Below are 72,089 nucleotides of genomic sequence, written 5' to 3'. Positions count from 1 at the left end.
TTCTTCTATTTACTTTCTCCATTTACAACTCACACCTAACTAGGTCTTCAGTTTATCCTTGTTTGTATAGTTAGATAGGCAACCAGTTTTCTTCATCGTATAGTTTCGCAAATTCCCAGTGACCTTTGTGGGCCAAGTGTTGCCCTTAGTGAACCTGTAGTCAGTCCATTTATTGTCGTCTGCTAATCTTTTCTTGTCTGCTGTCAACTTCTGTTCTGTTGGCCACTATGTTTCTGATCCAATATCAAAATTTTCATTATTGGCTTAAAATAGGCCCTAGCGTTAATGTCTTCGACATTTGTGAGTCAATATAAATTTTCAGTGATCCAGTTCCTAAAAAATAACCAGTCGGAATTTTAATTAGACAGCATTAATTGTGTACCTGAAGCCCAAGGGAATTTTGGCTGTTGGTGACCTTGTGACCGCTGGCCCTGGGCCAGCTGTGGCACTTGGGGTTGGCAATGCCAGAACATCTGGTGAAGCCAGCACCTCAAGACACTCCTTGGCTCCTGGAAATCCTCACCATAAATATGACTCATGGTTTCATGAAAAGCTGCTGATCTCATGAGTTTCAGAAACCATTGCATGGTTGGGCAGGGACTCTCGGCTGGATGCCATGCTGATGGCTGCCTGCAGCAACACCTCTCACTTCTTCTGAGGTGGTGACAGAGCCAGAAACTGGTTCCCATCTAAACCCTGGAAAGTACCATGGGCGAGGTCACGTCCATGCACGTCAGGACCTTTATGCGATTGCTATCTTCACAGTCCCCAAAATCGCTTTCCACCAAATCTAAATGATGGATGGAGAAAATAAATCCAATTGTGTTGATTTCCATCCCTTGTTATTACTAAAGGGACGTGTACCAACCACTCCCCAGAGGAAGAAAAAACTTAATTGTTCTGTTTTCAGAAAAAGATAAAAATGAATTGGACTTTCTGAACAACAAAGGAGAATCAGAAAAAGAAATTCCGAGGAAGAAAAGCAAAACTCAAGCAAACCCTCAGAGATGACCAGCATGGAAACCTTGGCCTTTTTTTCTTCTGAACTCTTAAAACCATTTTTTTTTTTTTTGAGAAATAAAGAGTCAAAATTACAGATCCATCTGGAGATCTAAGTCCCAGTCTCTTGTTTCTCTTCTGAGAATTAACTAGCATTTCAAACTCTATAGTTCATCTCCATACATTTGCAAGCTTACATGAATGCCTCAACTCCAATAGTAAACACTGTCCACACTTCAAGGCTCTGTACGGTGCCCTTACTTGGTCTGTGTCACTGTGCTATTTGTTCATGTCAACAACAATAGACACTGCTCTCACATAATCATCTTGACTGATTTAAAATCATCTTCCATTATTTAACTATAACACAGTTTGTTTATTTCATTGATATTGAGATCATTTCCAAATTTTCAAATACACCCCCCCCAAAAAAAAACTTGGCAATAAACCTCCCTTTCCTCTCCCTTCCAATACTGCTGTAGGATAATACTTTTCTGCACTGTAAAGGTTTGTCACTCATGTTGATTTAATAAAATGCCGATTGGCCAGTAACCGGGAAGGAAATATAGGTGAGACAACCAGACAAAAAATTTTCTGGGAAGAGGAAAAACAGAGTCAGCCACCAGCCAGACTCAGAGAAAGCAAAATGGAAATACCTCACTAATAAAAGGTACCAAGACATGTGACTAAAACATAGACAAGAATTAAGGGTCAATTTAAGTTTTAAGAGCTAGTTAATAGTAAGCCTGAGCTAATATGCCAAACAAATTATAATTAATATCAGCCTCTGTATGTTTCTTTGGGAGCAAATGGCTGTGGGACTGGGTGAGACAGAAACTCTGTCTACATACTATCCCCTCTCTCATGTGTATCTATGAATGTATTGTTTACACATTCACATGTATGCACATATGTATACAGGTACATGTGTATGTGTAGAGGTCAGAGGTCAAAGTTATGTAATTTCCTCACCATCTCTCTACCTTATTTTTTGAGACACAGTCTCTCAGTGAATCTGGAGCTTGACAATTGACCAGACTGGCTGACCAGAGGGATCCAGGTACCTGCTCATCAATATGTGCTCAAATGTTGGAATTACAGGTGAATGTTGCTACCCTCAGCTTTCTTATGGGTGCCGGAGATCCAAACTTGGATTCTCATGCTTGAGCAGAAAGCTTTTTGTTGACTTAGCCATTTCTCCAGCCCCCAGTACATGTATCTTTTCACATTTAGTTTTATGTGTTGTTAAAGTTTCTCTACAACACTGCTTTGGCAGTTTTGGAGTACTTGGGTAAGACAAATTGTTTCCATACTAATGGAATCAATTACCTTCTCACCAGTGTTTGTAAGTACTAACAGCATCCCAGGTCCTTGCCAACATTTGACATTGTCACAACTTTGAACTTCTATAAATCTGATGGATTTGAATTGGCTTCTCATTGCCATTGTAATTTGTACCATACAGGCTCTAAATGATCACTAGACATTTTCATACACTCAATGTCTTACCATTTATCCTCCTCTTTATTTCCTGTTCACACTGTTTTTCCATTTTCTTGTGTTGGGTTTTTAAATTTTATTTAGCTATAAAAATATTTTTTAAGAATTATTTTATTTTATTTTTTTAAAGTGTATGCCTTTTGCCTCAATTAGGTCTGTGTTCCATGCTTGTGCCTGGTGTCTATGAAGCTCAGAAGAGGGCACTGGATTCCCCTAGAACTGGAGTTATAGACGGTTGTGATCTGTTATGTGGGTGCTAGGAATCAAACACTGGGCACTCTGCAAAAGGAGTCAGTGTTCTTAAACACTGAGTCATCTCTCAAACTCTGATCTGTAGAAAGTTTGAAAATGCAGTTAGTTATGAACCTTGTCAAATATATGAGCCTAAGGGGGACATTCTTGTTCAAAGCAGCACAGTATCTGATTATACCACCTTATCGCCACCTCTCTTCTGCATCCACCCCTTCTGTGATTTAAATCACCAGTAATTCTCACTAGGATCATTGCAGTAGCTTTTGGTGCTGTAAATCTACTTTTCAGTCCAACACTGTCTTACTCCACAACCATAAATACACATATAAACAGTGTTCCTCCATGGTCTCAGATTCAGCACCTGTCTCTAGGTTCCTGCCTTGAGTTCTTGCTTTGGCTTCCCTTAGTGGTGAACTGTAGGGTCAAATAAATCCTTTTCTCCCTGAGTTGCTTTTAGTCCATGTTTTATTAGAGCAACAGAGAGGCAAACTTATATAGGAATTGATATCAGATAACATTGCCATAACAGACCTACCATGTTGTCTTTGGGGGAGAGTGTGGTGGCATTTGAAACATTGCATTAGAAAAGCTGCTAAGGTTTCAAAACTCAGTGGCCTGTTCTGTGGGAGCATGAATGAGAAGAATACTGGGAAAAATGCAGAGGATAGAGACTTGTGAATTTCCACGGGAAGTTTAAGACTCTACCTAGCTGTTTCTTAAAATATTTGAATTTAGAATCTATGGAAATTACCTTTTTTTTTTGTTGGGAGGGTGAAAGCTGGTCAACTAAGCCTGAAAATCAACTATGATCAACAAGACACCAATGCTATTGAGGCAAAATCCTTTAGGATGTGTTTCCTCAGGATCAGTACACAGAAGCTGTGGTCCAGAGGGGACCAAGGCTATATCTCCAGCCGGCAACTAAACTGGGTTATGTGTAAATGTCTCCCATGTGGTACTGGTTTGGGTAGTAATAATCAGGTCTCATCCTTTCCAAATTAATCTCACCTATAAATTCAATCCTAGCCACAATATCAATATACTTTTTCTTTGTAGAAATCAATGATATAATCCTCAAATACACATTGAAATGCAAATGACTTAAAAGACACAGAACACATATGAAAAACATCAAACTTACAGGACACATGCAAAGCTTGAAGACTCTTGTAAAACTGCAGTTACTAACACTGTGCCCTGTGGGTTAGTAAGGATTATAATAATTTCAGAGGACTATGTGGAAAAATAGTGTTCTATGTATTAATAGCTATTTCAGTTATACTGTACTGTTACTATAATGTGAGAAATATACCTTTAAACTTGCATATTATGTTATATGTGTTATGTTCATATATGTTAATATGTTGCATATTATGTTATATATACTCACATACATACATACATACATATATACTTTGATCTAGTAGAGGAATATGGAGATGAGGCACAGAAATGACACCTCACAAGGAGAAGGAAAAGAAGAGGGGAAAGTCCTCAGCTTTGGATCTCAAGTGGCTGAAAGATAGAATGTGTTTGGTGTCTGTCATATCTTTGCATCCTTCACTGACACCTTTGTCTAATTACTGATCTTTCTGGAAGGAAACTTTCTACTGAATGACTGGTGGAATGAAAAGAAAGGCTGACCTAGATGAGTCCTATCTGTATGCAACCATGTTGGCTGTCCAGGAAAGCCCAGAGGTGTACAGAGCTGTTTATCACTGCCCTGGCTACTAAACTCAGTCACAGGAAGAAACAGGATCAAAACTCAGAGCCTAGTCAACCCTAAGAGCTTTTGCTAACGTAGGGATGAAGATTAGTGAATTGAGGATGCCACCCTTATTCCCTTTGACAGCATTCAAAGGTATGAGGGTCATCATAGTCACTGTAAACAGGACTTCTTGGATTATTTTTTGTTAATAAATTGATTTGTGTAAACTATAAATAAATAGATTCACTATGAAGGGAAAGTCATCTAAATAAGCACAGAATTCTAGTCAATGAGTTAACTATAGGACAGACATAACCTAGTATTCCAAAAGGTCAGTGTTGGTGGCTCTGTTGAGAAGAGATGTGTATTTATGGTTGTGGAGTAAAACAGTGTTGGACTGAAAGATAGACTTACAATATCAGAGGCTACTGCAATGATCCTAATGAGAAATACTGGTGACTTAAACCAAAAAAGGGGGTGCAGAAGAGAGGTGGAGATAAGGTGGCATAACCAGATACTGTACTGCTTTGAAGAAGATTGTCTCCCATAAGCTCATATATTTGAATGTTTAGTCATCAGGGAATGGAAGCGTTTGAAAGGATTAGAAGGATTAGGAGATATTTGCTTGCTGGAGAAAGTGTGTCTCTGGGGGTGGACTTTGCGGTTTTAAAAAAACAGTGCAAGGGCCCGTCTGTCTTCCTCTCTCTCTCCCCCCACCTTTCTCGGATTATGCATCAGGATGTAGGTCTCATCTATTGTTCCGGCTCCATGCATGCTGCCATGCTTCCCACCATGATGATAATGTACTAAACCTCTGAACCTCTGTAAGCAAATCTCTAACTAAATGTTTTCTTTTATATTAAGTTGTCATGGTCATGGTGTCTCTTCACAACATAGAACAGTGACTAAGACAGTTGCCAAATGTGTTTTGAGGGCAAAAGACAGCATTTGTTGCTGAATAAAAGAGAAAAGAGTTGAGAGATAGTAAAGATTTTGGCAGGATAAAATGAAAGGATATAGTTCTCAGCATCTGAAATCTGGAAGACAGTGAGTCAGGTTCAGTTGCCTACTGGACATCAAACAGTGATATGCAAGCCTGGGATCAGAGAAGTGGGAGTTATTACACATATTTTGGAGTTGTTAAGGCAGAACTGATACTGAATGTTATGAAACCAGATGAGGTCATTGAAGAGTGAAGATAAACAAGCAGGGCCTGGAAAGGAAGCCCCAACTGTGTGGCCTTTGCAAGTATGTGGGGCTAATCAGGAAAAATTAGGGAAGGCGACTGGAAGGACTGACTAAGAGGTCAGAAGAGAATCACACAAATGGGATGCTTGCATAGGACAGTGAGTGTGTGTATTAAATCACTTAGGACAGTGAACATGCATATTAAATACTGATAGAGAGGCAAGAAAAGGCAACAAAACACTGGGTTAGTAGCATGGTGACCACTCGTAACCTTGATATGGGAAGAGAGAGATCAGATAGGATGAGAGTCTGAAAATATCTGATTCTTCCACAAAGGAGAGCATGGGAGTGGATTTAAGTCCAGAAGAGAAATGATGTGTCAAAAACTTGTGAGGAAAAATGATTCTAACTTCATAAGAGTATCAAGACTCAAAAAAGCAAAAGTAAAGCTGTGTGTTTACTTATGTTTGACATTGCAAAGGTCAAGTGATAGTTTAGAGGAAAGACAAAAAAGGTCCCTCAGTTTCCCACTAGCTGAGATCTCCATGGAGGTACAATCTTCACAATGTCTAGCACTGTCCCTCCCTAAATCCTTTATTTTATTTGTTCTGGATGCCAAGCTTTATCTGTTATACATTCTGGGGCTCAAGGTTCCCTCATTTTCTGAACGTGTGCTTGGTCATGTACAGACTACCTGTAACTTTTTAATCATAAGATGAACAGAGAAACACCCAGGCAAGCAGGTGCCAGCTGCTCTCTAGGGAAGACAGGGACCCTGTGTCTCCAGCTTATCTGTGATTCATTAATTAGCTCTAAGCACACCCCATACTGAAAATTGACTGTAATGATTTATTTCTTGCAAACTGATGGCAATGTCCAGCAGAGAGGGCAAATTTGGCAATTTGAAAGAGAGAGGGTGATGTGGGATTCCCCTCTGTATGCTGTGAATATGTTTTATTACCATTAGTTAATAAAGAAGCTGTTTTGGCCAATGAATTAACAGAGTAAAGCCAGGTGGGAAATCAGAGCAGAGAGAGACTGGGAGAGTAGGTGGAGTCAAGGAAATGCCATGCAGCTGCTGAAGAAGAGAGATGCTGGGTCCTTACCAGTAAGTCACAGCCTCATGGTAATATATAGATTAATAGAAATAGGTTAATTTAAGATGTAAGAGTTAGTTAATAAGAAGCCTGAGATAATAAGCCAAGCAATGTTATAATTAATATGTTTTCTGTGTTTCAGGTTTGGGTGGCCGGGAATGAACAAGCAGTCTCTGCCTACAAATGGCACCCATATGTTTGGGGCTAAGCTACACGTGTGGCCAGCCACACACTTCGGGTCTGGGTGCTTGTATGCCTGCTCAGGATTAGGAGAAAAGGAGCTGAGAGAATGCCTGCTGCTCAGCACCACCACCTGGGCTAGCAGCTAGATCGGGTCTGCTAGGCGTGCACAGGCGGGAAAGCTTGACAGATTCCCACTGCCATACACGGAGACATTTCCATGCACAGCATGTGCTTGACAGATTTAGTTTGTACTCAGACAAAAAAGGTAAGCATAGTGCATCCCAGAGTTGAGGTGGTGAGCATGGCTCCCACCCAGCAGTTCCAGAGTCCGTGGTTAATGTACCTCTGCCGTATTGAAAGGCCAAGAGAGGTGGAGCCAGCACCCAGAGCTGCTGTGACCACAGCATTTACCATTTTAAAATGCTCCTTGTCAGAATTGGATTTCAGATACATAATAGGACAAAACGACAAAAACAGAACTCTAAACGAGACATAGTGTGTTTGAAAATATACATTGGCTTGGGAGAGAGAGGAAAAAGAGTATTAACAGTTATAAAATATAGTTTCAAAAAATAAAACAATAAAACAAAGTCTTTAAAGAGACAGTAAAAATACAAAAGAGTACAGACAGTCATAGATTAAAGGAGTAAAGAAAAATAAGCCACGTAAATATGGAACATACACAGAGAGTCTGGATTATGTATATTATTGTGTTTTCTTTAAATTTTTTGACTGCAGAGAGATATTTGATTCTGGGGGCTGCTAAGCTAAACCAGCATAAAGGTATCTTGACTTCAAAATTTGGGTCTAAGGATATGTTATTTTGGAAAAGAGGTTCTACTTTTGTTTCCACAGAAGATGAGAACCTATGGATTCATTCCAGACTAATGTGATTTGATGGAACAAGATCCCCCCCCTTCCACAGTTCTCCATGATTCTTAAAAATACTTCATCCAACAAACAGCAGGAAGCAGTTTGGAGAAAATTGTGTCCATTGTTTATAAATTTTGCTTTCATCTACAGGGGATTGATTGTAAGTGATTAATGGTCACAGTCAGTTTCTAAAAAAATAAAATAAGGGGTATATGACATAGAGATGAATACTTAGCTTTGGTATGGATCTTGGTCTAATGATACAGATTTAAGGTCAATTTTGTTAGACTGTGTATATATTTCTACTCATGTTTAAGATATTATGTTTATACAGTTCATTAAGAATGTAATGTATAATTAAAAATTATAGATTAATAGATAGTCATTTATAATAGTCAAACATATTGTCATGTTAGTTATGTTTTCTAGATTATAGAGATATATTTTAATTAGATAATCTTCAACATTTCAAAGACCTACAGAATATGGCATTTAAAAGGTTTTTTTTTTTTTAAGAACTTAGACTTTCCTTGACAGTGACATATGTCTGCTCCTGTCAGCACCAATTACTTCAAGAGGAAGATGGGCATAAAAAGTCTTCTCCCTATGGAGTTTGTTAGCCATTTGGGCAAGAAACTGCTCTTGCCTGTACTGCTTGATGGTATGCTGTACAAACTGCACATGCAGGACCTACAGAAAAATGACTGCTGAACTTGCCTAAAGAAAGGTGAGCACAAGCAAGGAACTCAGGACCGCAAGGGGTGCACCCACACACTGAGACAATGGGGATGTTCTATTGGGAACTCACCAAGGCCAGCTGGCCTGGGTCTGAAAAAGCCTGGGATAAAACCAGACTCGCTGAACATAGTGGACAATGAGGACTACTGAGAACTCAAGAACAATGGCAATGGGTTTTTGATCCTACTGCATGTACTGGCTTTGTGGGAGCCTAGGCAGTTTGGATGCTCACCTTACTAGACCTGGATGGAGGTGGGGGTTCCTTGGACTTCCCACAGGGCAGGGAACCCTGATTGCTCTTTGGGCTGACGAGGGAGGGGGAGTTGATTGGGGGAGAGGGAGGGAAATGGGAGGCGGTGGCGGGGAAGAGACAGAAATCTTAAATCAATCAATCAATAAATAAATAAATAAAAAAGAAAGGTGAGACAGTCCTTCAGGGTTCCTGCTTCATAAAAGAGTCTATGAGACATTCTGCAGAACACAGAAGAAAGCAACTATTGAACTTTGTCATTACAAGGCAGAACATGTCTTCAAATTTCCTGCTTCATGGAAAAGTCTGCCAGATACTATGGGCCTATAGGCTGAAGATGGATGCCCCATTGTTACAGAAGAACTTTTTGTGACTCTAGGCAGCAAGATGTCTCTATTAATTCTAGAATTTGGGAAGTTGCTTACAATGCACTTCCTGATTGCTTAGGTAATATATCCTTCTGGGGTCTTTGAAGAATTAAAGACATATAGTTATAGTTTTCCTCAGTTATGATAAAAGATAAATTAGATATAAAACTTTAGACTCACAAATATAGGGTAGATGATAGAGTATTTTTTTAATTTGCCAAATGTAAATGGACTAAATATTGTAACTCTAATTCTTGCTTGATAACTGTTTTATATATATAATTTTACTATGTTAAAGTTAAAACCTTCCTTTTATTTAGACAGAAAAGGGGAGATGATGTAGGATTCCCCTCTGTATGCTGTGTGTTTTGTTACCAATGGTTAATAAATAAGCTGTTTTGGTCAATGGATGAACAGAGTAAAGCCAGGCGTGAAATCAGAACACACACACACACACACACAAACACACATGGAGAGAGAGAGAGAGAGAGAGAGAGAGAGAGAGAGAGAGAGAGAGAGAGAGGCAGAGTCAAGGAAATGTGCATTGTAGCTGCCAAAGGAAACAGACACCAGATCCTTATCAGTAAGCCACAGCCTTGTGGTAATATATAGAATAGAAATGTGTTAATTTAAGATGTAAGAGTTAGTTAATAAGAAGCCTGAGCTAATAGGCCAAGCAATGTTATAATTAATATAGTTTCTGTGTGATTATTTGGGTCTGGACAGCCGGGAACAAATGAGCAGTCTCTGCCTATAAGAGGGGAGAATTACTGAATGTGTTTTTGCTTCTGGTGAAACTCCGGTCCATAAATGAAGAACTTAGTACCATTCAGAACAAGAAGTAAGGCTGAGTATGCAGGCTTAAGTGTGGGTGGCTAGAGACAACAGGAGAATGGGGGGCATTCTCTTCCAAGAAGGGTCATCAACTGATGGTGAGTGCCAAGGATCTGACATGAGGATGCAGAGGCAAAGGTGTCTTGTTGGTATGGTGGTGGCCACTATAGTCCCAACTATTGAGAAGGCTGAGCAGGGAGATAATTGAGCCTAGAAGTTTGCAGATAGCCTGGGCAATATACCAAAATCCAGTCTCAAAAAACAAAGCCCTCAAAAATCAACTTTTATTATCTAAAAATGAATAGCCTCTGCCCAGAGACCTTCCAATCTTCTGAGGAGGAGAAACAAACAAACAAACAAACAGAAAACACAGTACCAACATTTACTTCTACAATGAGTCAGACAATGGGGATTTAACCAAAACTCTATGGGCATACAGTGGTGCAGGTAGGTGAACAGTGTTCCTGTCACATGACCAGGTCTTTACACAGGACTAACATTCTTCAAAAGAAATGGCAAAAGTAAGTGCCCCCTGAAACCCTTCCTCCAAGTTAACGGACTGTTTTAGACAACACTGTAAAGAACACCCTGCTATCCAAGTCTTCATTCATCTCTTCAGTTATTCCTGAGGACAGACCCCTAAAAATGGAATTTCTGGGCCAAAGGATAACATCTTTCTGTTTTTATTATTTTGAGCAAGGCTGTGGGGTTTTACAATTTGAAATTTCGCAGATCATTATGGTAAAGTTTCTCAAAGCAGTTTGGCCATTGAAGGATAGGAAATTCTGTAGTAAGACCACAAAAATGGGTTTGAGCAAGACTGCCAAGCATTTTAGAATATTCCTAATGATATTGGGTTTCAGCCTACGGGTGTGAAGAAGTCATCAGGCTTTAAGTGGAATGAACAGAAACGCTATTAGGGGCATGCACTTAGGAAAATAGAGGACACAATGTAACTTCGAACAGGCAGTACTGCTTGGGTCTACCCTCCACTGGCCACAAAGCATCATCTTGGATTGAGAGCACAAAGATGCTAATCTTTGACCACCAGCACAGAGGCCCCAGGACAGCACGGGGACCTGCTGTAGCATCTCCAGGCGCTTTCCACCTTAGCATCACTTGGCTTTACTACCTTGGGGCATTTGAAGCTGCACTCCTCCTATGACTTCTGTGCAGGAGACAAAGAAGACAGCCCCTTTCTAGAATGTTGCTTTTAGAGCCTGATGAGAGAGGCTCTGGACTTCCAGCTTAGAAGGCTCTATTCTGTTCTTTCTCTAGTTATGACCTTTGCTGTAAGGTGAAAGTCCCATGGTACCAAAGGAAGGGACTCTCCTAGAGTTCATATGTTTTATTCAAAGCCATGATTCCAACCATGTTAATTCTCTGATCAAATAGCCCTGACATTTCTTTAGGAGTTGTTTGAGACCATACCCCTGAGTCCATGTTCCTGAGGTCGGGCTGTACCTCCAGGAAAAGGGAGACAATGGTAAAGTATAATGGATGTTGAATGCACAGGCTGGCAAGTCTTCATACATGTGTGCATGACGCAGCTGGTGCAGGCTACAGAGTGGCAGGGGGAGCCCCTAGAGAACAGAAGGGTAGGCTCTCAGCCATCATGCTACAAAGTATCCTGACCTTCTCCCCCTAAGGCATACTTCCTACAAGAAGGGAAGCACATATTTTATCGACAGTAAGTGTGCTTCCATATTCATATTCACTATTAAGACTGTGACACCTGGACTTTTCACTTTGACTTTGCTCTGAACTCACGCCTTGGTTCTGTAACCTACCACAGTTTGAGGCAGATGTTCTCTGGAACCCATCCCTTATACGATGCGTAGGTAAGAAGTTAATCACGGCACAGTGGCATTCTACCCACAGGTCTGGACGGGGTTATTCTCCACGGATGGATCAAGAGCGCATTGCAAGGCATTTTATTTCATGCCAGATGAGTGGGCTGGTAATGCAAATGAAGCTTGAAAAGGTCTTGGGCCTTGGCTATCTGTCCAAAGCCCTGCGAGCTTGTGGTTTGGCATGGTTGATTTTTCAAAAACGCTTCTCTTGGTAAACCAGTTTGCAGCTTTTCTCTGACGTCATTTGCGGTTTCTGCTCTGGCACAATCTGGTTGTAACGTTGCCACTCAAGTAAATTGTGGCCAAACTGAGGTTCTACAAGGCAGGCTCTGGTTGAACTGACTACAGTCCATTGACCTCATGGAGCTCACACGCCCAGTTAATTTAACAGTGAGATAGATGCTGGAATGCAGACATAAAGAGGACTAAACTTCCACACCAAGGGCACCTCCTTGTCTAAAGCCTTTGGAAACAAAGTGAGACATTGAGGTTGGAATATTCAGAGAAAGCGGGGACCAGCGAAAATTGGGCAAAGGGAAACATGAAGCAGGTATCATTGAAGAAAATGAATCAGTAATGGTGTTGCCAAGACTGAAGAATGAGTGAAGTCCCAGGTCTAGGCCTTCCTATCACTGTTCTGTTTGCTAGGATGCTGTTCCCATCCTCATACGGGGTTAGCTTAGTATCTTATTGGGATTCAATTCTACCCTCCTAACATCTAGAACAATGCAATTAAGCAATCCATGGTGTATTTTCTTTTTAGCCTAGCTCCCCTATGCATATGTGTGTGTACACATATACCTATTATTCAGTAAGACTTTTTTTCATATAATGAGGACTTAAAAAAGACTTGAACAATGAATAAGTATATAAGTGATCCAGTGAATAAATAATCTATACTTTAACTAACAATGTGCTAACTGATTTTAAAGTCTGGAAGAGTAGAGAACAGTTAGAACAAGGGTATACCTAAGCGTCATCCTTATAAGTCTGTGCTTCACTTGGCAAACATGGATGTTTTATTAATTTCTTTATTCAAAAGCAAATAAACATCCAGGTGTTTAATTGTGTAGGGCATTGTGTTAAACACCAACCAGAATGGTGATTAGGATCCTCTGCCAGACTCTCGTAGATAGTGGGAGGAGTCAAATGACTGCAATAAACAATCAAGAGTTTTTATTGGAGGAGGTATGTTCCAAGTGCATAAGCAGAGACAATGGACCAACTTATCCTTCTGGAGGGTGTGGGGCAATGAATGTCCCCCAGCAAAAGTGACATCTCACTGGGGAATTTACGATGCTGGGAGGACAAGGAATATTATTGGAATTTCTTTTATCAGTGATATAGAAGATTGGAGAGTGTCATAAAAAGAAAATAACTTTTTCAAAAGAAAGAAGGAAAAAGTTAAAGTTAGTACAATATCAAGTAAAAAACCTTTAGACAATATGCCTTCCACATATCCCAAGACGAGAAGGGAGCCCCTGGGAAGCTCATCCTCTAGTTAGAACACAAACCCACAAGTCAGGCAGCTGGCAGCTCCCTAGTGACCTATGACCTGGATGGTTGTGCGTGTTTGTTTTGACAGCTGCACTTGTAACAAAGAGAATGGACAAGGGGTTGAGAATGCTCAGAGTGGGCGTTAGAACAGAGATTCTCACGTAAGACTAAAGCCTGGGGAGGGGCAGCCATCGCCTTGGTGAAATGACACCTAAGAAGGGGAGGCACACTCCAAGTGGGTTGAGAGGGGAGAGGCATGTCTCAGCTTTGGCATGGACTGGAAGTAAAAATGATTTCTCCCATAAATTCACTGGTGCAAGAAGCAAGTATTCACGTGTACTTAAATTCCATTTTGTCCTACCTGTGGTATCAGAAGTACTTTCTGAGTTAGTTCTCATTCGTACCTAGCACAAGATACTAATCTTCCACAAGTGACATTTTATTGCTTATTTGCTCACATATTTATTTATTATTGAGAGAGAGAGAGGGAGAGACAGAGACAGAGACAGACACACACCGGGCAGGGGGAAGGAGGCAGGGAGAACACATCTGCCATGGCTTGCATGTGGCAGTCAGATGATGGCTTGCAGACATCAGTTTTCTTGGTTCACTATGTGAATTCGGGCAATTGTATCCAAGTAATCAGGTAAGAAGCGTCCTTCTCTTCTAGCCATCTCCCTGCCCCCACGCCTATGGTTTCACTGTGTAGCTCAGGCTATTGGAGTACTCACAATCCTCCTGCTTCAGCCTCCTGAGGCTAAAATTACAAATAAATGTAATCCTGTATTCCATGCCCCCACATCCCACCTAGGCAATGCTCTAATGAGCACATAAGTAAAATCACAATATGCATTAGATAACAAACTACTATAATAATAAATAGATTCATAAAGACTGAAGATATTGACCCATGGATACAGAAGCAAAACTGAACATTAGATACAATGAAAGAAGACAACAGGCAAGTTTAAATCATGTAGAACTTCTAGAAATTGGAAAGACCATCATAGAAAGCAATTTTTTATAGAATTTAAATTCTTCTTATTGGAACGTTAATTTGAAAACTGTCTTGAATAAATTATTCAAAAATTCAGGATCCAGAGGCTATGATATGGAAAACAGGAAGGAAGCACGGAGAGGAATGGGAGGCTAAAAGGCTCTTTAAATTGTTTTCTGTATTTTTCCAATTAGGTCGGTGACACATAGTGGAAAACAAGGGGCTCCCAGATGTCACAAGGGAGGAAGCAGGAAGATCAGAGCAAACAAGGTGAGAAGATACGTGCTAAGAAGTTTTTAGTTTTTAAGGAATAGATCAGTTAGATGTGTTTATATATCAGTTAGATGTGTTTATATATCAGTGAGAGGTTCCAACAGATCACCACAAAGCCTTCGTCCACCCAGTAACTGATGGAAGCAGATGCAGAGATCCACAGCCAAGCACTGGGCCCAGCTCCAGCACTCCTCCCCAAGAAAAGAAGGAGGAATTGTATGAGCTGGGGATGGGAGGAGGTGTGGAGATCACGACAAGGAACCCACAGAGACAGCTGACCTGAGCTCGTGGGAGAACACGGACTCTGGACCAACAGTTAGGAAGTCTGCCTGCGGCTGACCAGAGCCCCCTGCATGGGTGTGACAGTTGTGTAGCTTGGTCTATTTATAAGACTCCTAGCAGTGAGATTTGGACCTGTCCCTGGTGCTTTGCTGGCTTTGGGGAGCCTGCTCACCCAGTCTTGATACAAGGGGAGGAGTTCCGTTCTAGTCCTACTTCAACTTGTTGTGCCAGGCTTTATTCAAGCCCATGGGAGGACTGTCCCTTTTCTGAATGAAAACAGAGGAGTGGAAGGGGGGAAGGGGTAGGTGGGAGTCAGTCAGGGTGGGGCGAGGAAGCGGGAGAAGAGGAGGGAGGGGAAACTGTGGTTGGTATGTAAAATAAACGAAAAATGTTAATTAATAAGAAAGCAAGATAAGTGTTAAACCAGCAGTTAGATTGTTGTAGCAGAAAAGACAGCATCTAAGGAAAAGCACATAAAGACAACATGAGGTTAAAGGATTGCAGTGTTAGGAAGACTAAAAAACCTCTGGTCTAGGGTCACATGGAAAATATGTCTCCTTCATCTCTCCCTCAAATGTCCACTTTTTTATTCCTCAGAACCTGCAATATATTGTTTTTCAGGCAAAAGGAACTTTGCAGACATGATTATGTTCAGAAGAGCTTGAGACAGAGAAGATTATCACGGATTATATAGGGGAGTTCAATGTAAGAAAAAGCTTGAAAATTGATAAATGCTTAGGGGACTGAAGAGATGACTCAGTAGTTAAGAACTTAGAGTGCTCTTGCAGGGTCCCCAAGTTCTATTCCCAGCACCCATATTGGATGACCCACAGATAACAGTATACTAATTATCCATACACATAACTAAACATGATAAAAATAGATCTTAAAAAGGATTGATTCTGCATATTAAAAATAAACTATGTTCACGTAAGAACATTTAAGGGGTCTGGCTTACCTCACTCAGGATAGTGTTTTCTATTTCCATCCATTTGTATGCAAAATTCATGAAGTCCTTGTTTTTTATTGCTGAGTAGTACTCTAATATGTATAAATTCCATACTTTCTTCATCCATTCTTCCATTGAAGGGCATCTAGGTTGTTTCCAGGTTCTGGCTATCACAAACAATGCTGCTATGAACATTGTAGAGCATATACTTTTGTTGTATGATAAGGCCTCTCTTGGGTATATTCCCAAGAGTGGTATTGCTGGGTCCAGGGGTAAGTTGATCCCGAATTTCCTGAGAAACCGCCATACTGCCTTCCAAAGTGGTTGCACAAGTTTGCATTCCCACCAGCAATGGATGAGTGTACCCCTTTCTCCACAACCTCTCCAACAAAGGCTATCATTGGTATTTTTGATTTTAGCCATTCTGACAGGTGTAAGATGGTATCTTAAAGTTGTCTTGATTTGCATTTCCCTGATCGCTAAGGAAGTTGAGCATGACCTTAAGTGTCTTTTGGCCATTTGAAGTTCTTCTGTTGAGAATTCTCTGTTCAGCTCAATGCCCCATTTTATAATTGGGTTGATTAGCCTTTTACGGTCTAGTTTCTTGGGATGTACTCACTCATATTTGGTTTCTAGCCATAAACCAAGGACATTGAGCTTATAATTAGTGATCCTAGAGAAGCTAAATAAGGAGAACCCAAAGAAAAACATATAGGCATCCTCCTGAATATTAACCTTCAGCAAGCGATGAAAGGAGACAGAGACAGAGACCCAAATTGGAGCACAGGACTGAAATCTCAAGGTCCAAATCAGGAGCAGAAAGAGAGAGAGCACGAGCATGGAACTCAGGACCGCGAGGGGTGCACCCACACATTGAGACAATGGGGATGTTCTATTGGGAACTCACCAAGGCCAGCTGGCCTGGGTCTGGAAAAGCCTGGGACTCTCTGAACATAGCGGACAATGAGGACTACCGAGAACTCAAGAACAATGGCAATGGGTTTCTGATCCTACTGCACGCACTGGCTTTGTGGGAGCCTAGGCAGTTTGGATGCTCAACTTACTAGACCTGGATGGAGGTGGGGGTTCCTTGGACTTCCCACAGGCCAAGGAACCCTGATTGCTTTTCGGGCTGGGGGGAGACTTAATTGGGGGAGGGGGAGGGAAATGGGAGGCGGTGGCGGGGAAGAGACAGAAATCTTTAATAAATAAATAAATTAAAAAAAAAGAACATTTAAGGGGAAGTCACACATTAAGATAGAATATGTGCTCTGCTTATATACTCCAAATAATTAGTATACAGAGTATTTGATATATGCAGAGTTTTTACAAATCAAGAAAAGGAGATAAACAACCCAACAGAGAAGCAGCCAAAGCTAGACATTTCTCCAGAGACAACGTAAATACCAAATAGCCTATAGAAAGATGCGGAACCTTACTAAGGCAAGTGAGAAATCACAATGAGATTTTATCTCACGCTATGGGATGGTAAAATGGCAAACGTGAAAACCCCCACAGTGCCAAGGACTGGCTAGGAAACAGAGCGACACAAACAGACCCCAATGCACGTGGCACTACTAACAATGCCACTTCACCTACTCCAAGATTTGGAAGGTTCTTTACGGAGGTAAATAGAAATTCTACTTTTCTGACGTATGAAGAAACTCTTTCTCTATAAAAACGCCAATGAAATTATTTATGATGAAAAATTACTTCTAAAAGTTTTAAGTGTATACAAATGAGAATTTTAGACCTACACCTTTAAGAAACCAAGTGACCTGAATAGCCTTTGTGTATCAATAACCGTAACCCTTACATGGGCTTTAAAGACAGGAAAGTCTGGGTGGAGGCCTGGGTTGCCCATTTAGCAGCTACATGGCCTTGGCTTGATGGCACGCTCTGAATCCTGACCTTCGTCCCCATAAATGAAGGGTATATGACCCTTTTATAGGTTGTCATGAGAATTAGGCATATTACAAACACCTCATATATAATAATACTCCTTAGATGCCAACTATCATTCCTGCATCATTGATCATCCCAGACAGGAACCTTCTGTGAAGAAAGAAACAAAGAGCAGTGACCACTGCTGGGCATCTCCAATAGCTCAGGTACGCTTCATGAGGAGAAAAGGCTGGGTAAGTTCAAATGAGAAAATATCCCCTCCAGGTAAATGTGAAGCGTCAGATTGAGAATGTGGTGAGAGGAGGGTTTAAGACCCGAGATCTCTGTGTGGGTTCTGTTTCTACACACTGGACCTCTGACAGCACAAGAGTCTTTCATGCCTCAGTTTACTCCATCTAAAAAGATGGTATTGATGTCCCAGGTCACTGTGACCATGAGGAAGGTCATATGTACTTTCAAAGCTCTGATACACAAAGGTTCTGCAAACCACTGAATAGTAATAACAATGACATTTTTACTCTCATCTACTTGTTGATAGAAATCCTATGCGCGGGCCTATTTGTCACCCAACATTCTATTGCTGGTTTGGGGACTCCTGAAACTTTGGGTTTCCCTCCTAGTTATCAAAATGTACCCACCTGAGAAGACAGCTCAGTCAGTAAAGTGTTTGCTGGGCAAGCAGTAGGATCTGAACTTAATATCGAGGACCCACACTTTAAAAGACCCAGACGCAGTGGTGTGTACTCCCAATTCAGTGTCAAGGAGACAGAGATGGGCAAGTTCCTGGGGGACAATAGCAAGCTAGCCTACTCGGGAATTCAGACCAGTGAGAACCTGACTCATAAGCACCAAAGAATGATAGTTGAGGTGGTCCTCTGGCTTCCATACTCTTGTGCAAAAATGCACACACACACACGCGCGCGCGCGCGCGCACACACACACACACACACACACACCACAAATACCCATCCTAAACCTGGATCCTCCAGGTATTATTGTTGGAGGGCTGGCTAATTGATGAACCAGCCTGCACTCATCCACCAGGATAACCATGGGCCTTCCCACTCCGTCACCGCGTTGTTCTGGGACCTGTTCCTATTGGTTGTATTTTTCAAGAGGGAAGATCTTTTAGTGAGAATGCTAACAAACACTCATAATTATAGACATTGTGGTAAATTGTTAGTGAAATGGAGGGTGTCAAAAAGAACTCCCCCAAAGCCTTGACCTCCCAGAGCATCAGGAATAATGTCCAAATAGCATTTTCTGCTGCACACGGAACATCCTCTAGATTTCCCCGTTCAGTCTTTACTCTGGGGCTGCAGGGAGAACGCTGAGACGCAGTGTGACCGGGGTGTACAGATGGACATCAGGGCAGTGGCTTGCAGAATCCCACACCTGTCTAGTGGTCAGATTTCATGTTCGTATTCCTCCTCCTACTTCATCTCTAGAGCATCTGGGCACAGCTCCCTCCTGGACCACCCAATGGACTGTGGAGCCACTGCGGACAGACTTCCCCCACTTGGTGTTCTCACTTCCTAGGACAAATCGGCAGGTCACGTCAACCAGAAGTTAGACCGATAAAAAAGTATAGCCTGCTGTTCTCTGTACATCCTAAAATATTTTATATTTGCCTCAAAGGTTGGTTTACTCCACACACAGAAAGACCAAGCTATGCAGCACAGGCTGAGATCAAGCTATGATTAGGAGACCTGTGTCCCTCCCCAGCGCTTTTTTTCTGCTCCCAAGGTTTTCCTTATTCAGAGCATCAGATACTTGACCCTTTTCTGCCAGAAACTTTAGACACGATAATTAGCTCAGCCTCCTAATAACTTAATAATCACGCCTTGCGTCTCAGTGAGCCCGATGTTTTCAGGCTACCTCACAGTCATTAATTAATTCTGCATCCAGCTGCCTGGAGCTGTAGGTCACCCTGATCACCTTCAGGGTGTGGCCAAGTCATCAAGACAGGCCAGGGATCTACCTAAGGTCACCCAGTATCTTACACAAGCTGGTGGCAATCAGGGTTATAAGGGCAGGCCTACCTCTAGGATCTTCCTCCCCAGGGTCTGAAGTTCTTTTCTGGGGCCTCGTTTCCCATTCTGTCTGCCTCGGTTAAAGCCTGCTATCCAAACTCATGTATTCTGGTGTCCCTAGGACCACGTTCAATAGGGAGAGACAGTCCTGTGCAATAGTTTTCAATATTGTATGATTGACTGATGTGCCTGACTTCATTGCCTCAGAGACATGAGCATTTACAGAGGGTCTTCTGCAGCTCCAAATGTCAACTTATGTGCACAGGAGTGCAGTGAACACAAATGTGGGTGCATTTACACACACACACACACACACACACACACACACACACACACACACACGTGAAATTTTCCGTCCTAACTCTGGATTCTAAACTAAATCTGGATGATGTTCTAATGGCAGGGTCCCAGGCATGTGTGACCACCAGCACAAAGGCTGCTTTAGCAATGGGGCTCTTCAGGGAGAAGTTTCTTAAACTTTGCTCTAGGTTATGTAGGCTTGGATACCTACCTTGCTGGGTTAGCCTTCAGGCCCTTGCTTCACTAAACTTGGCCATTGATTCTCTCTAGGGACAGGAGAGAAGCAGAGAACTCGGATGCAAACATTTCACGCTAAACTAAGAGCAGGAAGTTGGTGCTCCCTAAATTAATTTCACCACATTCCCTTAGACAACCAAAGCAGGTACCATGCCACTCTTCACCCTAGTGATATTTGCTCTGACCCAGTATAGGTTACCAAATTCTGGGCTACATAAGTACATGACTCACAATAGTCCAACATACTTGTGTGTGCACATATGCCCATGTCTGTCTAGAAGGCAACTTGATTAATGCATGAAGTCTAACAAAGTGAAGATGGCTAACGGCAATGACGGTTGAACTTCATAGGTTCTAAAGAGGGACTCGGAAAGCTTGGGAACACAGTAGCTAGTGCAAACACCTCTATGAGGTGCTTAGAGGAACACCGGATGACTTGCTATTTGTGTTGGAGCTATTATTATTCTTAAGCAGAAATTGGTTGGGATTGGAAGTCAAGAGAGCCAGGTTGGGGTGCCCAAGGCTTGGAAAAGCCTTTCCGAAAGCAGGCATTTCCATGCAACTTCTTATGTAAAGGGGAGTTTTGAGGCAATTAATCTGGGCAGAAGCAACTGGCTCCAAATCAACTTAGCAGACACAATCAGAAGATTCAGGAACTTTCTTTTATTACGTTTATTTTTTTTTTAAATTTTGTGTGTACGTGTGTGAGTGTACATGCCAGAGTACTACGTGTGTGGGGGTCAGAGGTCACTTCGAGAAGTCACTTCTCTTTCTACCATGAGTTACAGATATTGAACCCAGATCATCAGGTTTGGTGGCAAACGGTTTTACCTGCTTAGCCATCTTGCCAGCCCCTGGAGCAAACTTGCTTATCCCAGGCTTTTTCAGTAATGAGTTTAAGAACGTGGCAAAGATGTTCAAGGTAAAAAATCTCCCATGGAAAATTTTCTTTCTGTCTTTCTTGTTAGTCCTTGAAAATTCTCAGTTCACATCTTGTAAGTTATGTAGGCTGGGCGAGTGAGAATACTCCGAGCCCCAGGTTTTCATCTCTGAAGATTTGGCAGGGTTTCAAGGGTGATTAAGCAAGATGATAATTAAGGATTGTTGCTTGTGATAATGGTAATTGTTACATGAGCTGCCTTCTTGCCTTACGCCAGTTTACAGTTGGATTCCTGGTTTACAAATAACTCCTGAGATACCAAGCAGGGAATGGGGGTCAAGGGAGGTGACACAAATGGAGTCTAAAAGATCTCTCTGCTCAGGACAAGCTGTGGGAAGTAATTGCATTTTGGCTGAGTTGGAGATACAATGGAAAGGACATTGCAAAGTATTAATTACGGTTTTATCTAAGAGGTGGGTCTGTACACGAACCTAATTTTTCCCCCTATGTAGTAATCTGTATTTTTGAAATGACTACTTATTACTTTGGTGGTATGAAAAAAATGATAGTGGGGTGGAGAACACGTGGGTGGTGAGGATAAAGGCATTGCTCCCACCTGCCTCCTGTCCCGCCTTGGGCAACTGAGGCTTGAAGTCTTGTTCAGTTCACTTAGCGGGGCTGTATTAGCACTGTGGTTCTACAGAGGACTCTGGTTAAATCTGATGAATGCTTTTTTTTTTAAATCAATTTCATGTGACTTTAACTCAGATTTCAAAACCTGTATTAAAATCACGAAGGATATTTTTTGTTTATTTACATGCACAAACCTATGCTTGTTCCCTTCTTTTCCTCCTCCAAAGACATGAACCTCGCTCAACCATGGGCAAGACGAACGTCTTTGTTAACATCCAGTGTTTGCAGACTCAGAAATGAATGCAGAGTCAAGTTCACTGTCATGAGTCACAGAAAGGGATGTGCATCTTGGAGTTGAGGCGAGGCCCTAGCTTCCACTCAGGACATGAGAATATGATTTTGTTTGAGGACTGGTCTTGGTACTGTCGTTGTGGTTCCAACTGTAAGTAAATAGCCAAGTCAAGTGTGTGGTAGGCAGAGAGAGGATATTTGTAGGTTAAGCTAAGCTCTCCTGTCAAGACATGCCAAGGACATCTGGCTAGTGGGAACAAGGGATCCATGAGCTTGGTAGTGAAGAGAAGAGAGTAGGCTAGTGCTCTGTTGTACCTTGTCTCGTCCTCCCATGCTCTCTCCTCAGTGCAAGAGATCCAGCCACAGAGCAGGGGCTTGGCTGGTAATAACAACAGCAGTGCCTCCTCTCGATTTTAAGCCCTTCAAACATTATTTCAATCAAGCTTATGAGATGGGTGTAACTACCGGTGGTCTCTCATCTCAGGTGAGGCAGTCCAACTTGTAGAAGATTGTGCCTTGTCCATGAGTCGACAGCATAGTCACAGAGCTTCTACTCAACCCATCTCGGTATGATTCCACAGCTCTGCCCTCTTGGTTAGTAGTAGCCTGGCCAGACTTCCCTGAGACACCTCAGCTTCCCATCTTATCTCATGCCCCACAGCTCCATTCACCCACCACGGGTGCACCAGATGTGAATGCTCTCCTGCACGTACCAGCTTAGAAGCCTTTACCTCATTCATCCATCCTTCAGGCCCAGCTGATGCTTCCCTGAACTTCCCATCTGGAACTAATATTTATTCCCATCTAGACTCTATCACAGTGAACTGTAAAAATAAATAAATAAACAGTTTATATGCATGATGTATGCATGCATACTGCATTTGTATGCTTTTGTAACAAAGTATGATATTGGTCCCTCCCCTCAAAGATATACTTATATCCCCAATTCCTGTGATCTGTGATTTTGTTACCTCATGTTGGTACAAAGGACTCTGTAGACGTGATTACCATGAAGACTCAGAGCTGAAAGCATCTTGGGCTATCCAGCTGGTCCTAATCCAATCACTGAGACTTTGAATATGGGAGAGAAAAAAGAGTAGGTCAGAGACACGGTGCGAGAAGACCCTCACCTGTCACTGGCACTGTTGGCTCTGAAGATGGTGGAGGGACACCAGCAAGGGAAAGTGACCTACTGAAATTTGTGGTCAGCATCAGTTATCATCCAGCAAGAACCAGGACCTTAGCCCCATGACTACAGGAAACAGTCTACCAACACCCTGAAGGAGCTGGACTCTTGTGTCTCCAGACAGGAGACCAGTGTGCCAACATTCTGATTTTAGGTCTTGAATTCCAACCCACAGCCTATAAATGGATAAGTTTATGTTGTTTTAAGCCATTACATCAATGATAGTTGGCTACAACAGCAATAGGAAGGCAATAGCTCTATGGGGGTACCATAGTTTTATGAGGGCATTTGTGCCATTTTGCTCACTGTGGTTGCTCGAGAATGTGGATGCTTCTCAGACTAGTTATTTTTAGGTACTAGTATTTTTTCCCCAGAGCTTCAAATAGCCTTGAATTCCATGGTATTTCATTCAGTCATCTCTACTTTGAGTAAGCATTTTAGCTCAGCATCGTTTTTGGTATTGATGGATACAATCAAGTTGGCAAAGGAATTGGAGCACTTCCCAGATACCTGGGTTTTTATTCCATGCAAGCATAGAAGAAGACTGTATTGTCCCTGCCCACTCAAAGATCAGAGAGGCTGCATCACCTACTTTGGCCAGGAACTCCTAATAAATTTGTTCTCTCTCTCTTCTCCTTTGTCTCTGTCTCTCTCCTCCTCTCTCCTCAGCATGCTACCTGGCAATGTTCAAGATGGTACTGGTCTGACAGCTTGCATACCATTGGGATTATGCTCAGCCAAGCCTGGCAGCTGGTCCGTGGTGTACACGTACACAGAGAACGAAGCTCTTTGCTTCAGTAGCTCAGATTTTGAGGTGGTCGTGGTTACATAGTTTAGCTCATCTCTGAAGAAGTCATTTTCTGCCTTTTGTTTTCCTACAATCTCTGAGATAGAAAAATGAGGCATATGAAAAAGAGATAATCCAGTTCACTGCTGGGTACTTACTGAACCCCAAAAGAAGAAAATATACAGTTCCTGATACAACTGAGGACATTAGGGGTGGCAGCAAGCAAGTGGGATTTAGACAGAGGACTTGAAAAGCAGCCTTTCACACACGTTACAAAATGAGTTCTGAACGTTATAGACCAGGGTTGAATTCCATCCCTAGTCTTTCACGTGAGATGCTGGGCAAAACAAGCCCAATATTTCCTCTTGAAAATGAGACTTAAGGTTGAGCCTTCAGAACACCTCTCCTGCTGGGGTGACGCCGTGAAGTGAGCATCTGAGAGAAGTGGCAGTTTTGGGAGATGGTGGCACACTGCAGGGATGCCGGCATATCTCCTAAACTGTGAGTTGCCTGGGAAGCAGGGAAGCTGCAACCCAAGGCCTAACAAGTTTCCAGCCCAGAGTTTCCAGCGAAGGACCCGCTTCTGAAGGATTAGCATTTTTGAAAGGGCTTCTGAGGATAGATGACCTCCCCGTGACCTCTTGACTTGATGCTAGAATGCTTCTTGCAAGCCCAGAGCAAGCTCTGACTCACCAATACCATGTGGGCGGCTGGGACCCTTGTGGCTACAGCCAAGACTTAATCTCTAAGCCACCTACAGTCACGTCCGCTCAAGCCTGCGCTTCAGAGAGTCCCAGACCGTGAGTTGATGGAGTCAGGAGTGCCAAGAAGGAGCTCCTTCCCAGGAAGCCAAGAGCCTTGGTGAAGACTCTTTGCGGATTAATTCTTGGCTCGCGGAAGCCTTTTTTTTCTGCTTTACTCAAGTATTCAGATGCCTTACATCATCTTTTATCATTACCAAAACAGAGTGAGATGATTACAGAAAGCACTGACAGATAAGTGAATAAATAGGCCAACAGTTGTTATGCTGCCCTCTCGTTCCCTGAGTTTCCCCATCAGATCTTTCCTTGAACGTGTATATACGTATGTGCAAACAGAATACGTAGCTTACTATGAGCATCTTTCTGCGACTGTGTTTCTATCACATAATCACGCATCACGTACTGTGTGGTATTCCACTGAATGAGGAATTCCACAGTCCCAATTTTTAAACAAGAAGATATCCAGACAATTTTCACTTTGCAATGACATAGCACTATTCCGGGAAATTCCTTCACGATCACTCCTTTTTCTCAGTTCTTCCATTATTTCATAATTTCGAGCAATAATAGTTCACATCTTTTGTTAGGTACTTGCGGCAGAGTTGAAGAGTCAGAAGGGCAGTGTGATTTTTGATCAGTCAACCCAACTTTTGGGTTAGACTACTTTCTTGCAACTTCACAGAGTAATAATGAAAATTATCCCTGGGAAGCAAACCCAAAGTGTTAGAATTTGCTGTCACCGAGTACCTTGCACAGAGCTGTGCTCTTGGTACCTATATTTTTGGGGGCTATTTCCCTTCTGGAGTCTGCAGCAGCACTAATTACGGCTTTGTTTACTGGGACTGTCACTGCTTTCTGTGCTGTTTTCTGAGATTCCCTCCAGCTGAGCTCACAAAAGAAGAATGGGCCCTTTTCCAGAAGCTCCTTCACCGATCTCTTGAAGCAGGGGACGGAGGTTCTGGCATAGTCTCCGCTCGAGAAGGTGACACCGAGCTTTGCCTGACCGCTCCAAGCCCCTCAACTCTAACAATAGGTCTTTATGCTGCCTGCCTGGTGACACCTGCGGAGTGCGGTGTTCATTGTTCCGCCCTTTTCTTGGCAGGCTCCTGTATTGAGTTTGGCTTCTGCTGATTAAAGTAAGGGAAGCTGACCTATTTGAGAGAAGCTGAAAGAAAAGTCCCAGTGTTGTCATATGGCCTAAAGGCTCCATGTGAACCTGTCAAAATAAATATATATGCATTAATTATCCCCCAAACAACGAGTCCCAGGGCTGAGCACAGTCCGTGGTACACAGTGCAGCCTGCTGAGAGTGTTGCATGGCAGAAGCAGAGGGCCCTAAAGAATACTACCTTACCTCGCGGAGGGTTGTGTGTTGTGCACCAGAGTGAAGCTTATGTCTTCTGAGTCCTTGCCTAAGAGAGGTGCTTGGCCGTGCTTCATGGGTAAGGTTAAATGGATGCCTATTCTCCAACTCTTGAATAGACAAAGGCCAAAGGGTGTGAGCCTAACAAGGGCTGTGTTTATGGTAAAGAAGTTGGATGCACCAAGTCACCTATCAAGTGTGAGCTTATAATAAAAATACCTGAAGTACGTAAGCTCTCAAAAAAGGCCAGAAGATGTAGATTACTGAAATACAGGGATCCATGGGACCTAACTCAGAAGCAGGACTTGGGGGCTTTAGTATGGGTTAACAGTCCAGCGGAATAGCAGTAGGACAGACTGCCAGAAGAACCGGCTACAATGAAGGAGGAAGAGGGATGCCATGGATGTCTTTGGCTACATTATGGGTTTGTATTTACCAGAGATCATATCCCTGAGGGAGAATCTAGGGGGTGAATTAATATTGAGTACACAAAGCCAGGCAAAGGAAATAGAACACAACTGTTAACAACAGAGTAAATGTATAACAAAGGAAACACAGTCATGGCGTGTTACTTGGCTCACCCGTGGCCAATATTTTCATATATATTATCTTGTAAACAGTAAATATTGAATTAGCAAAACTAATACAGTGATGTGTGAGTGAATGGGAAAGTGTGTGCTTTGTGGGAGGATTCAGGAAGAGTCCAAGTGGTAATAGCGAGAGGCTAATCCTTCCCATCCACTGAGAAAGTCAAGACAAGCATGGAGATGTAAGTAGCCAACTTCAGCAGGAGAAGTGCATCGTTCAAAGATAAAGAACTCAGTATCAAGGAGATTAAAGTTGAAGGCTACAGCCCTTTGGGGCAGCAAGTTATACCCAGGAAAAAGTCTTGCAGGGATTCCATTTTTTGTTGGTGGCATTATAAATTCAAAACTAGGTACTTGATGTTATTTTAATTAAATTGATTAAACTTCTAGGAAATATGCAATTGAAAAAATAAATGATGGAGATTTCTCTTAGGGGCCCAATGGATAAGTCATTATTCGTTTCTTTACTTTGAATCATGTTCTCTCCTGTTGTTTCAGGAGCAATCAATCGCAAGAGAAAGAGTGTGGCTGGGGGTTGTTTGTGGATGTCTACTCTGTGTGTTGGGTTCTCCCAGTGAATTTCATTTGAATTAAGAGGTCAATTGGTTTTAGTTCATTTGCTTGTTTTGAGTTTGATGGCACAGCCCAGGAGTGACATATATTTTAGCCCCAGACTCTCCTTGGATCTCATGGGTTTGAGAGCGAGTTAACGGCTCCTTACAAGACGCAAGATTCTACGCAACCAACCAGACAGGAGATACATTTCTCTTTCTCCATCATGGCCTCTATCTTTCCTCTCTAGTGAGAAGGATGGATATATAAAACATCATCCCCATTTTTTATTCATTCATTCCTCAAACCAAAGGCCATTCTTTGGGAGGTGGATAGTTTGGGTGCTGTATGATATTAAAAAGAGAATAAGCTAAGAGGAAGCCATGGCTCTGACTTGACAGTTTCAGCTCATTGTCTCCCTGCCCTGCCTGCAGAACCAGGGCACCGTGAACGCATGCCCAGGACCACATCTACTCCATAGAGAATCTCTTGGTGGCAAAGGTGAACAGGCACGGGTCCCTTAGATGGCATCAGACTTTGCTTGGATCCCTTCCAGTGCATTAGCACCTTTGATCATCACAGCACTAAAAATAGCCACAAGTCTTTCCCACATTTTACAGATGAGGAATCAAAGCCCAGAGATGTCAGTGAACAGGCCCACAGTCACACAGCTAGCAAGCTGAGATATGAACAGAGACAGCTGTTGTTCGGAGCGTGTGCTCACAACTGCTCCCATCGCTTACCCTCCTACCCCCACCATAATAGCCCCTTCCCTGAAACTCTCTCACGGAGGCTCTCTGGGCCATTCTAAACCTTTGCCATTCTAAACCTCTGCCATTCTCTCTCCCATTTGGCTTGTGTTAGCTAAACTGGAGTTTCAGCAAACATCAAGCCTGAAAACCAAAGTGGGGAGAAGAAATCCTTCTCTGATTGACAAAACCCCTGAGAGAAGAGAGGCCTTTGCGATCCTTGGCGGCAATCTGATCCCCATGTGGTAATGGTGAGGAATTAGGAGTTAGCGTCTCACACCCAGTGGCTGACACCCAGAGAAACTGCTCACTAATCTCTTGGTACTCGGACAGAACAGTGGTGGGCCAGGCATGTCTTGGGTGACAGTGAGGAACAGGAGGCCCCTCTGCATAGCAGGAACCACTGACTCCCCCAAAATAGTGCCAGACAGCCCAGAACTGAACCTCCCCAGCCACCCATCTGATGTACAGAGGGCTATGGCCTTGGGATTGAAGGGGTGGGGTGGAGAGGGTCTGGCCTCACTGAGAGCCCTTTATTCCTTGTCATTCCACTCCAGCCTCAAGGAACCTTCTTTAAAGTTCTCTACCAGGCCAGGCCTTCTGCCAGAGAGGAGTTAAGAATGAGCTTGCCCACTCCACCCACTTGAACAGACCTCAGGTCTACAACATGTCTGCCGAGAAGCCATCCTGTCACCCTTAGTTAAGGCAGCCACACATCCCCTTTCTCATCTTTCTCCTAAATGGTGTGTAAAAGTAGCCAAACCAGAGCTGGAGAAAGGGCTCAATAGTTAAAAGCCCTTGATGGAGACCCTGATTCAGTTCATCACAACTCAAAGCCACCTGTAAACCCAGTTTCAAGGGATCGGTCAGTCTTCTGGCATCCACAGGCACCCACACACATTCACACGAAAATAAATCTTCTCATAAAAAGTAACAAAATAAAAGGTCCTCCTAATGCTTGTCACTGGTGGGTTTGTGCATTTATTTTGTTTTATTTATTTGTTGTATGTTTCATCTCTGGATGTGATAGCAGGGGCTTCATCGTGCATAAATTTTCGCTGAGAGCCTAGAGCCTAAGAATTGTTTTACAAAACATGTTTCTTGAATGAACGAGTGATATCCAGGAGCAAGGCAGGTTGTGGGGACGGTTTGATCTCGAGTCCATGTTGTAGGAGAACAGTGTGGTCTTTCCTTTCCAGTCCTTCCACCTACTTAGCCAGCACTGAAGACCTCATTCCAAGCATAAATGAACCCTTTCTATTGGAAGCTCTGTGACTCCTCTTGGAGATTAAAGCCAGCATCATCTAAAGGTCCCCTTGTTTACAGGGAATTGGGGAGCAAAAGCTATTCTTTGAGAATGCCTCTTGACCTCCAAGGCCACGTCAACCTAGCTGGAGCCATCGATCCTGGTCTCTCTAATCAGGGCTTTATTTTCCCTCCACTTCTCCTTGGAGGGTCCTGGAGAAGCCTCTAAGTTCTCAGTAAGTGAGCAGACGCAGGCATTCTTGAACCAGGGTGCTAGGCCTGCTCGGCTCAGTGGAGACCCCTCCTCTCTTCCTTATCTTGATCCATACAGCGCAAATACTCACCTGTGAGCTACTCCTGTTTAGGTAGGATAATGGGGACCATGATGGTAGGGGAGTCAAACCCAGTCTCCATGGGGCTTTCGAAGCTAGCTTCTCCCTCCCTCCCCTCCAGCTCCACCCCAGTGTGGTGCAACCCTGTCCTCATGGGTCACCAGACTGGTGAAACCTGAACGGTCGGAGGCCAAAGGAAGCACTTGATGACAAGAGGGTGGGGAGGCCAGCAAGTGGAGTGGGGACTTCAGACAGGAACCTGACGGGGGGCAGACAGAGGCACTGGGGTGGCTTATTTTCAAATAGAGACAAGTTTTTAGAGCAGCTTCACTGTGTTTATCACAGTGAAATCCTATGAGGCTGCTGTGAACGGGGCCCTGTATGCATTGTTATGCTATTTGGTTTTGATAAAAAGTGGCATTGTACAAGATGTTCCTTGGCCACGTAAAAGCTCGCTGCACAGCTAATGGTGGCACAGGGCCAATACCACAAGTTGAGCAATGTCGTGGTGGGGATTAAAGCTGGTATTTTAATGTGAACTTTAAGAGAAGCACTGAAAGAGCAAGAAATAAGAAGAGACAGAAGACCAGGGAGAGAAACTGAGAGCTGGGGGGAAGCAGAAAGAAAGGAACAGAGAAAGAAATAGAACAAAGGCAAAAGACTAACAGACATTGAAGGGGGAAACACAGATTAATAAAATGGGAGCAAGCTCACCCATTCTCAACGGGCAGAAGGGGAAGCATTTCTTTGCCCTCTTTATCCTGCCTGCCTTTGTTCCGAAGCTTTGCTCATCTGTGTGTTCACGTATTTCTCCTTCTTTCCAGTCCAGATTAAGAGCCAAACTGTCTGAGTGCTTTCCCCCATGTTGCAGGTTGCCAGAGCAGTTTAATAGAACCCTTTAACTTAGGTCCAAACCACAGGCTTCTCCCAGTCTGTGCCTGGACCCAGGAGCACGTGTTTGTGTTGTCAGTGGCCTCCCAGAGTTGTGAGCAGGGACGAAGACCACTCTCTTCTCATTCTTTCCTATTTTTTTTTTTTGCTTTTGGAAGAAAGTTCTAGAATGTACCTAAGGATGATGGAGAAGAAATGTGGTCTAAAGGAGAGGTGTAGGTTTGGAATCAGAGAGTTCCGGCTGTACAGTGGGTTTTAGAAGGTCAACAGAAAAACATCTAGATGTTTAGGTATCTGGTCATTCTTGTTTTCCTCACTGACAATTCATCTCATCCTGTCGGAAAACTGTGGGTCATCATCACAAGACCAGCTCATTTCTTTATCCTCTCCCCGAGCCATGAGATTGTAGATATTATAAAATCTGGCTCCATTTCTGAGAAAAACCCAAGAGAAGATCTTGGCATTCAAAACAATGCCTTCTTCCGTGTGCTTCTGCCTAGTGCCTGTTGTAGAAAGCAGCTGAGACAATATGACTGAGTCCCCGGACTGGCCTGAAGAACCATGGCCAGACCATTAAGGGCAAAGAACTATGACCTGCCAGCACGAATGACTGACAGGAGAGCTGGGACTTGATTGGCATCTATTCTGTTGCCACCAACAGTTGTGCAGCACTGATGCAGGTCAGTGTTTGCTTAAAGATTCCCCATCTAGGTCATTCGCTCTGACCCCAGCGACCTGGATGTACTTTCTAGGTTATACAGGACCATCACAAATATGCAGGCCTTGGTATGTGGTTTTCTCTGCCCATCCTCTCTTTGTTTTTTTTTTAAATTAGATTTTCAATTTTTGACACATAATAATTGAGTATATTTATGGGTGCAGGGTGACATTTCAATAGACACATGCAATAGGTAATGACGAGAGCAGGGTAATTGGCAGATCCCTCATCTCAGGTGTTCATCGTTTCTTTGTTAGGAACATGCTAACTCCTCTCTAGTGGATGGTTGGAAATACACAGTTGCTGTCAATCATAGTGGCTTATTGTGCCATTTAATATTAGTAGCTCCTCCTTCTGTCCGGCTCCCCTTTTCCCACCTCTTAGATAGGCACCTGCTCACCTTCTAGGACTTGTCTGGCCTCCACGCCCCCACTTCTCAGGGCAGCCTTTCTTGTCCCTGCCTTGCAAGAACCCAGTGCGTCCTTTTTTTGGTCCCTCAGTGTGGCCTGTACAAACCCCCTGACCTGGCCTCTGTGTCTCCTCTCTTTTACCCAGAAGTCTTTGAGCCTGATGATAGTATCATCCATATCGTCCCTATCTAGACTGTGCTTAGAGCAGATCAGAAATTGCAAGTAAATCAATAAATGAAAGAATGACAGGAATGAAGAAATTTTCAGAAGGTGACTTAGATTTTAAGAATCAATAGACTCATTTTAGCAAGCTGTGCTCTTTGGGCTTTCTCACCATTGCAAAACAATTTAAACTGTTTTCTAATGAATAACAAGTACCTCACCAGACACCTCACCTCGGCACACACATAGGTAAGAAAAACACAAGCTATTAAAATTACATTATAACTCTTTACACACAAAAAAGGTGAAAAGGGAGAGAACAACTTGCTGGGTCAAAACTGATATTAAGTACTTTTGGATATTTCATGTGTTCTTCACAAACAGCCAGTGCTCCTGTATGCACTGTACAGCTGGGGAAACTCCCACTACCGAGGGTAGAGATGACAGCTAAGCCAGAGCACATCTCCTTTATTCTATGGGCTGTAGTAGTCTAGGGATGGGCTTCTGAAGAGTTCTAGCACTGAGGAGAATGCTCAGGGGACTAAGTCCCTGCCGAGCAACGGTGAGAGCCTGGGTTTGAGTCCCAGAACCCGTTTAAAGCCAGGTACCACACCAGGAGTCTATAGTTCCAGTACAGCTGTGGCGAGCTGGGAGGCAGAGGCTGGAGAATCTTCTGAAGCTCATGGGCCAGCTAGCCTGCCATATACAGCTGCAAGAGACACTGCCTCAAACAAGGTGGAAGATAGGCCTGACAAGTAAGACGGTCCTCACATGTGTGGTGGCATGTATGTACCACACTGAGACCTGGAGACCCAGAAACACACACACAAACACACACACACACACACACACACACACACACACACACACGGTGAGGGAGGAGGGGGAGGGAGGAACATACACGTATAAATTCAGATTTTTCAAAATGCTTTCTAAATTCCCAAGTTTCTTTCTTTCCGTTCTCTGACAAGGAAACTAGAGCAGAGACACGAGCTCCTTGGCCAGGTCAACATCAGACCTCAAGAGCAGCCTTGAGAGAAGTCTGGAGGTGATGGTTCATAGACAGTGAACAAGATCCAAACCCGCGGTTCTTCTCTTTCTTAGTGAAATTTCCAAGCTTCCAGTGGCTTAAGTGGCCAGACTTTAGATTTCCAAGCTTTGAGTGGCTAATATGGTCAGAGTTTGAGACAGGAACAACTTCAGAAATTCCTCAAATCACAGAAGCCATACAACTTTGGATGGAGGCTGGGAATGAGGATAGGAGACTAGCTAATGTGTTTTTTAAATTTTAAGTAAATACTTACGTTCTCACAGCAAGACAGTACTCCAAATTACCATCTTACTCATCACTCTGCTCTATGACAGCCAGAAGGCAGTGATTTTAGCCTAATGAAAAGAAGACATCATCTTCGCTGAGTGCTCCCTGGGGTGCTCTTGCTTAGGAATTTATAAGGGATTTTCAGGGTTCCCATTCAGCATTTTGAAGATTCTTGTGGGTTTCCAGAAGCAGGTAATTGAGTGAGCTGATGGTGACTAGGGCAATGTGCAGAAAGGGCTTATTCCCTACCAACTGCTTTCCTAGTACTGGCATTATTTAATCAAATGGTGATAAAAGTCTGTCAATTGCTTATTTTAAATTCACTTTTATTAAAATATAATTTACGTTTGAACAAATATTTACAGTCATTTAACCACATCACAACCAAAATAAAGACTAATTCCATCACCCCAAAGCTTCCTTCTACCCCTCAACTGTCTCTGCCACTCTCAGACCAACTTGGTTTTCATGGTTTTGTTGTTGTTGAGGTAGAGTCACTTGTAGCCCAAACTTGCCTTGAATTTTCTGTGAATCTGAGGATGATGATGGCTTCTGGTCCTCCTTATGCCTACCTCCTAGGTGCGAGGGTCACCGGTGTGTACCACTGCGCTCAGTTTTATGCAGGGCTGGGGGCAGAAGCCAGGGCTTTGTGCTGCTGGGTAAGCACTCTGCCAACTGGGTGGTATTCTCTGACCAGTATGGACTTTTGCCCTGGCTTCTTTCACTCAGCACAATGCCTTCTAGAGTCACTGTTGCTGTGAATAACTTACTTTCATCATCACATACAACATACAGCAGAACAAACATCTGTCGTGTATAAGTGACTTGATCTGACTTGTAAGTCACAGAAGCAGAACTCCAGTCTGGCCAGGCTGATCCTAGTGCCCGTGTACCACTCCAACTCCTCCCACTTCTGCACTGGCCCTCAGGACTCCAGACCTGGGTTTAACTCGCCCATGAGCCCACACAGTGAGTGGTCCTCCCATCCCACAGTTATAATGCAAATGTCACAGATGGAACCCCAAGATGTTATATACAGAACTTGTCACGTTCTCCTCCTTCTCCATTCTCCTCCTCATCTCCTCTCTCTCCTTCTCCTCCTCCGCATCCCTTCTCCTCCTCCTTTGTCTTTCAGGTTTGACCCAGAAAAGATTTCAGCATAACACTACAGGAGGAAAATCTGGACAAGAAAAAGTTTTATCTGATTCCTAAAAAGGAGTCTGCCAACCCCAGGCCACCAAATTTCTGTGTCCTCAACTGTGGCTGTCACACAGTAGGAACCAAGCAATGACTGAGTAGAGACTATACAGTCACTTGATGCCCAGGTTACCTTGAACAAGTATCAAATCCCCTAAAGACATAGACTCTGTCTATAACCACCAGGGTGGCTTTGAGAACTACAAGAAATAGCATAGTTAGTGCACGGTGGGGAAAATGCCATCCTTCCTCCACAGTGGCTAGCCTTCTTGTGTCTTTCTGTCACAACTATCTCCAGAACTGAACTCCGGTCTGATTCAGATGTCATCCTGTTCTGGAATGTGGAAGAACTAGGAGAATCCAGGCTTCAATGATGAACTCAACAAACATTTATTGACCACTGATTTAGATGCTGCCCCCTCCCCACCCCTGGGCGAGGCTAGTTCCTTTCACATGACAGATGCATTGTAGCATCTTTATTTAACATTGTAACATTGAACATTTAATTTAACATTATAACCTTGTAACATCTTTAATGACTCTACTCACAAAAGCCTGTAGTTTATTTTACTAAGTATCTTCCAGCAGCTAGGCTAGTGATAGCCAGTAAATACTGAGCTGAGATCTTACTACGCTTGTGTTACTTTGTTTAACCTTCACCGTGAGCCTCAGAGATTGCAGAATCTCTCTTTCCAGGTGAGGGAAGTGAACACAGTATACCGAGTAATCTTGCAGGGCATGCTGCAACTGGGATTCACATGCAGAAAGTTTTCAGCCTGAAATATTTGTTACTGTTACTCCTTTTGAGACAGTCTCACCGTGTACCCCAGGCTGGCCTCGAACTCACAGCCTCCTGTGTGCTGGGAGTAAAGGTGTGCGCCACCATGCCTGGCTCCAGTGCATTTTTTTAAAAAATCGAAAAACAGTGTTTTCAGGAAGTATTTGGATCTGGTGGGACCTGAGGAAGGTAAAACAGTGGCTATTCTAAGAGATGTAGACTGGGCAAGGAGCAGAGGAAGCCATGAAGCCTTAAATGAAAAAAAAGAACAGGAGAAACTCACACTTCCCTGAAGCTGATAGCTTGAATCATGGAAACCTTGGCCCATAGTGTGTGAAAAGGAGAATCAGTGGGGATTCCTTCGGGTAGAGGAAGTTTCTACTTTTAAAAAGAAAGATGAGGATCAACTACTGTCCTCCTGGTGACCCCATTTTACTTAGCAAACATAAATCTGCCCCCAGTGTTTATTCATTATTTTTAGAATATGTTTTGTTTATTTTTTACTTTCTCAAACATGTAGATACACTCTATTTTGATCATATCTAACTCAGATCTCCCCTTCGTTTCCCCAAATTCCCTCACTATTTCCCCCTCTAACCTTATTAGTTTACTTCCTATGTCAGAGTTCCCCAAAGTTTCTCAAGCATCCTTTGTACCACAATGAACTTCGCACAGTGGCCTGGGCCAATAGGAACATTTCACGGTTATGTTATTAGATACACTCAAGTCAATAAACATATATAACCATCTTGGGGGTTGCCATTAAAGCAAACTCCTTCACACACTCGTTCTTCAATGGCTAAGATCCCTCATGTGTCTTCTAGGCATGCACACAACTTCCCACCCCTGCCATCAGGTTGAGATGTTCATTCCATAGTGTCTTTTGCAACTCTGGGAGTATTGTATGGTCCGGGCTCTTTCTCTGGAGGGGAAACATGGAGGCAGGAGGTTGCAGGTCTCGGTTTCAGTGCCTGCGTTCTATCAAGGCAGTCAAGGTGACAATTGACATTTTCCTCTTGTTGACATATGGCTGATTGCTTTACTGTCAAATATTAAGAGCACACAGTAATAGGAAGGGAGTAGAAATAGCCCCGTGATTCTGTTAACAAGAGGGCAAAGCTGTTTCGCATGCTGCACCTTACCCTGGGCACAAGCCTGGTGATCTCTTGGAAGCCAACAATGCGTCATCTGCTCACCACTGACTGCATAGATAAAGTCAACATTTAGCCGTGTGCACAGAACTCCAAGTCATGGTTCAGAGGATGGAAGGCAGTGTGTAGATCCTGACTAAACAAACTATGGACCATAAAGTCACATGTCCAATCCATGTCACAAAAGACCAATACAACAAGAATTAATTCCTGCTCTCAATAGCCTCAACTCTAGCTCAGAGACCAATATGACCTACTTTGAAAAACAATCACAGTGCAACAAAGGAGGATAAAGGTTATTTCGTTTTCTTGGGATGACCAGAGAAAGTCCTAGGAATAGACTGACTTTACTCTAAAAGAAAAGGAGGTCCAGAGACATGAAGGAAAAACATGTTGTCAGATTGCTCCAATCTGATATCTGCATGTGTTATGGAGGGCAGATTGGAGGTAGCGATGATGAGAAATGATACAAGGGTCCTAGGGACAGACCTACCTGCTCTACCAGCTCTGTGGACACAGCCTTGGAAGGACAGTGAATAGCCACCACTTGCTTTGTTCACTCTGAGGCTTGGCAAATGCTTTTTTATATTCTACAAGGCTGCCAGTCACAGGGCAGCGAGAGTTGCCTGAGAGTTGACCCTGACACAAGAAGGACCGATCCGAATCTTTTATGGAACTGATATGGGTGCTGGACATGAGGCTCTGCTCCGATAAACGAAGGGAGCTACCGAGAGTTATGTTTTTACTTCTTCAGAGAAAAGAGCTTGAAAACGGGAAGAGAAACAGTTGGGGGGCGTGGTGTTTGCTAGAGCATCCGCCTTGTGTGCAGGGGTCTTGGATCCAGTCCCCAGTACCGCCCTGAGTAGTGCACACACGGAATCCTAGCACTCACAAGGTGGAGCAGAAGGACGGAAGCTCCTGGCCATCCTTGCTGGTTATCCACGCCAAATGTAAGGTCAGTCTGAGCTGCATGAAACATTGTCTCATAATAAATAATTAAGGGGGCGAGGGGAAAAAGGAGAAAGGGACTGCTGAGAAAACTCTAAAACCTGAATTCAATTAATTCAGACCATCTCTACTCCACGAGTTGTTTAAGCTATTTACATTTCTGTCTTTAGGGCAGCTCATTTGAGTTACATGACTGTCGCTTGCAGGGCCCTTGGAAACAGGAAAGCCCACCTGAAATTTTCACAGTGCTCTGGCCTGAACCTGTTCAATTACGCCTCCCTTAGCTGCCGGAAGAGGAGAGACATGTTTTCCACGGTCCCCTCATTCATGTGCTGTTTGGGAGAACCTCTGGTTCTCACCCAGCTGGCTGGCTGGCACCCACTTCCTGTCCTGTGAATGTGGGCTGTCTTCCCAGGCTGTTATCTGACTCCACTATCAGCCAGCAGGCTTCTTAGAAAGAAGTGTTCTACAAGAGTGAACGGATATGGTCAAAGCTAAGTATAACTCCAGCAGCCATGAACACAGTGGGGCTCTGGACGTCGCTCATGCCTTGTGGTGTTCAGGAGTCAGCCATGAGCTGCCACAAACAAGACAACCAGCACCTCTAACAAATCCTCCGAGACTCCAGGGGTGACGTTGCTTCAGATAGATTTTGTTTAAATGTTTCATACACCTCCGTCCTAGCCACACACTAGCTGTGTGAGCCTGGGGAAATGATCTCACCGCCAGGCTTATATTTCTTCACTGCTAAGCAGGTCAATTACAATCATGTATTTATGGCTTGCTGTGGAGCGGACATGTTAAGCTCTGTGAGAGGGGTGCCTTCCTCTCAGGGGAAGTAACTGCTGTGAGCGTGTTCAGCACAAGGCCGATAGGCTGTGACATCTCAGTAGGAGTTACTCATTGTCATTGTTACCTGTGTTACTACAGAGACCTCCAGCTTCATTCTAGTCTTTGAATGGATGAGGAACCTGATACTCAGAAGCAGTGAAAGACTTAGTTAAGGCTACCTAGCACGATCCTTGGCCAGGACAAAGCTAGCAGTCAGACCTTCCCCAAACCTAGGTACGCGTCCAGAGCAACAGAGATTACAGAGTGCCTAGAAATTATTTGACCAAGGACACTAAAGTTCTAATTTAAAGAAGCATGACCATGACCTAAGGGGAAATACTCTGTGCATTTGAGTGAGTGACATCATGTCATGAATGCTTGCTGTGACATCCATGTTTATCCATAAGATACAAGAGGCTAAACTGGACTCTAGCAAGGCTCTTTGAGAGTTGTGATAAGTGTATTCTAAGACATCTGTGGAGGAGAGAGCAATGAGCAGCTAAGTCAACTGCAGAAAGTGAGAGGAGAGAATTCTCACTTGGGGAGAATTATTACAAGGGGATAGTAATAAAAAGCAGCTTGATATTAGATACCAATATCATGGTGGGTAATTGAATCTCAAAATAACTAGAGAGACAAGAGTCAGGCTCCTAAACTCTGATCCAGAGAGGATATTTTGGAGTCTAATACAGCTTCATGATGAAAATCCAGCTGTTTAGCAGACTGATTACAGGAGACCACGTCATATTTGAAGATAAATAAACAAGTAAACAGAAACCATAGCAAAGAGATTGCTGAGTGTATAAAACTGTCCGCCAGACAGAGACAGAAAGAGATTTATACGTAGCATAAACATCATTGTCTTGCTACTCAACCTTATGTCAAAGAAAAGAAATTGTTTTTGTTAGAAAAAAGAATCTTATAGATTATCAATGGGGAAAAAACAAAAACTTTAAAAGTTAACAGAGTAGTGATGCCCTGTATCATTCATTGCAGACAAACAAAAATTAAAGCAATAAAATCAAATACCCATCAAATTAATCAAGCTCTTTTGATTTGATTTTTTTTTACTACAGTGGCCAAAATTGATGAACGAAGGGACTTGAGAGTCAATTTTCGCTACAATGCTGCTGTCAGGACAACACAAATGATACCACAAATCATAAATTATTCTCTCTGACCGCTCCCTACCCACTAAGACTATAAGACAAGAAAGGAAGATGTGTCAACTTCGGCTAACAAATGAATAAATAGGGCTTACTGTCCACCAAGTTTCCATCAGTAGTAATGGTCTATCCTGAATGAAATTCTAATTAAAAGTCTGAAAATGATCTAAGTAGAAACAGCCCATGTTTTTGAGTTGACAAATTCATATTACAATGGTAATAATTACTCCTACGTTTATCTATAAATTAAAAGTGATCAGATCATCAAGGCCAGACACCCACAGCATTGCTAGGTGGCAATGCACTATTCTGGGCACTTTGTCGTAGCACAGAAATTCTACAAACGATCCCAAGAAACATACTCTGTAGACAACTCCAAAGAAGTTATTTCTATCATCATCATTATTAAGATTTACTATTTTCGTTTGCAGAAGAAGGAACCTAGGCATTGAGAACTGGAGTGGATATCCACATGAATAGTACGGATAGACTTGGGGTCAAGTGGAATGATTCTGAGTTAGGGGAAATACGTAGGTTAAAGCCCAGCCAGGGCTCCTGAGGGACTGAAGCATTACGCTAAGGATAATTAGTTTGATGTTTCTTCCATGCACAGGATGACCTGGTCAACATGGGTCACATGGCACTCTCTAGAGCCCAGTCTTCTAGTCATGTTGCTGTGCTGCCTTTTAGAGAGAGAGATCCTAGTGTCTGGGCCAGTGTTCTTTCCATCCCAGGAGGTATGAAAAAACTAGATCTTACAAGCTCCCAGGGGAAAAACAACAGCAGAAACTGGCCCACAGGGAACTGAGGAATGTGATCTGGTTTCAGAGCTGAAGCAGTTGAACTGGGCCCTGAGGGACTTGGGCTGGGGCTGCCATTAGCTAAGGCTAGGCTGGCTCCACTGAGGTTTTGGCTTCGCGTCAAAGAAAGGGATGAAGAATCTGGAGATGTGCGCTCTCTCCCGATCTGGGACTAAACTGGCCTGTTCCTCTCACTCGGCACTCTACCCTTGGGAAATGCAAATGTGCCCCTCCCTCTGCAATCCAGCCATGCAAGGAGTTAGTCATTATGTAGGAACAACTATATTAAGCTGGTGGCTACATGGTGACAGCATTCCCTCAGTGCCCCAGATCTATGATCTCACTTGTTCCTCACAGAACCATATGAGGCAGGCATCTTTTTCATTATTGTGATTATTACTCCATTAATTTTTCATGCAAGGCAGCCAAAGCTTTCTGAGAGTTTCATGATTCAGAATAAATATAGGTCTCTCTGCCTTAAGATCATGTCTTACCACCATCTATCTCGGTTTCTCCATCCATTCTCCCTTATCAGACAGAACAAGGCCTTGTAGAGAAAGGGGAGGTCAATATTGTTTACTCTGACCCATCCACGAATGAGGAGTCGTGGTGGTTCCTAAAGACATCAAAGACCAGCTTCATTTCTCAGCCGTCCTCGGGGAAATCAACTTAATTCGAAACTTCAAAGGAAATGTGTTGATTGGAGTGAAATTATATCAAGTGAACTTTTAAATAAGTTTAAATAAAGAGTTGAAGCTGAATAAGACGGCAGTTATGAGACTCTTTTTTCAGGAGAGGAAAAAAGAAGATGCTTGCATGGAGGGAAACTGAGTCACTATAACTGGCATAGCATCAATGGCCAGTGCAGGTGGGAAAAGCTCCCTCCCCCCCTACCCCCGTGGCTACTTATTGTCTCTGGCATCCCAAAGTCTCGTGGGCATGTTCATCAAATTATTGAAATTAAGAACAATCCTTGTTGGCAAGCGAGTGATCTCAACTCCAATCTGACCCCCGCCCCACGCTTAATCCTTTATTAACTCGCTTTTGCTTTTGAAGACGGATAAAATTAAAAGTCTAGGCGTTGGTGGTTAAGGCTCCTAAGGCAGTGGTAGTCCCCAGACTCACCCACACCAGTTCAGAAGGTGCCCACGTCCACTCGCCAAGATGTAACAGAGCTCAGATTCACCAAACAGCTGTTACTCCTGTGTGAGATGTCACTGAAAGACCCTCAGCGGGCAACTCCTCACTTACCCCTTCTCTTTTGAGCTCAAACCCAAATCTTTGGAGCTGACTAACATGAGACCTTTACTGGATCCCGAGTGGACTCCCTCCACTCACCTGAGTGATGCAATCTCTTTGGAATTTTACATCCTTATCTTCTTTCAATGAGAAAGGCTAAAGTGAGAATTCTTTTTAAGAATAATAATAAAAAAAATTCAGAGACTAGAATTCTCTAGTTCTTTGGGAAGATTATCTTCCTAATAGCAGTTTCTGGCACGGTTCCTCAGGCAACTTAGCTAAACTGAATAAATAGCTCACTGGTGTGGTAATGTGGGGTAGAGGCCTGGTGGGGAGAAAAGTTATTAGGCGGCTGCCAAAACACACCACAGTGTATAAAGGTGGTTCTGACCCGCAGCCTCCCAGGCAGGACAGAATTATCATTCCTTTTCATGCAGCTTAACTTTCACAGCACTTTTCAATACTCAGCTTGGCAAATATCCAAACAGACACAAGAACAGAGCTTGCTTTCAATGTATTGGAATTCCCAGGAGGAGGAGTTGAGAAGGGGTTAGGAATACTCCATAAAAAAAAAAAAAACAGGGCCACTAAGGTGTTTGTGCCCTGCCGAGACCAAATTTCTTCTTTCTCCATGACCTACTTCATGCCTTCTTTTTGAAGAAGAGACCATTGCCATATGCACTTGATTCTATTTTGAGGGTCAGTTGGTTAGGCCCTTACTGATGGCTGGAGTTTTCCTTGAGGCACAAGCTTTCAAGCTCTATGAGTGTGTTGGAGGTGTGTACATGCTCATGTGTGTACACATAGGGATGTGCAAACTTGTGTGTGTGCGTGTGTGTGTGCCAAGGTCAGTGTTGAATATTTTCTCCTATTGTTGTTCACCTCGTTTTCTGAGATTCAGCATCTCACTGAACCTGGAGCTTACAAATTCATCTAGACTGGCTGGCTAACGATCCCCAGGGATCTTCCTGTCTCTGCCTCCCCAGCCCATCCAGTTGCATTCAGTTTTTTATATGGCAGTGGGGTCCAAATTCAAGTCTTCACGCATGCGTACACTGCAAGCACTTTTCTAATGGAGCCATCTCCCCAGGCTCATGTTTCCTATTAGATTCTTCTCCATCTGAATACTCATGAGAAGCTTACGAGGCAAGATGACTTGCACAAACCATGTCTTGGATCCTAAGACCATAATAAGACAATATTTTAGATTCTATTGTGATTTCTTATATCTATTTCTCCAAGTAATAATCATCCATTGTCTGGATAGACTTAATCAGAAGTGGTAGCAATGGCAACAACTTCTATTTATTGTATCTTTCCTAAGTGTCTGACTTTGTTCCCACCACTTTGTGGGTATTGTTTCATGTACTCATTCCAGCAGCTTTGGGAGGGGAGTGCTGACACTCTCTCCAATTTATTAATGTGGAAACTCAAACACGGGAAACGTGTGTGTGTGTGTGTGTGTGTGTGTGTGTGTGTGTGTGTGTGTGTGTGAAAGAGAGAGAGAGAGAGGGGGGGGGGGCGGGGGCAGAGAGAGATGGAGCTTCTTGTGTTTAAGGAACGTTTGCATACCTGAAATTCATGAAGACACTATTCTGCTTTCTTAAAAGTAAAACTTAGCTTTACCTTTCATGTACATTTTAAATCTTCAACAAAAATCTGCTTAAATTGTTTAATGGACAAATCAAGTTATTTGCAGGGGGCAGCCTGACACATACATGGGATATTCAAATATATATATATGGATATATTACAATGGAGATAATAGAGCTTCTAACACATATATCTCTTCAGTCTTTGCTTTGTGACCAGGACCCCGAGACATCTACTCTCTTCTCAAGTTGTCTTTATATAATGTACCTAGGATGAACTGCTATTAGCTGTAGTCACCATGGGGTACAGCAGATCTCTGGTCTAACTGAATTCCATATTTGCTTTGCCGAACATTTCCTATTCATCTCCGCTCTCTGGTAATCATTTCTTATTACCTCTTCAGATAAGTTTAATATTTTTTAATTTAGATTTCACATATAAGCAACATCATGTGGTGTTTGTCTCTCTGTGCCAGCTTGATCTACCTAACGCAATGGCCTAGAAGTTCAGTCACGCTGTGCCAGTCCCAGGACTTCCTTTCTCTGAAAGGCTGGCCTGCACTCCACTGTTCACATGTAACACAGACTTCACCCATCCGCCCACTGATGAACGCACATGGATTGACCTCAGCTCCTGGCTTTTGTGCATTCTGTTATACTGAGTATGGGAAGAGAGATGTCTCTCCGATGCATCGGTCTCCTGTTCTCCAGATGCATGGTCAGAAGTTGAACTGCTGAGCCACGCTTCTGTTTTTATCTCTTCAGATAGCATCCACACTTTTCCATAACTGTTTTGCTAATTCATATTCCCAACCAGCTATGCACAAGGATCGCCTTTTCCACCAATTCAAAGACATGTGTTTTCTTTCTTCTTTTCGACAATAGTCACCCAAACAAGTATGAGGTGATATCTTATAGTTTCAATTTGCATTTCCCTGAGGTTAGCAGTGTTGAACACTGTTTGATACACCTGTTCACTCCTTACATATCTTCTTTTGAGAAGTGTTTAATCATTTTTTTACTCATTTTTAATTGGGTTATTTGTTTTCTTCCTTTGAGCTGTTTAATATATACATATATATCAGATATTAACTGCTTTTCAGATGCTTAAGTTCTACCTGTTTCCTCTATTTTATCTTTGCTGTGCTGATTGTCTTTTTTGCTATGCAGAGGTCTTTAATAATCCCACTTGTCTGTTTTTGGTATTCCTGCATGTAATTTAGGAATCACATCCAAAACATCAAAGCCAGGCAAATCTCATGGAGGTTTTTCCCAGTATGTTTACAGTATGAGAACTTGTGCTTAAATACTTATTTTGAGTTGATTAACTTACCTCAAATACTTGTTTGATTTTTGTGCATATTATGAAGTGAAGGTTCATTTCATTCTTCTGAATGTGACATTGAGTTTTTCAGTATCATTTATTGAAGAAAACTCTCCTATTTTCATTGTAGTTTTGGTATTATTGTCAAAACTGAACCCATTATAAATGTGTGGGTTCATGTCTGTGTTCTGTGTGTCATTAGAAAAGCATATTTTATAGCTATAGCTCTGTGGTATATTTTATACTCAGGTGCTATGATGTTTCAATTATTCTTTTTCCTAAAGATTGTTTTGATTTTAGAGAGCATTTCGTGGATCCACATGAATTGTAGGTTGTCTTTTTATACTTATATGAAAGATATGGTTGGCCTTTGGACAGGAATTCCATTGAACTGTTAGCTCCCTTTGGAAAAAAATAAAATATTACTTTTTATGTTTTTTGCATACTAATCCCAGTTCCCCCTTCCCCTCCTGCTCCCCACACTTTCTCCTCACCCCACCCACAATCTGCTCTTTAGAGAGGGTAAGGCCTCCCATGAGGAGTCAACGAATTCTGTCACATCACCACATTGAGGCAGGACCAAGGCCCTCCTCATTGTGTCTAGGCTGAGCAAGGTTTCTCTTCATAGAAAATGGGTTCCAAAAAGCCAGATCATTGATTAATGATTGCTCCTCGTCCCACTGCCAGTGACCCCACAAACTGCCCAAGCCACTCACTGTCACCTGCCTTCAGGGGGGGCTGTATTGGTCCTATGCAGGTTTCCTAGTTGTCTGTCCAGAGTCAGTGAGCTCCCACTAGTTCGAGTCAGCTTTTTCTGCGGGTGTCCTCCATCCTGGTCTTGACTCCTTTGCTCACGTTACTGCTCCTCCGTCTCTTCGACAGGACACTGAGAGCACTGGCTCTGCATCTCTGCATCTGCTTCCATCAGTCACTGGATGAAGGTTTTAGGAGGTCATGTCTATTTCCCCTTCCTGGGCAGATCATGTTTGTCTTCTTATGGGCTGGAGAGATGGCTCAGCTGTTAACGGCTAGGCTCACAACAAATATATATATATGAGACATATTAATTTCTTAAATCCATTAGCACAGATTTTCCCGTTTATTGTGTTTTTAATTTCTGTTACAAATTTATAATATTGATCTCTAGATGTTTTTTTTCTTGGTTAAATACTTCCTAAACTTCTGTTATAGCAATTGTAAAGCAAAGGATAACCTAGCTACAATCCACAATCCCAGAGAAGCTAAGAAAAAAAAAAGGACCCTAAGAGGGATACAAATGGAGGGCCCCAGAAAGAAAAATAGTCAACATCTCCTGGGTAAACTGGGAGGGGATAGAATGGAGGGGAACACGAGGAATCAAGAGGACACAGTTGGGGAGGGGGAAGGACAGAAGGGGAGAACATGAAAGGAGCTATCTTGATAGAGAGAACCATGATGGGGTTAGGGAGAAACCTGGTGTTAGAGAAGTTCTCAGGAATCCATAAGGATGACCTCAGCTAAGGCTCCCAGCAATAGTGGAGAGGGCGTCTGATTAACTCATTAATCAGATTAGTGACTACCCTAATTGTCATCATAGAACCTACATCAAGCAACTGATGGAATCAGATGCAGTGACCCACAGCCACGCCCTGGGCTGAGACATTGGAGTTCAGTTGAAGAGAGGGAGGAGAAATCATATGAACAAGTGTGTGTGTGTGGGGGGGTGTCAAGAGCATGAGGGGGAAGCCACAGAGACTGCTGGTCCAAGCTAGCAGGAGCTCACAGACTATGGACTGACAGCTGGAAAACCTGTGTGGAACCCAACTAGACCCTCTGAAAGTGGGTGACAGTTATGTAGCTTGAACTGTTAGGGGGCTCCTTGCAGTCACACCAGGACTTATCCCAGGTGCATGCATGAACTAGCTTCTTGGAGCTAATTCCCTTCAGTGGGAGGATACCTGGCTCAGCCTTGATGCGGGGCAAAGGGAGTGGAGAGGGGCTTGGTCCTGTCTCAAGTTGGTATGGCAGACCTTGTTGACTCCCCAAAGAAGGTCTTACTCCCTCTGAGGAGTGGATGGGGGAAGGGAAGAGAGAAGGTGGGGGAGGTGGAGAAAAGAAGAGGGAGGGGGAACTAGGGTTGGTATATAAAATGAAAAGTAAAACTTTTCAAATAAAAATAATAAAAAATGAGAAGACTTCTTAAGAAAGTTCACGGTTGATGGTACACTAACATTACTGAGCTTGTGTCTTGCAATTTTATTTGACCAAACTGTTATTGTTACTTATTTATTAGTTTTGATGTTTTTTTCTCTGTAGTGTTTGGGTTGAATGTGTGTGTGTGTATATATATAATTTGAAAAAGAGATTAATTTACCACCCAATTTGGATGGGCTTGTCTTCCAACAGTTTGTGTATTAATCTTCAGTGTGGCCATGCTCAAGTGACATGAGTGTTGAGAGCAGGGACATAGTGGGAAGCTGTTGAAAGTCACTTTCAGAAGGAGCTAAAGTGGCTCTCGTGGGATTCTGGGTCCATGCTCAAAAGAAGGTTCCTCTCCCCTCTCCGAATTCTTGTCTTTCTGATGGGATGGATCCCTTCCTCTGGCACACATAACCCGTCATTGTGGCGGCATCCATACAAGGCCTTCTTCATATTGAGTTAATGTCAGTGCCATGCTCGCGAACCTCCAGAACTGTGATCAAACAGACCTCTTTCCTTTATAAGTACTAAGACACATTAAAGTAGCAAAAAGGACTAACACATATGCCTTTTCTTTATTATCTTGATGAATTGCTTTGGCAAGAACTCCAATTGCTATGTTAAATAAAATGGTAAGAGTCGGGTATCTTTGTTCTGTTTATAAGGAAGCTGCTTTCAGAGAAAAACTTTCAGTTTATAAAGCAATATTTATTTTATGTGTCTGAGGGTTTTGCCTGTGTGTTTTTCTGTGTATCATGTTCATGAAGTCCGTGTGGTGACCAGAGAAGGCTTCAGATCCTCTTGTTCTGGAGTTACAGCCATCAACTGCCTTATGGGTGTTGGGAATAAATCCAGATCCTCTGCAAGAGTAGCCACTGCTCTTAACCAGTGAGCTGTCTCTCCAAGCCCAGTTCTCAACTTTTCACCGTTAAGTCTGAGTTAGTTTGGACTAGTTCCTTGTGACCTTTATTTCTGTTGAGGTGCACATTTAATTTACTGAGAGTTTTTTTTTTTTAGATCGGAAAAAGATGTTCGAATTCGTCAAATGCCTTTTCCTCCCCTGCTGAGATGTTTATGTGGGTTCTGGCCTTCATTTCACTCATGTAGCATACACATTTATTGTTTTATGTACATTGACTCACCCTTGCACCTCAAGGATAAACCAGTTCATCGTCGTAGGTGATCTTTTCATTGTGTTGTGAAATTTGTCTTACTCATGTGCTGTTGAAGACTTTTGCATTCACGCTCACAGGGCAGCTTGAATTTTGTTAATAGCATGTGTGATTTTGCTTACAGCACGCTGTCTCAATTGGGTATTGGGGTGATATGAATCTAACATAATGAGTATGTAAAACTACCTCTTCAGTTTTTAGAGGAGCATTAGGAGTGGTGTTTATTCCTCTAAATGCCTGGTGGGGTTCAGCAGGGAGGCCATCAGGTGCAGAGACAGATTCTCTCTGACGAGAACTCTTGTGACCAGCTCTATAGCCTTGTTTATTTTTGCTCCACTCACGTTTTCTATTCAGTCATGGTTTGGTCTTGCTGGGTTATGTTGATGTAGGAACTCACCAATTTCCCTCAGATAATCTAATTTGTTGGCATATAATTGCTCTTACATTGTTACGATTCTTCATACTTTTGTGGTATCAGGTGTAATGTCTTCTCATTCAATTCTGATTTTTTAAAATTTTTCTGTTTTTAATAAACAACTTTTAATTTTGTTTCTCTTTTCTATTGTTTTTCTTGTCTCTGTTTTGCTTATTTATTTTCTCAATCTTTATTATTTTATTACTTATAATAACAACTTTGGGTTTAGTTTGTTTTCATTTTTCTCTTCCTAGTCCCCTGGGGTGTTACATTTAATTGTTTACTTGGGATCTTCTTTTACTGGTTTATTGACATAAGCTTCCTTCTTTAATTACTTTTGCTGTCTCAAAAGTCTTGAAATGCTATGTTTTTACCTTTGTCTCAAGACGTTTCTGGATTTCTTTCTGAATCTCTCTTTTGACCTACTTTGGTTGTTTTGTGCTATGTCACTCAGTTTCTAGTCTGTGTTAGTTACTTTCCTTATGGCTTCAACAGAATGCGCGGCCCAGCGAATCAGGGGAGGAAGGGCTTATTCTGACCATGGTTTTGAAGGTCCAGTCCATCAAGATGGCAGTCGTGACAGCAGCAGGAAGAGGACAAAGGAACAAATGCTGCTTCTCAGCGTTCTCACTTGCTTGCCACCCCACCTTGTGGAAAGGTGCCTCCTATATCTAGGGCGGGGCTTTCTACCTAATTGAGCTAATCTAGAAAACCCCTCACAGACATTCCCAGGGGTCTCTTTTCACCATGGCTTTAAGTCCCATCAAACTGACAACCAAGATTAACCATTACACAGTTTCGGAGAGACTTTAGTTGATTTTGGCAGAAGCTTTGCTCCGGATGATGGGAGCGTGCAGCAGCTGCTTGTTCACACTCAAGAGAAGGCAGCAATCTCAGGCTAGAACCAGCGAAAGGCAGAACCTTCAAAGACTCGCCTCTAATAACCTGCTTACGGCAGGCAGGCCCCATGCTCTCAAAGATCCCCAGCTTTCAACACAATTCCACGAGCCAGGGAAAGTTCTCAACACATGAGTGTGTGGGGGCATTCCAAATTCAAGCCATACTTTTTAATTTTCCAAAATCCTATTGTCTTCTAACTACCTTTGTAGTTGCAACGAAGCTTGAGATAATTTCAGTCTCTGGAATGGTTGAAGACTCTTGTTCTAACAAATGACCTGTCCTGGAGAATGTTCTGCGCCCACTGGGGAAGTGCGTGCATTTGGCAGCTGTTGGGTAGCATGTTCTCTACCTCACAGGTTCATTTCTGTCAACCGCAGCTCAAGTCTTGGCTCTGCAAACACGTCTGTAACTGATTTTTTTGTGGGTGGTGGTTTGATGAGATTGGGAGGCTTGTGGCTAATTTCCATCTATCTGCCTATCATCTAATTGACTGAGCATGATTTGTATGATCATTCTTTTTCTCTGTATAATGAGAATTTTGTCTCATTTCTGATTTTACAGGGAAAATGTTTGAAGGTTTGCCATTAGACATTGTGGTAACACTGTCTGCTTGTGGATATTCTTTGCGAGTTAGAAACATCTAATTCTATTTGCTGAAGACTTACAATTAGGACTTGGTTTTATGATCTACAAGGGTCTTTTCTTAGGTGTGCATAGGTTTCTGTCTCTTTTCTCCATTGATGTGCTGTCTTTAATCAGATGCTAGACTCTACCTGGGCATGATGTAAAACTTCATTCTGGAACAATCCTATTTGAGAATAATGAATTATCCTTACTACATAATAATTGGGTTATAAATGTTAGCTTATAATTTACCATCATGGTAAAGATGAGGTGGTCTGCATGATTTGAAGGTTATTCTAAAAAGAGGAGAGAATGGATTCCTCTTTTTCTTCTCCCTAAAAGCACACCCATCAGGGGTAGTACATTTGTTCTTTGTATATTTGGAAGAATACACTAGTGAAAATAACTTGGGCCAAAGCATAATTTTCTTTTGGGGAATGATTTTCATGATGGATTCAATTTCATATTATAGTATTAAAAAGAGTATTGTTTGCTTTTAAAATTAGTTTTTGTAATTTAGTTTTTTGCTTAATTTGTCCATTTGACTGCAAACAGCACATTTATATATACCAAGTAAACAGATAAAATAGAAATATATTCTCATATATATTTAAATGGTGCTGTTACTTTCTTTGTAATACATAGTGATCCCTCATTTTGAGTCCTCATTGTGAGTATGTGTGGTTTCTCACTTAACATTCCTGATGAATTTGCGAAGAGCTTATCAAGTTGCTGGCTGACCTTTTCAACACTTTTGGACTTTTGGCTGCCTGTGTCTTCTCCATTTTATACACTGTTTTCTCTTTTTCTTTTCTGGACTTTTTCTTTCCTCCTCCTTAGTGTTCACCTTTTCCCAATTTCTAGCCATTCTCTCTTCTATCATGCTTATTCAGACTACATTTCAATGAATAATGATACTGGTATAGTTCTTTTAAATCTAAATATGCAGTTTTGTGGTATTTAGTGGGGAAAACAAGAGATAAGCAAGCAGGAGAAATGCGCCGTCTAGTTTAGAATGAGTTATTCTCTTGCTTTATAAAATTTAAAGCTAAAACCAGTTTACACCGTTGTTATAAAGAGCAGCTGAATGCTCCCCCTCCCGACCCAGCTCTTATTCTCTACATATTGCCCAGTTGCGGGTTTCTCTGCTAAACGTCATGTCTTCATTAAATCCCTCCCCTGGAGAAACAGTGATCTATGCATATGAGGAGGCAGAAAGGCTACAAGGGCCAGCTGGGGTGGGATGACTTCAAGGAAACATTGCATTCCAGACGGGACAAGACTGATGACAGTCACAGTGACTTCCAGACAAAGACTGTGACAATACATACAAAACTGCAGAAGGTCAAAACGAGCAAAATTATAGCACCAAGAGAGGAAGGGGACATGAATCTCTGTCCTTAACCAAAAAGCTATTTGCAACTGGTACTTGCTGCAAAAGGGAAAAATCCGTCTTCTCTCTTCAGGGTTAGACTGCTCCCAGGAGGAGTTGGCCAACAAAAACAAACTCCATGTTTGTTTGTTTGTTTTGTGGAGAGGTTGTGTCATTTTGTTTTAGCCTGTTCTTTTAAGACTTCTTGGTTTTTTATATGTTTGCTTTGATTTTATTAGAGAGAGGATGAAAACAATGTGAAGATGGGCATGTAGGGAGGTGGGTAGGATCTGGGAGGAGTTGGAGAAGGGGAAAAACATTATTTTGCATACAAAATATATTATATGAAAAAATGTGTGTACATGGGAACATGCTTGTATGTTTGGGGGTGCACGTACACACAGGCATGGATGCCGAAGGAAGAGCTCAGGTGTCATCCTCAAGAGTGCTATTAACGTCCTTTAAGACAGGGTCTCTCACCAGTCAGTCTGGAGTTTGCCGATTACTAGAAGAGCTGGCCAGCCCTAGGGAGCTCCTCTCTCTATCTCCACAGGCATGGAATACAAGCATGCATCACCTTGCCTGGAAGTTTTACCCAGGTTTTGGGGATTGAAATGGAGTCCTAATGTGTCCGAGGTAAGCTTTACTGATTGAACATCTCTTCAGGCACTAGACGATTTTAACAGATCTCAAATGTCTAATGAAATTTATCCCCTTTCCTCCCTCCTTTTAAGGCTATTTTCTTAGCAGTTCTCTCTGTTTTCTCCAGTATTTGACTCATGACGACCCTTACTATGCTAACTCTGGTATCTGGTCATCTTCAGTTTTGTTCCCGTTGTTTTGTCTACGTTGTTTGTTTTCACCTAGACTTTTGGTCTGTGTCCTTAGCATATCACACTATACATAAAGATCAAGACTTTCACTCAGCTGATTCTCTATGATGGCGAGTTCCCAATTAATGAATGAACCGAGACTGAATCTCACTATGGCTGCCCCTAGGTTTGACTCAACCCAGATCCTGGTGGGATTGGGCAAACAGTTCGACTCTATGGGCTGAAAGAAACACACACACACACACACACACACACACACACACACACACACACCCTCTTCTTTTGAAGCACTTTATTGAAGCCTACTGTTATAGGAAACTCTTCACTTTAGGGATGGCCTATGCCCTAGTCTACCCTGAGCTACTGCAGAAATCTTCACTGTGTTCACCAAGTCTTTGCTCTGTGGTTTTAACTTTTAGCCATGCAGCTTAAGAGTTCAACAAAGGTCGTAAGGAAAAACTGGGCATGTGTTTAAGGATTTTCAATTTCAAATTTGTCTTTCCAACTGCCACACAGTCTGCTGGGTTCTCTATTCCTTTGTAGAAAACCTACATCTGGGCAAAGCTAGCATTTATAGTCTCTGCCCTGGAGAAAAATCAATTACAGAGGATTAGCGTAACTTTCAACTATTCCCTGCTCGCGTCTGTCTTCACCTTTGAATTCCATTGCCTCACCAGCCCTGTGATGGATGTAAGCAGATTTGATTGATTGATTGATTTTGCCATTTTTCAAGCTCTTTTACTTTCTGTGGAAGATTCGACTTGCTTTGAAATAGCCTTATGCCCAGCATATAGGTATTTTGAAAAGAAAAATAAGTAGAGAATATTCTGGAAATGAATGCTCTAGAAATGGATTGAAAGAGACTAGAAGTGACAAAATGACCTTTCGGAGGGTGTCAGAGTGGCTCTGGGGGTAGACAGGGAGGAAAGGGAGGAAGGGGGAGGCAGTGACACCTCGCGGATTTGTGACGAAGGTTTAGTTCCAGCTCCATTTCTACCCAAGTAACCAGGCTTCTCTGTGCCTGGACCTAGGTCTCAAGCCTTTTGAGCAAATGACCTCTACCAATAGATATTTGTTGAATAAATAAGAGTTAAAATTGGTAAATCCTCAAGACAGTAATGTTCAACTAACAGTCAAAATAATCTAGATCTTCCGTTTGTGCTAAAAAGGAATCTGTCTTAGCTTTATAAAGCACTCACTGAAAGAGATGGCACCTACTGTACCCCAGATAGCACTGGCCACTGGCCACATACTGGAGACAGAGAATGAGGGTTATGATATGATGTGGGGGATTTGTAGGTGCCGTCTAGGAACTCCAGGGAAATCTCAGAAGAGAGACAAGTACCAGTGTCTGCTTAGAGTCTCCTCCCCTGAGTTGCTCAGTGCATCTCCCAGGTACCATATCCAAGACTGAGTCTCAGCCAACTGACTTGGATTCTCAGAAGGACTCATGAGGCTTGGGGCTCATGAAACTCCATGTCCTTCCCACACATTTTGGTAACTGTGTTAGTGTGTCATGGTTGGACATCTTACCTGCGAAGTGTTGGACCCCTGATGCTTTAAGACTAATGTGTGTCATGTGGTTTAAAGCAAGTATCTTTAGACACAGATGCACATACTAAAAGTGGGAGGAGTCTGCAGGATATGGGAAAACCATGAGAATCCACAATGCTGGGTATGAAGCTTAGGATTGTTAGAAAAAAATGACAGTAGTCCATAGATGGGCCTTCTCAGTAAAGCTTCAGTTGGACACTTTCTCTCAGTTCATTGAAACTTTTCCCCTTAAATGTTTTTGATATAATTTTTCTGTCTCCATTAGTGCCCTGCCCCTGGAAGATGCTACCACCACACTGGATAACTCGAGATTCCCTGACTTCTCAGATTCCAGTGCTCTCTCCTTTGAGACTCTTCCTCCCTCCCCAGGACCCTGTGCCTTCCCTCTACTATCTGTACTTGGTCTTCACTTTATGCACCTTCCACCAGACTTGAAGCTTCACATTTGAGGAGGAAGGCATCTCTCTTGCTTCCCACTGAATCCTCTGCCCTTAGCAGGACTCAGAACACAGGAGGCATCTGATAGCATTTATATAAACAATGAACCCTGGTTTAAGTCACCAATTCTACCTTCGAAAGTTTGCTCTATAGAGTGTTTCAGACTTTGTTTTCTGACAAGTGCTCCATCCCAGTTACAGTTCTAGGTACTTCAAGTAAGTCACTAAGGGCTTCTTAACAATACTCTTCTTGCAAAGCACATATGTGTAGGTTCATTCAACACCGAGAAAACCCATGGTCAGACAAGCGAACTGATTTGATGAAGGTGACGGGGCAGCCAGTGGAGGATGTGAAGGTTGGAGTCAGATTTCTTTACCTCCAGCACCCAGGCTCTTTAGATGACACTGCATGACTTCTGAGTTAAGGTTCCAAGAACGCAACCATCTTCTCTTCATTTTGGATTCTCCACGGCCCTTAGTTCTCTGTTCATACCCTTCTAGGACCTAAAACTGAGCAGACGCACACTAGTTCTGGAGAAGGCTTCTGAGACTCTGAGAGGGCCACTTGATCTGTTTCCCCGGCAAATAAATGAGCTCCCAGTGGCGCTCTTCTTTCTGACGTGCCATTTTGTTTGTATTGTTAATTCCTCTCAGATGTTCTTTCCTCTGTAATCTCCTTCCCCGTAGGTGATAGTTGGCATAGCTCACATCTGTTGAAATATCTGCCCTACCCAGGGAAATAGCCAAATAAGCTTCAGTGCTCAGCAGTAACAATAAAGTCAGGGGAGCAATAAAAAGATGGCAATGCCTTGGGGTGGAGACAGCATTCCTCCAATCCCTCCCTGATCCATCTGCTTTGAACTGGGCGCATCAGGATTCAGGGCATCTTTTTGCCTCTGTGTTCAGCGCCTTCACATAGGTGCATCCAGGAATGGGTTCCGTGGCGAATTCATGAAGGTCAGTTCTGAAAAAGCAAATGCTGGACTCTGGTCACCAATCTGCAACCATGTCTACATTTCTTCTTCCAAATTGATTCTTTGGGTGTCTATTTCAAGCCATGCTTGTGGAAACCTTACAATGTTATCATTATTTTTTAGGTTGCAGTGTGTATGGGTGTGCATTTTAAACTACAAGAATGCTGGCTAAGAATGGAATTCAGGGTTAGCATCTGTATGAGGGGGCTGAAATTATTTTAGTAGATCCCAGCATGAGTTCTCAGAATGCCTATGGTACCAAATATTAAAAAAAAATATATTAAAGGTGTTTGGGTTTTTGTGGATGCTCTAATAATCCGAATTATTGGAATTCATATTATAACGAGTGATTATAATAACTGAAATACAATAAGTGAACTTCTGTTTGATGGTTGAGAATTTGCACTGATAGGGTCTGTTGGGTTTGCTAAAACAAAAAAAGAATATTGTTTCTCATAACTAAGAAGTAAAGAAATAGATGGTCTCTTATCCATCAAATGACTAGTGCTTCAATGACATCACTGGGACTCCAGGCTAGGGTGTCCAACTCTCCTGGTGTATCTAGGATTTTACAGGGCTCAGTCCTAGATGCCCCCCTCTATTGGGAAATCCCCTCCTCCCTGTACATTGACCTGTATTATTTGTTGACTTCTTTCCCCAGTTCTCTCTAGACCACAGAAAAGATGACTGTTGTCAACTATAGATTCCCATGAGCCTCACCACCAATGATCTCAGAAAAGACAAAGGATTTGGGTACTAAGAGTTCCAATGGCATTTGGGAGATGGCTTTGTTTACGTACCTTATAAAGAGCTGATCCAGAGAAACAGGGTATTCATTTGAATACCAAGTGGAGAAGGGACCTATGTATGTGTTATGCAAGGTGGGGTAAATTCCTAGAAAGAAAGATACTGGCAAAACACAAAATGGGGCATCAATTATTCAAAGCTATTTATTATTTATTCTATGTCAAAATTTATAATACAATTATTACCAAATAAATATTTTAGAGGTTAAAAATATTCTAAATGATGAAGAATAAAGAAAAACTCTTCTTCTTCTTCTTCTTCTTCTTCTTCTTCTTCTTCTTCTTCTTCTTCTTCTTCTTCTTCTTCTTCTCCTTCTCTGTTTTTTTGAGACATGGTTTCTCTGTAGCTTTGAAGCCTGTCTTGGAATTAGTTCTTGTAGACCAGGCTGGCCTTGAACTCAGAGATCCACCTGCCTCTGCATCCTGAGTACTGGGGTTAAAGGCATGTGCCAACCACTGTTTGGCCCACGACTTCTTGATCCTTGAAATTTATTTCAGTTAGAAATAAGCTTTACCATTCAATTAGCTCTAAGGGAGAAGAAATCTTAAATTGATTTTTAAGATATCCATGACTGATGATACTACACATTTCATAGTCGTTTGACTTGGGTCAGACTAGGGAAGTAGAGAATATGGAGCCACAAGACTTGAGGAAGGAGCTTTGGTAGACTTGAAAAGTGTTGGAGTATGGTCGTACACATCTATAATCTCAGCACCCAAGAGGCTAAGACAAGAAGATTGCCTTAAATTTTAGGCCAGCCTGAGTATCTATACTACACAGTGAGAACCTGCTTCAAAAAGGAGGAAGAAGAGCAAAAGGAAGAGGAGAAGGAAGAAGAGGAGAGAAAGCATGGGAGGAGGGATGGGAAGAGGAGGAGATAAACCTTAGAAGAAAGCAATGCAAGCTAAAGTGGTAGAAACAAAGTCACAAATGCTTTTCAGGTTACAAGCATGGGGAATGCGCCCCTCAAGTGCACCTGGGACATCTGGTCTCTTCACCCCTTACTTTTCTTCTACACAAGCAAAGACTTAATAAAAGTGTCTAGATCAGTTTCTACTGGAGAGAAAGCTCAGTTCTCAGGAACAGGGTAATTACAGAACAAGAACAGTATCCTGGAATCTATCTAGGGTGAAGGGTCTAGACTACATCCTTCTCCAAGCTGTCAACACAAAGGCCCCTCTCTGAGGAACACCTCCATTTCCTCAGTTAGCGTGAAGAATCAACTGCTCTAACACTCACCACCGAGAAGTGCCAGCGACTGGGGGCTGACTTCATGCTTGGCTTGCTTAGAGCTGGCTTTGGCTCAATCATCTTTCAAAACTCGTGGTTAGAGAATTGGCTCAAGATTCAGTATTAAAGCTAACAGAAGTGTTAGCTGGGTTTTGTCTTTCTCTTTTCCAAGCTTTGGGAGAGAAGTGCTCACTGAATGCCTGACTGAAGGTTGCAGCACCCTTCCAGGTCCCACGCCTCTACGCACACACCCAGCTTTATTTGCTGCGGTTGTGTTGACTCTGCCTTCTAACATTTGGTCAGCTCTTCTTGTGTATCTGTGAACCAGCAAACACAGAGGAGCGCACATTCACAAAGGGTCTCTGAAGGCTCTGTTCTTTGCTGAATCCTTGGGATTTAGAACAATGCCCAGGTTCAGTGAACACTGTCATAATCAAAATGGAGTTAATTATCAAGAGCATATTAAGGACAGAAGTTTATGAAAAAAAAAGGGATCATGTCTTCCTGTGTTTGTTCAGTGAGTACTATCCCAATATACCCTACCGAGGTACTCCACTGCACAAAACCTAGTGCAACCTGATACAGCTGATACTTTTGCAAGGACACCTGCTCAATAGGGCTGTCTAACCCAGACTAGTGTCTCCATTGTTCCTGAGCCTTAGACACCATTGGTTGTTGGCACAAGTGACTTTATATGTATTCCTCACTGAGCCTTTCAAAGTTTCCCTTTGCTCTGTCTTTTTGAAGTCAAACATGGTTTCCATGACAGACAAGTCCTGCATGGCAGCTTTGCTCGTTCATCCCAAATATTTACCAGTTCTCTTTATAGAGACTTTCTTTGTTACTTAACCCACAGTCAAGAGATAGTTCTGAAATAATGAATGAAATTAATTTATATACGTAGAGGGTTTAGGCAAGTGTCGAACACATATTTAACCCTTAAAAATGTTAGTTATTGAACTTCGACAAAGATGTATTCTGGGGTTTTAAAATTAAAATACAGAAAATTGGACTTCCTTTTCGTGATAGCTTGAAATAAGGCAGCTGCTTGATTCCCTAGCACTCCCTGCTGCTCACACCTTTGCTTCCTCCCAAGATCACTTAGTTCTCCCTTGGCCTTGGACTCTGGGGCATGCTGTCACCAGAGAGCATCTAAGTAAGCACATGGAGAACGTCCAGAAAGGCAACGATGACGTATTCTGCTTATGAAGGTTGAAGATATAAATCGGCGGCCTATAAAGACATTTTGATGAGAAGGAAGGCTCCAGATCTTGTTTGTGCCCTCAGAAGTTTGCAGACCTCAGGGCACAGAAGAAAACAATAAAATGAAGTCCTGTTTTCTGTGTTAAATAGACTTACCCTCTCCTTCTTCTGAGCTGCTCTTGCAACCCGTGTCTCACTGGCTGGTTCCCTGGTGCTCTGCGGATTCTGCTGTATAAACCAGGATACTCTGGGGATCCTTCCACTATGCGCTCCTCTTCCCAAAGCAGACATAGCTAGACACCAGGCTGGAAGGAAGTTCTGTGCTTACCTGTTACTTTAAACATGAGTTAATCACTTTATACCTGCCGTCTTCACCAGGCTGCCCGAAGTCAGACAGAGGAAAGGAGATGCTTAGAGAAAAATCCAAAAGCTTTCAATATTGACCACAAAATTTACATAACAAGTAGACTTAGTATCAGATGTTCCTGGGGTGGAAGGAGCAGAAAATATGGTGGAGAGTTTCTACCATCAGGAAGAGTTGGCTCTTGAAAAACAAGCTGAAGAAGTTGGCCCAGAGTGATTCTGCGGAACAGCAGCCTGGGGTTCCCCACGGACCTTAACACATCAGTGTGACCATTTCATAGCTGTCCAAAGGTGCAGCTCAGGCAAGCCTATTGTCCCAGTTGGGCTCCCATGTATTTCCTGTACGTATAGATGATTTCCTCTGTGGAAAGTAGGAACCAAGAGGAATTCAAGGTTCCAACCTAGCTAGGATCACTCTGAAAAACTTGAGTCCAGAGATGATGATGGCTCAGTTATTCATTCATTTGCCCAGATTTGTGGGGCACCAGGCTAGGTGGTAGATACAGTAATAACAGTAATGAATAGGTGCTCTCTCAAATGCTTCACTAATGATCTGATTTAATTTTTATAATTTTCCCACAAGGCAAATAGACTTTTCATATTTTACAGCTGAGAAAACCGAGTCTAAGTAACTAGACCATAGTTTTCCCACACCTGGAATGTAGAAAGAAAACTGTAATCTAGTCTGCCTTTGTGATCTTAAATATCCTTTAAGATTAAAAAAGTATGTGTGAAGTCTGTTCTGTTAGCTATTAGGATAGCATACCAACTTGTTTCTTAGGTCCATTTGATTGGATTTTTTTCCCAACCTCTTCCTCTGAGGTGATGTCTGTCTTTGAGGTTGAGATGTGTTTCTTGTATGCAGCATTAGGATGGATTCTGTTTTATATCCAATCTATTAACCTGTGTCTTTTTATAGGTGAGTTGAGTTTATTTATATTAAGGTATATTAAAGACCAGTGATTGTTAGTTCCTGTTATTTTAGTTTTTGTTGGTGATAATGTTATTCACTATAATCACTACAGAACTGTTATACATTTTGCCTGCTCTTGGGACCCTTTTCCTCCTACTGGGTTGCCTTGTTCAGCCTTGATATGAGGCTTTATACCTGGTCTTATTGTAGCTTGTTACGCCATGTTAGGTTAATATCCCTGGGAGGCCTACTTTTTTTCTTTAAGGGAAATGGAGGAGGAGTGGATATGGGGGAGAGGGGAGATGGGGGGGCTGGGAGGAGTTGAGGGAGAGGGAACTGAGGTTGAAATGTGCTGTACGAAAGAAGAATGAAAAGAAGAAGTGGAGTCCTTAGGGGCTGGATAAGTGATGATGATGATGCTCATGAGCATACAGGTTCAGAGCATGGGCTGCTCTTCCATTCCCAGAACAGATGTGGTGGCTCAAAATCATCTGTAACCATGGTCTAGCAACATTCCATTTTAATAAATACATTTTTATTTTAAATTAAATTTTATTTACTTTTTAAAAATCTGCATGTACAAGGCTATCATGGTATGAGTGTATAGGACAGAGGACAATATTTAAGCATAGGTCCTCTCCCTCCACCATGTGACTCCCAGGGACAAACTTGGGTCTTCAAGCTTGGCAACAGAAACCTTTGCCCACTGAGCCATCTCTCCTTCGCCCTACATGAAGTGTTTTGAGTCAGTGTCTTACTATGTAGCCCAGGCCTTAAACTTGTCAGGAGCCAATTTCCTCCTAAAATCATTACAGGAACCATCACCCTGGGGAGTCTGCAGAGAACCCCACACCCCTAATTGTGTTAAGAATGGTTCTATTGACAGAGCCTACCCCACACCCAAATTGGTTGTTAATGAGAGCTATCTGTTAGCGGAACCCACCCCCCATTCCAAACTATCTCGAGAACTAGGTGTGTCATCTCCTAGTTGTAACTTCCAGGCCTACTGTGACTTGACCAAAGATAACCTGCTGCCTACGTGACCAACGAGGACCATGTGACCAACGTGAACCACGCGGCAAGAGCCCAGAACCCTGTGCCCATCCCCCAACTCTTTATATAAAGCTATACCCCATCTGTAATAAACGGAGGCTCTGACAAACCTTGCATGGCCTTCTTTCTGTCTCCTAGCCCATATCTTCCAGGTAGTGCCTCTCCGTGACCCTGGAATAACTGAACCGCCAGACGGGCTACTAACCCTAGACTAAGTGGCCCGCCAAGGCAATCGACAGTGGCGCCCGAACAGGGACTCGGAGCACGGTCAACTATCGGACGACAACGCGCAGTCCCGGGACAACAAGAAGAAAATAGAAGGTTCTGCGGCTGTAGAACTCGGACAGATCTGCAGGACAAGGTAGGCGCAGGCTCACCGTCGTCCAAAAAGATATGGGACTTTCAAGGGAAGAGAAATTCATATAGGAATTTAATCAATCACTCAGGGAGAGAGGAGTAAGAGTCAAAAACAGAGATTTATGTGTTTGCTTTATATGTTTGCTTTATGTGTTTGCTTGCAGACTCAAAAGGGAGTCCCTCGAGATGCGAGAAGTGAGGGTACAATCTACACAGCTACGCCTGCCAAGCAGGCTGGCTGCTAGGGCTAGAGAGCCTATGTCTTTAACCCCCTGCCATATGGAGCAAAAGCTGACAGGCAGGTTTGCTATACAGGAATCTAGATTCAAAAAGCTACAGCTTCATTTAGGACAGTAAATATGCTTCTTTTCCATTTTAAAAATCTTGCTTCTTGGTCAAAAATCTTTAGTTTGTAGGTGTATAAGTTTATATCTAAGGTAGATTAATTTCAGTACTTTGTTTCTGTAGGAAAGTTTTAAAATCAAAGATTGTGATATATTCAGAGGATTTTTAGAATTGTTTAGGCTATCCTGAGTTTTTATTTCTTTTGTATAAGGTTGGAGATTGTTCTTTTGAGTTCTATATTGTTCTTTCGACTTCTGTGAAAAGTTTTGCTATAATTTTAATGAACATTTACATTAAATCTATGAGTTCTATGAGGAATGTTGCTATAATTTTTAATGGACATTTACACTGAATCTGTAAACTGCTTTCAGTGAAATCGTCATTTTTGCTGTGTTTCTTCTGCTTTCCCAAGAAAGTAGGGGATCTTTCAAGATTTAAAGTTCTTATACAAGTTTTTCCATTTGTATGGCCCGCTCTTGGGTGGGAGGCATATTGTTTCAGCTTGAGGACCTTTCCTGCTGCCAGGTGTGGCTTCAAGGTGGAATGCTGAGACTCAGGCCTCTTAATTAAATTTATCAAGGGCCAGAGTTATACTCTAACAAATGATAATGGTTAAAAATAAAAAACATTTCCGCCTTCACAGGCAGAGATGATGGGACCCAAAACGTCTGTCCTGCTTGCTTGGAATTACTCCAAGATATTTTGTGGTATTCATGGATATTTAAAAGGATAATGTCTCATTTATCCTAGGTGTAAAAGAGGTACATCTGGGTTATTTTCAAATTCTAGGCTATGATAAAATGGTTCTGCTATGGGCATGCTGAGCACGTGTCCTTGTGGTTTGGTCAAACATCTTTGTATTTAGGCCCAAAAGAAATATTGCTAAGTTTTGAGGTAGATATTTGCCTAATTTTAAAAATAGACAAAATGAGGGTCCCTCAATGCTGGGGAGACTCTCACTCAGGTCTTGGGATGGCACAGCTGCCCCATAGCTCGCCTGAGACCATCCTTGCTGAGGTCGCACACGTGGCCTTGGTTGGGGGAGGAGTTCGACCCCCAATGACCAGGAGAAAGAATTTTTTGAGGAAAGGGGCCACACCGCAGTGGTCCGGGAGGGTCATAAATTCCAAAAATCCTGTGGTGGTTGCAGAAGGACAGCTCTCCTGCCTCGGGACCACTCCCAAGGTTGTAATCCCCTAGTTCCTAAAACAGTGCTGTGATAATTGCAGCTGGAAAACCTGTTTTTCCAGGTCAAGGCTTTGTCTTCAGCTAAGTTCCTAGGACAGGGCTGAAGCGGCTAGCCCTGGATTTTTGATTCTTTTCTTCCTGCTGGGAGAGTCTGGGTTCATCCAGGTTTTTCAATACTTGTGTGATCCAAAGGTGACTGTCGGTTTGCACTTCCAGCAATGGAGTTTTTTTCCCTACCCACATTTTCTTAAGCATAAATTGTTAATAATAATTTTTAATCTTGGTCATTTCTACAAGGATAAGATAAAATCTCAGAGTTTTGGTTTACATTTCTCTGAGGGCTAAAGGATGTTATGTTTGAGCATTTTTAAGTGTCTCAGTCATTTTTAAGTTCGTCTGAGAGTTTTCAGTTTAGGTCTATAACAAATATTTTTTGGATTAAAATTTTTAATAACTAATTTCCTGAGTTCTTCATATATTTTTGGAATGGATTTATGATAAATAAAGATCTTTTCCCACTTGTTATACAAAAGTTTCTCAGTTCAGGAGATTTATGGTTTCTCCAAATGTTTATGCCAATAAGGCTGTGTTTGAGATGTGGCAAAGTATGCTTCAAAAATTTTTCCTCTGTGAGATTCAACATAATTTTTATATGCTGAGGCCTTTGGCTCATTTAAACTTAAGTTTTGTACATGGAGATGGATATGGATCTAGTTTCATTTTTCTACATGTTGGTGTCTAATGAGGCCAGCATTATTAGTCAAAAAATGCTTCATTTTTCCATTTTCCTATCTGCAAGGCAGACTTAAAACTTAAGAGGAGGATAGCTTAAAAACTTTTAATTAGATATACAATGGTTAAAGCCCTAGTTATAATATTCTTATGGAAGACCTTGAGCTGCTAGGTAAAATTCATACAAAAAACAATTTCCAATAAAAAGCTTAAACAAGCTGCCTAACAGGTATTCAAGCAGGTAAAATATAAATCAACAGGTAAAGTATACAATAATCAACAAACACAGCATATTAATTATAATTCAGCTATGACAAATGTGTATATTAAATATAAAACTTATTCTACAACAGTTTTATAAAAAATGCTGTTTATGGCTAAACCTTCTCAGTTTTGCCAGTTAAGATATTAAACTCTTAATTTAAAACAATAGCCTGTCTGGTACAAAAGGGCAGGATAAAAGCTGAAAAATGGTTTAATAGAATATTGACTATAATCAATGTTTCTTATACTAAATAATAGATTCATTGATAATTTTAAGACTGATTCGTAGACAATTGTCTTTACTCAATTCAAAGGCAAAAACAATAATCTTTTCCAAGATCATTGCTACAATTCACACAACTGTATTTTGCTAATGTTATAGCAAAAAATCCCTTAAAGGATTTTATGCTAAATTTTACAAATGGCTTTTCCAATGGAAGAGCTGCATATATGGCTAATAAAAAAGAAATTGTGGAGCGTAATAAGGCTCCTTGAAAGCAACTCATAAAAGGGTGCAAGCAGATCCTAACGCAAACGGATCTGGTGTGATAACACCAAGCTGACCTTTGCTAAGGCAAGGTGGAAAAACCCTTGCAATGCATTATCAAAAAATACCCGACCTATATATATTTGGGGTCGAGGATATGTTTATGCTTTTTTCACAGAAAGAAAATAAAAGCTGGATCTGCTGTCTTGGCTTCGGACATCCCACAGAGGAGTTCCAGAGGCGACTGGGGAGAGGTCCTTGGTCCGGCCTTTCCTGCCCCCAAGGAGAGGAGTGCCTGATAACAGAACCTGCTACACCACTCTGCAGGGTGTCAATTCTGCCCCTAGAGAGTCCAGGGAGACCGGGCTGAGATAAGTGCTAGGATGTGCTTCAGGTTGCTGAATCCAGCTCACCTCACTCAGGAATCCCACCTGCCCTGAAGCACTAATGCTGAGCTCCTTCTGCAGTTTGAATTCTGGTTTGCTTTGAAACTAAGATGCGTACTAAACATCAGACAGTTTTAATCTTTGGGACACAAAACTCATTTTAATTAAAATATTAATGCCTTTTCACTTAAGAAAGGGGAAAGATTAGGGTTCCTGTCACTGTTGCTCAGAGACTGGAACTGGTGGTATTTGATAACAACAATGTATATCATTGTACTCTTACTGCAATTGATCTAATGATACTTATAACTGCTTATAGATGTTGAGAAAAGTTTGACACACGCTGTAAAATGTTTGGGTTTAATGCATATGCTAAAAATTTTAGATTTAGATCCCTTTTACATTGCCCTAATTGTTGGCAGGCAGCACTCTTAATCTTATTGTGGAGTAGGCATTTAGGAAGGAGGATACCTAAGGCCAGATAAAAAGGTGAATACTGGGTTTGGAAAATGCCCTTTTTTCTTGTCTGGAAGATGGAGTTATTGGTGCCCAAAATTATATCATTATATTTTGTTTGAGGAGCTACTCACAGTCTTTTCATTAATGATAGACACAGGGGCCCAATGACGGGAGTTAGTGTGGATCCTCGCCTGAACAGCACACCATACAGAGGCTGTACTGGCCGGCTCAACATGGCATGGTGCCAGGCACGAGGAGTGCCCTCCACATGGCCTAAGACAGGGTGACCTGTGATCTGTTTACTTTAAATCTCGCTAGATACCTTTCATTTGAGGAGCTCCAAGGACGGGTGACTTGTGGCAGGACATCCCCCAACCTAAGACAGGATACTGGGAATCCTAGGACGGGTAAGGGGGATAAAGACCTGGTCCCCACTCGACCTAAGAATCATAAGGCACCCCTCTGTTCCCAGGAGAGGTAAATTGCTTCACCATTCGAGAGGAGGGTCCTCCTTGTCCCAGTCCCTTCTCCTTTAGATCTGACACCATGGTTGGACTCTGACCTGATGCCCTTCACTTAATAGCTGCCTGTCTTTATAAAAGAAAGGGGGATCTGTCAGGAGCCAATTTCCTCCTAAAATCATTACAGGAACCATCACCCTGGGGAGTCTGCAGAGAACCCCACACCCCTAATTGTGTTAAGAATGGTTCTATTGACAGAGCCTACCCCACACCCAAATTGGTTGTTAATGAGAGCTATCTGTTAGCGGAACCCACCCCCCATTCCAAACTATCTCGAGAACTAGGTGTGTCATCTCCTAGTTGTAACTTCCAGGCCTACTGTGACTTGACCAAAGATAACCTGCTGCCTACGTGACCAACGAGGACCATGTGACCAACGTGAACCACGCGGCAAGAGCCCAGAACCCTGTGCCCATCCCCCAACTCTTTATATAAAGCTATACCCCATCTGTAATAAACGGAGGCTCTGACAAACCTTGCATGGCCTTCTTTCTGTCTCCTAGCCCATATCTTCCAGGTAGTGCCTCTCCGTGACCCTGGAATAACTGAACCGCCAGACGGGCTACTAACCCTAGACTAAGTGGCCCGCCAAGGCAATCCACATAAACTCATGATCTGTCTCAGCTTCCCAAGTGCTTAAATCACAGGCACGTGCTACCATTCCTGGAAACAATAAATGACTTTTATGATATTTAAATTCTACCTCAGAGAAGTTCCTGTGTATGTATGTATGTATATACATACATATATATGTACACGCACGCACACACACACACACATATATATGCATACATATACACATATATATAGCCAAGTATCTGGTGCATGTCTTTAATGCCATACTCAGGAGGCAGAAGCAGGCAGATCTCTGTGAGTTCAGGGATAGCCTGGTCTACATAGTGAGACCTGGTCTCAAAAAAAAGTTTTTCAATAACTTTGTAATGAAACAGACTGTGTCACTCAGATCCAGGACTATTTGTCTTTGCCCTGTTTCTGGGAGAGCCCTGAAAGGTCTGAAGATAAGCCTTCAGCACATGTGTTCATGAGTCTGACCTCTGATTTTGCTGCTACAACAGGAACATCATGGTTTTCCTGAAGGTCAACAGCTTGTGCTCTCAGTTTACCTGAAAACATTAAACCCAGGGTAGAGGAATCAAATGGGGAAATGTACTGTGAACCCCTAACACATGCTCATCCTCAGCTACCGAGTGGCCTGGCTGTCGGCGTTTTTAGTGTAATCTGCAATACAATGCTGAAACGAACCCTTGGCTTTCTTCCATGATCAATTGATTTCAAAGGGCCGTGAGCCACAAGCATTGGAATTACCTGAAGACAAGATTCCTGTCTTAACATCTGTCGATAAATAGATCCTTGAACTCATTCTAGAATTCATGAAGCAGCTACTGATGGATTCATAAGCTCTGGTGAGCTTCCAGCAACAATGTCAAGCCCAGCATTTCTGATATGCTCCTGAGCATTTTTTAATGAAGATTAAATTTAAGAACTATTGATCCGGACTGGCTTTCATCATTTGTGAAATGAGAAAACCACATAAAATTTATTTCAAAAACAGTTTCTAAGAATTATATTCATTTGTGCCTTTTCTTTGCACCCAGTATTTTTCTATATTTTTAAAAGCCTCTAGCTTTACTCTAATCAGATATTTAACTTTTTTTTTTTTGAGACATGGTCTCACATTGCCAAGACTGGCCTCAAACTTGCCATATAGTTGAGGATAAACTTGACCTTCTGGTCCTCCTACTTCCACTTACATCTTCCTAGTATTACAGATGGGTGCCAACAACACCCAGTCTACCTTGGGTTTTGGTTTGAACCCAGGGCTTCCTGCACACTAGGTAGACACTCTGTCAGCTGAGGTACATCCTAACTCTAGATCTTTAGCTTTATCCATGCTTGTTTCCAAAATGCTGAGCCCTGTCATGTGGATGTTATTTATTAAATGGTCCGTCCTTCCAGTCTTTCTAGATGATGCCCCCTATTCACCCCTAGAGCAGGGAGTGAGACTGGAGTGGAAGTCAGTGCTGCGTGGCGTGGGCAGGTCTGGGACAGGTGTGGAATGCACACCCCACTTGCTCCCATTGCCCGGGGGCTTCGCCATTTCCCTATGTGCCACTTCTTAATGACTGTTCCAGAGAGCCTTGTCTAGGGGCAAGTAGACAGCCTGTGGAGTTCTGGCTTCAAATTCTACTCACTGGTTTGAGGAAACCCTTTAATGTCTCTATTCCCAATCCTTATCTGTGAAAGTGCATGAAAGTATCCCTAACTCATAGATTCTTAGAGAGTTTTGAAGAAAAACCTTGTGTGTGGTAAGTAGAGTGGAATTGCTTGTTAAATAAATGTCCACACTCAGGTTGATTTCAGACATTACTTTTATAGTTCTGAGATGTCTGGGAACACATATAAGGCACATAGGTTTGTTTCATGTTTGTTTGTTTTTTTTAATTTGGGATATCTCAGTATTGATATGATTTTATTCCAGAAGCTTTACTTCAAGGAAACTCAGATAACAGTATGTGGTTTGGTTCACACACAGGTGTGTGTGTGTGTGTGTGTGTGTGTGTGTGTGTGTGTTGGGGTGGAAGGGATGAGCAGTACCATTTACCCTGGAATGAACCAGGTCATCTCAGACAGTAAAATGAGGTGAACAAGCAGGATGTCATGATAGCAGGAGCCCGGAGTCTTGTTGCTCTTCTTCCCAAGTGGCTGCCTGTAGTCCTCCATCATAGCCAGCCCTTCATCAAGCCCGACGCAAGGCTCGGCAACCAGGGCCCAACAACTGCACACGTGTCTTCCACATCACCACAGCTGATGTGCTCCAAAGGTCAAATAGGCCAATTTCCCACATCCTGTGCCTCCCTTTATTTAAAAGCAGCAAATGACCAGCCCAGTGACACCCTTGTGAAAAATTTTCCATGAACTTAGGGGCTAAAAACCTTCCTTTATTTAATTTCACCTTAATTGTATCAATTAGCCTCCTTTCATGTTTGCTCAACAAACTCTTTTGTTTCTTCCACTCAGCTCTGAGCAACAGCTGCCAAATGGAGTCTTTGTTCTGGGAGCCTTTCTGAATGGTCTTCACACCAATCCTGTTTGTTTTCCTCGGGGTTCTCCTAACAAACCTGAAGAAGTGTGGCTATTAAGCCTCAGAGGGCAAACTTAGTTGCCAGCTGCCATTTACCCCGCCCCCATCAAGGGCCTAGAAAAGAAATAAGGCCTTTCTTCTCATTCTGAAAGGGGAAATGATTGAACTGGGAGAGGCTTCTGGAACCCCCAGGTATCTCGAATTTCCCTCATCGGTCTCTCCTTAAGACTCCTCCTTCCATTATCTATCTTTCATCACCTTCTGGAAAGTTTGCTCTTTCAGGTCATAGAGCCATCCCCACTGCTTGCCTCCAGGGTCATCCTATTGTCCCATGCTCCCCACAGCTGTCAGAGACTGGCAATTCTAAAGTGAAGCCAGTTAAATAACCCATAGCTCTTTCACCTGAGTTTAAACCCTCCCTGGTCTCTCAGAAACCAGGGAATTTTGCCTACCCCTAAGCCTGCTGCTCCAAGTTCTTCAGTCTTGATTCTACTTTCTCAACTCTTGGAACTCACTTGACCTAGGCAGTTGTCATTAAGCCCCCCCCCCCCTTGTATTTAGAAACCATCCTTCTAGTAAGGGAAGAGGTTATTTCTCCTGTCCTCCCAGATATGGATGAACTGTGGTTCCTGTTTTATTATTAAGATCCAGAAGAAGTATGTTCAAAATTTTCCCACCCTAGAGTGTGAGAAGCTTGCTGACTTCTGCCTGGGCCTTTTGGAATATTCTCTTTGAAATATTTGCTCTGGGGCTATTGGTTGCCAAATAAGAACTCCAATTGTACAGAGATTGCCATAGTATAAAAAATTTAAGTCATGTGGAAAAGCCCTAGAGAGCAAGTCCTGGTGAGGGAGGGAAGCCGATGAACACCAAGGCATCAGAGTTATCCATGAATAAGCCATGTTGAACCTGGGTGCTCAGTTCCAGCCATACCGGTTGACACCAAATGAAGGAGAGATGAACTGACCCAGCCAAGCCCTTCCACGTTCCTTAAGCACAAAACCATAATAAAACCCCACTGTCTGGGAGGCATAATACAGAAACACAAGCGGGCAAACAGTTCTCACAAGTCTTCCACCTTGCTTGAGTTTCTATCTCACTGTCCTTGCGCCTACTGTCTGTCGGCATAGCTCTTCCACTCTCTGCTCTGGCTTTTTCCTTCAAGATCAGAGCAGCCCTGGCTAGAATGTTTTTTTCTCAGTGCATGAGTTCCTTGCAGGAGTCACTCCACAAATACTAAGTCCTTCTGACACGGCAAGCACAGTCCAACAATGCTGGGGGCGCTCTCTTCTTTGGGGCCTTTTATCCCATTGGAAATGGCTTCCACCTTCACGGGATGATAAGCTCTCCCAGGCAGAGGATGCCTGGTCCCTTCATAGTTTTCAGCTCCAGCATGGTGCTGGTACAAAGAAGGTGCTCACTAAAGTCCAACCCAATGATTAAATGACTGTGTCTTTGCTTTAGTGTTTATAAGTCCAGTTGCCTGTAGATTTGGTTGAGTTCATCCAAGTTGATCTTCGCACATTTTAGCTTCCTGAAGAGGATGCAATGGTCAAAACCCAGCAAGGGTAATGATGTCTGATAGCTGATGGCCTGGCTTGGGTACCCTACAAATTCAAGAGTAGCAAGAATGAGCTGTAGGAATGTTCCCCAGAGGAAACGCTCAGGGAAACCTTCCATGCTTGGGGTGAGAGGTTGAGTTAGCAGGTGCAGTTTTCACATCTTGGCATGTTACATGCACCCACCATGAACCCAGTGCCCCCATCTCTTCCCTGGAAATAGCGAGCAAATAAAACGATGGAAGGAGGCCAAGCTTTACGGTTTTTTGTTTTGAGTTGAATATATCAAGTAATCTAAGAAACAAACTAGCTCTTAAATCCAAAGCAATGTGCGCTGCCTGAGGCTAGGTTCAAAAGAAAGATTTATCATGATCAAAACCTCCTTGTGTTTGTAGGAAGCTGCCTTATGGGTCCATTTCCTGTGCTCTTCATTACCAATGGCTAAAGGTTCCGGGGGATCTGGCAGTCATTTGTCAACACGGCTCAGTCGAAAACCTAGAGCATAGAGGAATTGAATGGACTTGGCCCATTCATTCACCAAGGGGTGGCTTCTTCTTATAACCCGAGACATTTGACAATGACTGGGGACGTATTTGGTTATCACATTGGGATATGGAAGGAAAGCTACTGGCATCTAGGGATACAAGTCAAAGATGCTGTTGAATGTCACACAGTGTACAGAGCTACCCCATCACAAAGACTCATCCACTCCAATGTACAAACTGAGCCAAGATTGAGAAACGGTGACACGGAACTTTGGTGCTCATTGGAACTACCCAGAAGCCTTGCTGAAATGCATCGCTGCTTTGGTAGCCCTGGAGCATGGCCGAAGAAGGTGCATTTGTAACAAACTCTGTTGCTGGTTTTCTTGGATGGCAGTTCGAACTGCTTCTCTAGCTCTTCCCTTCTCCACACAGCAGGAGCTGAGGGTGGCTACCTGTCACTGAAGCATGATGGGAAGGGCTTTTCTACGGTTCAACAAGAATCTTCTGCTTGGGTCAATGAACTTCTTCTAACTCAGACTAAATGCTTACTGGGGGAGGAACTGGGAAAAAATAAACTATAAAAACAATAACACGCTTGAAAAAAAAAGAGAAGAACCAGAACCAGGAAGGGAAATTAGCTACTACTAGGGTCATTTTTTTGGCACATCGTACAGCAAAACTTGGAGAGCAGATGACAAAGGCTGATTCTCTGGAGGGGCAGCCAGACCAACAAAAGTTCAATTAGTAAGTCTTGGCAAATAAAGACAACAAACAATTTGGCAATAATAAATTAAAGCCATGCTTGGCTCCTACCCAGGCTCGATACTGTAAGCTTGCCAGGCTTTGTGAAAGGACGGCTTTGAGGGCTTCTGAAAAGGGTCCATTTCTTGTACAATCCCCGCTTTTGTTTGTAGCCTTTCTTGGCTTCTTGGTGCTCTTCTTCACTTGTCATGAAGGGCGCTCACAGCAGCATCAGGCTTTAGCATCCCAAGACTTTGCTGGTTCAGGCCCTTCTTCCCAGCATGGTAAGAGATGTCCCCTGCCCATGTCTGCCTGTAGAGAACTGCGTGGGTGGAACCTTCAGACCGAGAGACTGACATAGATGAGCTTTTTACCTTAAAAAAATCCATTTCTAGGAAAACAGAGGAAAAAGGCTACACATATATATACACACATATATACACAACTTCATTTTGATCATGCTTTTTAGGATGAGGATATAAAAACATTTATACAGCACACTGTGGAATTCATATCTCACCAGATTCCCCCAGAATGCAAACAAAAGTATTCATAGGAATGACATATCTAATACTCATTGAGTTCTTCCAGCACACCAGGTATTATATTAGTCTGAATGTTTTTAATTCATTGTTTTATTTGTTTTCTTAAAGCCTGTGAAGTAGATATTTTATCACTCATATTTTACAGGTGAGCAAGAAGAGCCAAAGACTAATGAAGTCTCTTTAAGCCGTGGCCAGAAATTATAATTCCTCTGTAGAAAAACACATCTCGATGCTAGGACACAGTTGAACCACTGTGTGCTAGATAGGTATTCTAGAACCTGTAGGGAATGCCAACCTTAGGCAAATGGATGTATTTGGGCAAACACATTGCTCTAGATCAACTCCTCCTAACACTAGAGTAGGGCTGGCTGACTGGTTCAAACCCTATTTTGGCTGCTGGCTTTGAAAGTTTAGGGAAAAGAAGCAATCTTTCAATCACTCCAAGGCACACTGAGTCCACCTCTCCTCAAAAGAAGGAGGACCTAGCCCTCCCAAAGGAAGGCAGGAAAGATGGAGAAGGAAAGATCAAGTTTAATATTTGTGAAATTCAAGCTCATGGGCAATTTTGCTTTTGACTTCAGTGATTAAATCGCAGGTCATCTGTCTCCCTAGTGTCTAAGAGGCAACAAAGATCCAGGGTTGAGCTGGCCCAAGGGTACGCAGCAAATGATAGAAGGAAACT

The sequence above is a fragment of the Microtus pennsylvanicus genome, chromosome 2 (assembly GCF_037038515.1).
Source record: "Microtus pennsylvanicus isolate mMicPen1 chromosome 2, mMicPen1.hap1, whole genome shotgun sequence".
Classification (NCBI taxonomy): domain Eukaryota; kingdom Metazoa; phylum Chordata; class Mammalia; order Rodentia; family Cricetidae; genus Microtus; species Microtus pennsylvanicus.
This window is presented reverse-complemented; position numbering follows the sequence as displayed.